The sequence below is a fragment of the Nicotiana tomentosiformis genome, chromosome 1, assembly GCF_000390325.3.
Source record: "Nicotiana tomentosiformis chromosome 1, ASM39032v3, whole genome shotgun sequence".
NCBI classification, from domain to species: domain Eukaryota; kingdom Viridiplantae; phylum Streptophyta; class Magnoliopsida; order Solanales; family Solanaceae; genus Nicotiana; species Nicotiana tomentosiformis.
The window spans coordinates 14249858-14307376 of NC_090812.1; the positions used below are offsets into that span (position 1 = coordinate 14249858).

General features: G+C 36.3%; 1 protein-coding gene and 1 long non-coding RNA gene across 2 annotated transcripts; both read right to left on the bottom strand.

Moving 5' to 3' along the window:
• Positions 1 to 16942: 16942 nt before the first annotated feature.
• Positions 16943 to 27743, bottom strand: LOC104096035 (probable protein phosphatase 2C 10). Its single transcript, XM_070177669.1, has 6 exons — positions 27435 to 27743; positions 27171 to 27289; positions 25759 to 25998; positions 24969 to 25245; positions 17440 to 17594; positions 16943 to 17343 (listed from the first exon to the last, which is right to left on the bottom strand). The coding sequence occupies exons 2-6, from the start codon at positions 27207 to 27209 to the stop codon at positions 17203 to 17205; spliced, it is 852 nt and encodes a 283-aa protein (XP_070033770.1). The 5' UTR covers positions 27210 to 27289; positions 27435 to 27743; the 3' UTR covers positions 16943 to 17202.
• On the bottom strand, positions 17979 to 24962 carry LOC138893393 (uncharacterized). The gene is made up of 2 exons (XR_011408784.1): positions 24585 to 24962; positions 17979 to 20881 (listed from the first exon to the last, which is right to left on the bottom strand). It is a non-coding gene; the product is annotated as an uncharacterized lncRNA (long non-coding RNA).
• Positions 27744 to 57519: the final 29776 nt, after the last annotated feature.

Below are 57519 nucleotides of genomic sequence, written 5' to 3' on the forward strand. Positions count from 1 at the left end.
GGGTTCCTGCTTACAAACTAGGAGGTCAGTCACAGGTTATTTCGTTTGGTGATGCATTGATCTCATGGAAATCAAAGAAACAGGAGATTGTGTCCAGAAGCTCTGCGGAAGCTGAGTTCAGAAGTATGGCATCATGCACTGTTGAGATAGTTTGGCTAATTGGGTTGTTCAAGGAACTTGAATTCGGCTAAACTCACCTGTGCAGCTTATGTGTGATAGCAAAGCTGCAATTCAAATTGCAGCCAATCCCACCTTCCATGAAATAACCAAACGCATTGATATAGACTGTCATTTTGTTCGAGAAAGAATACTGCAAGGCATAATGAAAACCCAGCATGTGTCCACCAAGGAACAGCTAGCAGACTTTCACAAAGAGCTTGGGAAAGACTCAGCATGACTATCTACTAGACAAGCTTGGAATGAAGAACCTCTTCAAGCCTTCAGCTTGATAGGGAGTGTTAAGAGAAGTGGAACTATTAAACTACAGTTAGCATAGGTAGTTAAGAGTAGAGTTAGCTAATCTTATTAGTTAAACAGTTAGAAAGGTTGTTAGGAGGTTAGTAACTAATTTGTAGTATAAATACACTGTAGATACTAAAATGTAAAGAAAGTTTATTTTCTTCAACTTCAATAGAACAGTAATTTTGTTTCTCTGAATTCTCTCTTAGCTTCTTCTCCAAGTCGAGCTTTCAGCTAAGAGCTTCCATAGCCATGGAAGCTAACAAGTTTCATTCTTGTAGGGCAAGCAGGGAATAGGGAGAGTGCGAATAAAAAAGAAGGAAAAAAGGAAAAAACTTACCGCAACTCAGGAATACAACAACACAAGCCAATCTCGAACCAATGCAGGGAAATTTGAAAACTATGACCAGTTAGTGAGTCACGAAGGCTATAAGCAGAAAAGGGAAGGAAACAAAATGACGTTTGTGTGAGAGAGAGAGAATAGAGCTCTGGAATGTATTCTAGAATTAATCGATATCACCAAAGAAAACATATGTACAGGATAATTTTAGTTACTAATTTACCCCAAATAACATTGAAATTACAGGTTTGCCATTGTTCGTCCTTCTCAACTTCCATTTCTAAATAGTAGCAATATATAATTAATAATAATATATATATATATATATATGAAAAGTGAAGTGGCACCTCTCTTTGGCCAAGGATCATATTTATTTATTTTTGCATTTTTTCCTTCATTCTTTTCATTTAATTTGTATAATAATTGGAAAATGATCATTTTCTATCCTATTTATTACATCTCATTATATCTACTTCAGTTACAAAATAATTAATTAAAATACTAAGTAAATGGAATAGGCCTAATAAAGCTCAAGTAGCCGTTTGGTTTTCCCCAAGGAATGCTCAAATGTTTGCAAAAATGGATTATTTCCATTAATCTGAAAAATGGAAAGACACCATTTAATTATTGAATTTGAAAAGGTCCTTCACAGCCTTGAAGTTCTCTCTATATATATCCACAACTATATCCTTCAGCTTGCTTTGATAAGTAAATTTCATGCCTTTTTGTTTTCAACTAAATGGTAATTATGTTTAGATTTTTTTTGTTCCACTAGAAACAATGGTAATCTCATGTTTCCTTATAGGTGCAAGATATGAATATATTTGTGCGGGCGTCTTCTTAATTTAGTAGTTCACAACTTATGTGATTCAATTGTGCCACCATGGCATCCTTTATATACTTGATCAAAAGTCGAGGCATTATGTGCAAGTGCAGTGTAAGAAACTATCATGTCGAAACCTTCAATTGTTTACAACTATCTGAATTATGCATTTTTTTCACAATAGTGGTTATATCTTTCTTTACATGTTTGCAAAAGAAGTAAACTTTGTAGATAATCAGGTTTATGTACAATTAAAAATTTATTTCTACATGTATTTTTCTATATTAATGATAATTTTCTGTTTTGTTTTTATAGGTGCAAGAAATGGCTAAATTTGTGCACAACCTTTCTATAGGTCCCTGGTAATTGTATTACTTTTTTTTAAGAAAGAAAAAAAGAGCACAATCAGCTCCTATTGCGATAGAGAGGTTAAATTTAGTTCATGCACTTATATCTTGTGCCATCTTGTGATCTTATAGTATAGAAATGAGTTGATCCTTTCAATTTTTTTGCATACTAGAGGTTTAGTTTTATTTTTTGAAAAGAACATTGTTATTATTTCAGAAAATAACTTGCCTCTAAGGAATAACTTATAGGTAATAGTTTCATAGAATCATAGTGAATATAAAAGAAGAATTTGTACATATTCTCATTGTGATAATGATGGGCAAGAACCAATCTTAAATTCTGAATATGAGATTGTGATAAGATACAAATTATATACAGATAAATTATTTGACCCTTATTATTTTGGGAATATGAATAGTAATTTTCGGGATTCACCCCTAAACCTTGCGTGTGAATATGTTTCTTGCCTCCTTTATACACTATCATTATTATCACATGGCCCATATTACTTGTATTAATTACTTTCTCTTCAAACTAGTTTTTACTAAATCTTTTATATTCCTTTTAGCCTCTCCAGACTTACAAGTCCACTGTCTCATAAAATATTCTGTCAAATACGATAGCAGAATGTAATTGCGAACTCCTTTTTTGTCAAGCTTTCCCGGCATTACACCAAAAATATTGAAGCAACAAAAGTAATATCAAGTTATCTATGTTTGTTAAACCATGTTCAATTGTTCTGTACTTTTCTTATTACTTTGCATCTAAAATTTGTTATTTTTTTGATAACTTTTGTTTGTAAGTATATGTATTATCTTTCTTTTTTTTATTAGAATTTTAATATGTCAACAAGAAAATATGAATTCGCATGTTAAAAATGCCACAAAAAAAAAGATAAAAGAATTGAAATTTTAGTACAATTCCCAAAAGGAGGAAGAATTTATAGTAGATGAACAAATCACTAATATAATAGAGCTAGAAGACAATGGAATCCAAGAAGAAGAAGAAGAAGAAGAAAAAGTTGGTGAGAGCCTAACATAGAACTTTTAGAAAATCAAAAAATTCTAAAAGAATTGAATAATGATCCTAGAAAGTAGAAACATATATAATCCTAGTCAAGAAATCGATTATAAATAAATTATTAGTAATTTTACAACTCAAAAAGCTAGAAAAATAAATTTCAAATAAAATTTTATTACATGTAGGGCCCCTAGTTGAAGTTTGGCTTTAGGCCCCAAATGCCACTGAGCTGCCCCTGGATTAGGGTTCCATGTAAAAAAACTCCCTAGAGATTATGGAGCTTCTGCGTATAAACGTTCAGCATATTATGTTGAAATTCCATCACATTAGCTGGAATCTCATATATAAAAAGTTCGAACCCCAGCATAATATGCTGGATTTTTTCGAATTTTTAAGAATATTTTTGTTCAAATTTTATCTTTACATGAAAAAGTGACTAAATTTCAATTATTTTTGAAACTTTGGCTATTTTTCAGGCTATTTCTAATTTTTTGTTTTCCGTTTATTAGCTATATGACAAGGCGAACTTGGACCTCCAACTCTTTAACCGAAGAACAAGGATGCAGATAGTGGGTACAAAGCAAAACGAAGTGAGAATTGGGCGCAAAACATGGTTGCTACTTGCAAACTATCAAAAATCTTTGATGCCATTTAAGACCCTCCAACACGGTTAGAGGCAAAGTCATGATCTTAAATATTCTGAATCTTAACTTCTTTTGATTACTGGCTTCGGGATAGACCATTTATACATAATTAAGTGAATTTATTAATGCAAATACATCGTTTGAGCCAAAGTTACTGAATTCTATCGAATTAATAACCTTTTTAGGTCTCGAAACCGCAAAAATGACATTAGGTAAATGTAACGACCCGACTTGTCGTTTTGAGTAATTACTCTCCTTTTTACTATTTGAAGTCTTGAATAGTTTCATATGATGTATTATGACGTGTGTAAATCGTCGGTTTTAATTTTTCAGGTGTTTCGGGATTAGTTCGGAAGAATGAATTTCATGTTGGAAGTTTAAATGAAAAAAGATTGACCGGAGTTTGACTTTTGTGCAAACGATCCCGAAATAGAGTTTTGATGATTTCAACAGCTCCGTATGGTGATTTTGGACTTAGGAGCATGTCCGAAAAATTATTTGGAGTTCCGTAGTTAAATTAGGCTTGAAATAGCTAAAATAGAAATTTAAGTTGGAAGTCTGACCGGAGAGTTGACTTTTTGATATCGGGGTCGAAATATGATTTTGGAAATTTAGAATAGGTCCGTTATGTCATTTATGACTTGTGTGCAAAATTTGAGATCAATCGTACTTGATTTTCTATGTTTCGATGTTGATTCTTCAAAAATACGTGGTATCATATTAAGCAAATGAGCTCCAAATTCATTTTTAATTAAAGCATTAGATCCGTATTGAAATTACGGAACCATAGCAAAAAGAATCGTCGAATTTGGACATCGTATGAGAGAGTTATGCTCATTTCCGTGTCAACAATAATTTCTTGTCGCCGTCAGTGCCCAGGGTAGCGTAGGGCGCTATCCCTGGCGCTGGGACTACTGGAGGTACTGGAAAGGACGCCACAGCCAGCGCCCCACGCCACCTGTGGCGCCACATATGTAAAAATCCCATAAAACAGGGAGTTTTGCTATTTTTACTCATTTTTGAGTTTGGGGAGCTCGATGAAGGCAATTTTTGGGAGATTTTTACGGGAAAACATTGGGGTAAGTATTCCTTAAACATTGGGGTAAGTATTCCTTATCCTATATTGATTATATTTCATGATTCCATATTCATTTACATCATGAATCCGTGAATTTATGAAAGAAAAATCAGATTTTTATAAAATCTTCCAAAAATGTAAAATGAAGATTTGAAGGGCAATTCGATGTCGTAATTTGATAATTTTTGTATGGTTGAACTCGTATCGGAACGGGTATTCGGATTTTATGAGTTTCGTCGGATTCCGAGATATGGGCCCCACTGTCGATTTTTCGAGCGGAGTTGGAAATTTTTGTAAATTGTTAAATTATAAGTATTAGAGTAAGTTGTGATTAATTTGTACGTTATTTGAATAGATACGAGTCGTTTGGCTTGAATGGAGGAGATAGGAAGGCGTATGGATGTTGATACGCACGGAATGGAATTTTTGGAGTATTGTACAGCTTTCTTGGTATTGGATTTGGCTTGTTCGAGGTAAGTAACTCTTCTAATCTTGGAGTTGAAGGTATAAATCCTGAATTATACGTGTTATGTGTTTGGTGTTGAGGTGACGCACATGCTAGGTGACGGGTATGTGGGCGTGCACCGTGTGAGCTGTAATTCCGTTATTCCTGTGGTACTGTGTAATTACCTGAACTTATCTGAAATCATGAAAATCTCTACGTACTAGAGGTATTGAGCTGAGAATCATGTTAAAATCATGTTGAGGCTATATGCCAGTATTATTGAGACCCACAGAGGTCATATTGTTGTTGAATTTGTTTAAATTGAAATTTTTAAAACTCAGTCATGTTCATTCATTTCATATCACCTCTCAGTCTCTGTTGCTATTTATTAATTCATCATATCATCATTTTGGGCTGATTTTCATGACATTGTGAGCCCGAGAAACTGGAAAGATTGATGAGTGAGTGAGGCCGAGGGCCTGATGTTGAGGATATTTATGAGATCGGGTTGTGCGCCGCAGCATATTTCATTGATTTATGCCATAATTGGCTTGTTATAGCGCTTGGGCTGAAGGAGCCCCTCCGAAGTCTGTACATAGCCCCAGTGAGCACAGGTACCTACTAAGTGCGAGTGCTGAGTGACTTGGGAGGATTGAGTGACTGTGAGGCATGAGTGACTGTGAGGATTGAGTGACTGGGAGGACTGAGTGACTGTGAGAATTGAGTGGTTGGGAGGACTGAGTGACTCAGAGCATTGAGTGACTTGGAGGACTGAGTGAAATGATACTCTGAGAGTATGCATATGGTTTTTATTACTGAGGTGCATCGCATTGACATGCACACTTGACATAAATGCATAGAGATGCATTTTCCTCATGTTGTACGGTATCACGTCATTCATGACTTCTCACACATATTGGCATATGGGCATATTGATGCATTTTTCACTGGCTATGTGGAAAGAAAATGAAACATCTTACTTATTGTTGAAAGAAGTTTTTGAAAAATTACTGTTTCAAACTTACTCATATTTTTGGCAACTTCGGTAAAAGACTTGAGTTTTCACTGATACACTTGAAAGGCAGAGCTATTTTCAGAAATCATGATTAAGTTGATCATGTTATTGTTGAATTATTACTTGTGTTGCTTTAAATTATATTGTTATGAAATGTTATTGGCTATTGGTGTTGGATCCCGACTTGTGTTCCAGCTCATCACTACTTTCAACCTAAGGTTAGGTTTGTTACTCATTGAGTACATGGGGTCGGTTGTACTCATACTACACTTTTGCACCTTACGTGCAGATATTGGATAATGATGTTGTTGTGATCGACGGGAGCTGAATTTGGAGACGTACCTGTGTTCCGGTCGTAGCTGTCTCTTGTTCATGGTAGCCTTAGATTTATAAAGACAATCTGTTTATGTACATTTCAAATAGATGATGTATTTATTTCATACCAGCTTTGTAAATTCTAATCTTAGAAGCTCATGATTTGTACTAACAGTCCTTGGGGAGTGTATTAGAGTCAGTTATATATTAATTGAATCGGATTAATTTTATTTGGCTTACCTAGCGGGTGAGGTTAGGTGTCATCACGGCTAGTTGGATTTTGGGTCGTGACAAGTTAGTATCAGAGCTCTAGGTTCATAGGTTCTATAAGTCATGTACAAGTGTCTAGTAGAGTCTTGCGGATCGGTATGATGACGTCCATACTTATCTTCGAGAGGCTACAAGGCATTTATGATAATTTTCCATCTTTCTTTCCTTATCGTGCGGAATTGATTCAGCTTGAAACATAACTCTTTGAATTCCTTCCACACATTTGTGTGCGCATGTGAGCGCTCGGTATCAGTTGTTCATCACTGACTTGTGATTCTATAAATGAGGTTCGAGATGTGTATTATGTGTTTTAGTAATGGGCCAGTCTGGAGGACTTGGGGCCAGGTTTAGACCGCAGCTTAGGCTCGGTAGCTTCAGTTGTAACCTATATATTTGGACTCATATGTCCGATAATGCCCCTACAAGTAGAATTTATGGCTCGATGAGCGGTGGAATGGCTTTGTGATGAGTATGATGTAATTGCGGGATGTGTTAAGCCGATGTGAATGTGGCGAGAAGTGTTTCCTTGAAGTGTAAAGGAAGGCCATTGGGTGCTTGATTTTCGTTTTGATGTGATGTACAGTCTCGAGTGTGAATGTTTCGAAGATCTTTCACGTTGTTAAATTTTGGGACAAATTAAATTCTCATATCTGGTTAATGAGTTTGGACTTAGAAAGATTAAGTGATTCTATAGTAATTGTAATTGCGAAAGGGTATAACAAGATACCAATTTGAGGCTAAGCAGGTGGGTTATCTCCTGCGGAGTAATCTACGTAGGTGTGTTCCTTATAATGTGAATGGAGAGTTTCTTTGCTACCAGCGGGGCGTATGTGTTGAGATATGAATTTGAATCTAGTTGAAAAAGTTGACTTGAGTGTTAAGAGAATGAATGAGAACTTAGCGAACGATTGAGGTATTTTATGGTTGGTGTTGCATGAGCTTGAAAAGAATTTTTGTTGGACCGACTGCAGTATTATGACAGTAATAAAGTATGGGTATTGTGAGTTATGGAGTGTTTAAATCTATGGCTTTGAGCCAAGTGGGGGAGCCTGCTATTGATAATTCAATTCATGGTTATGTGTCAAATTTTTTTGTTTTAGTCTGAGGTATACTTGGGAATCAATGATGACTTGCGGAGGTGGAGTTCGAGAATGACTCGAGTAAGGAAATTTTTGGACACGAGTTATGGAACTTTAGGAGTATAGGAAAATCATTGGATAAATAAGTTGTTATTTATGAATGATGTAGTGTGTACGGAGTATGAATTTGATCAGCGGTGTTAAGGCAGGGTTACCTCTTTAAGTGTTGTTATGCTAATGGGTCACGTGTCTTTCAGCCCGTTTGGACGGTGCAATTTTTAGATTTGAGCAAAATGGGTGACTCTCGAGAAAGTCCCAATAGGTCTGAGGTTTATATATAGCAATTGAGAATTTCCTCCAGACTTGTGTATGGATAAAATCTGAGATTTGTATTTGATGGTGTCAGGACTTGCGATAATTCTTTATGACTATAGATTCTACATTTTAGTATAAGAAAAGGGGAGCAGAACAATTTTAAATTCACATAAGGTATTTTCAGAGTGAGTGTTACGGTTATCGTATTTATGGAGGTGCTTAAGAAGAATACAACGGCTTATGGGCCTTAGGGCGGTGTGGTTTTATGTTAGGATGTCTTGTAGTGAGCTTTGGGTAAGGATAGTAGTGTTCTGACAAGGAGAAATGTCAACTTGAGGGTAATGCAGAAGAAACTCGGAGAAAATAGGACAAATGGGTAACAAGTTGGACTAGTATGGTAATTGTATGTTCGGTTCTTTTGGGGTAATTATGATGTGGTGGGGCTCTACAGATGTTTTGGTGGTAATATTCTAGGGTTTGGTGACCTGCGTGGCTTGGTAGAGTTAGGGAGATTCAACTCTAATGGCTTCGTTATGTGCAAATAGATTTCAAAGTGTTCTTGATGGTTTCTACCATGGTTTGAATCGGATATTTATTTTTTTTTACCGGTGTGGGGAACATGTTGTGTATTGTGATTTTCACCTTGAAGGAATTAAGAGAAAGGTTTCTAACGAACCAGGTATGTAATTTGCTCGTGACTCAGAGTTCATAATGAGATTTTTGTGCTTGTCACATGATGGCATGATAGATGTGGTTTGTTGTGTGGGATTAAGATTTACATCTACAAGTTGGCAGTTCAGTCTTGAAGGGAAAGTCAAGAATTTTGGACACAATGGTCAGTTTCAGATATTTAGGTGAATGTTATAACTGCTCGGTAATACCTGAGAAGGGTGCGCATTTCAGAAGGCGCATAGTGTTTTGACTTATGGATGTTCATCGTTATTGCGGTACTCACCTAGTTGATAGACTGTTGATATTCTAGTTATTGCTATGTGTCACGGAAAAGCTTTGGAAGAATTCCTCGTGGGATGATTGTGCATGAGATATGTGTTAGTCATTCAAATGCTAGAGTTGGGATCAGTTATGATGATTCATGTGTCCTATGAATTTGGAGACTGGAGTTCTCAGAAGCATATTGTTTCAAGGTTGTGACCTATTTGAAGTGAGTATTTTATTTAAATCCAGTGGAGGCACTAGTTGCATTAATTATTTGGGACAACTACGCACTATGAGTGCGTATATATGTGAGGTTTGAGCCAATGTGCGGGCATCGGGGCAAGTATTTATACTCGAAAGAATGATTAGGCTATGATATGCCTAGAGTTGACTGTTAAGCATAAAGTTATAACATTTCTCGTGTTCTTACCTTTGTTGAGAACTATCTGGTTTGCACTTGAGGTTACAAAGAGGCTAATTCCCTGAATAAACTTGCTAGTTGTTATTTCTGCGTTAACTTGCCGAATTGAGTTGTGATATCACACTCTGCACATGCCCACTCTATGGCGTGGTATTTATACCAGTCCATGAGCATAAGAGTCTTATTTCAATTACCATATACAAGTGTACTTATTTGATTGCTCCTATATGATATGCTTGGACTGGAGGCCTATGACCATGCCAGGCAGATTATATTATTGGCACGTGAGTTGTCCGTGCGGATCCACATACTGATATTATTGGCACGTGAGTTATCCGTGCGGATCCATATATTGATACTATAGCACATGAGTTGTCCGTGCGAGTGATGTTAATGTGAGCTCTAGAAGAACTGCTTACTGTTATTAAATTTGTGGGTCTTGGTTCTACTATATGTAATGAGCTTATTGCATTGCAGTTATGGTGGTGCTTGTTGAACTTGCAATACGGTTCTCTTCTTTGAGACATTTTCCATTTTTGGGTGCACGGATTGCACAGTTGTGGATTGAGTTATATTGGTGTGGCATATCTGTGGGATAGTTGTGTTTAATAATATAAGGTCATTGGACCTAGAATGGGTACTATTAGGTTTGATTACGGTATATTCGGGAGGATAATATTGAAAGTTGGTTTAGAAAGTGATTATGGTTCTGGTTGGGGCGAGAGAGCTCCATGACTTGTTGATCTGATAAGGGGTTATGAGATTCCACGTGTTTCTTTTATTATCGGCTGTGTACGAAGGTTTTGGAATGAGCTGTTGTTTGATATGTGGTTTAATACCGGTATCGGGTTTGTTTTAAGCAGCTACAGTGATTATAAATTATTGCGAGTATGCAAGTTGTGTAGTATATCATGTGATTATATCTGGAGCTATGGCTAAGGCCTAATACAGCTTATTAAGACTCATACAGTGTGTAGATGTGAGATTCGGGCCTTGAAACAAAATATTTGGATGTTGGAAATTGGATTCCAAGGTTAATGGGCTAAGACTAAATTAGTTATTTTCAGTTATGTGGTGTTGTCATGCCTATATGGTATAGGGTGACGTGTGATAACCTCCCGAGTATGTGCGTGGTAAGATGGAATAGTGATTTGATGGCTTGGAAAATAACTCTTGGCACGTTCGAGAATGAACGTATATTTAAGTGGGGGAGAATGTAACGACCCGACTTGTCATTTTGAGTAATTACTCTCCTTTCTACTATTTGAAGTCTTGAATAGTTTCATATGATGTATTATGACGTGTGTGAATCGTCGGTTTTGATTTTTCAGGTGTTTCGGGATTAGTTCGGAAGAATGAATTTCATGTTGGAAGCTTAAATGAAAAAGGGTTGATTGGAGTTTGACTTTTGTGCAAACGATCCCGAAATAGAGTTTTGGTGATTCCAACAGCTCCGTATGGTGATTTTGGACTTAGGAGCGTGTCCAAAAAATTATTTGGAGGTCCGTAGTTAAATTAGGCTTGAAATGGCTAAAATAGAAATTTAAGTTGGAAGTCTGACCGGGGAGTTGACTTTTTGATATCGGGGTCAGAATCTGATTTTAAAAATTTGGAATAGGTCTGTTATGTCATTTATGACTTGTGTGCAAAATTTGAGATCAATCTGACTTGATTTGCTATGTTTCGGCATCGAACCTAGAATGTTTCGATATCAATTTTTCAAGAATATGTGGTATCACATTAAGAAAATGAGCTCCAAATTTAGTTTTTATTGAAGTATTAGATCCATATTGAAATTACGGAGCCATAGCAAAAAGAATCGTCGAATTCGGACATCGTATGAGAGAGTTATGCTCATTTCCGTGTCGAGAATGATTTCTTATCGCCGTCAGCCCCCAGGGTAGCGTAGGGCGCTATCCCTGGCACTGGGACTGCTGGAGGTACTGGAAAGGATGCCACGGGCAGCGCCCTACGCTACTTGTGGCGCCACAGATGTAAAAATCCCATAAAACGGGGAGTTTTGCTATTTTTACTCATTTTTGAGTTTGGGGAGCTCGGTGAAGGCGATTTTTAGGCGATTTTTACGGGAAAACATTGGGGTAAGTATTCCTTATCCTATATTGATTATATTTCATGATTCCATATTCATTTATATCATGAATCCGTAAATTTATGGAAGAAAAATTAGATTTTTATAAAATCTTCCAAAAACATAAAATGAAGATTAGAAGGTCAATCCGATGTCGTAATTTGATAATTTTTGTATGGTTGGACTCGTATCGGAACGGGTGTTCGAATTTTATGAGTTTCGTCGGATTCAGAGGTGTGGGCCCCACTGTCGATTTTTTTAGCGGAGTTGGGATTAATTTGCACGTTGTTTGAATAGATAGGAGTCATTTGGCTTGAATGGAGGAGATAGGAAAGCGTATGGATGTTGATACGCACAAAATGGAATTTTTGGAGTATTGTACAGCTTTCTCGGTATTGGATTTGGCTTGTTCGAGGTAAATAACTCTTCTAATCTTGGAGCTGAGGGTATAAACCCTGAATTATACGTGTTATGTATTTGGTGTTGAGGTGACGCACATGCTAGGTGACGGGCATGTGGGCGTGCACCGTATGAACTGTAATTCCGTTATTCCTCTGGTACTGTGTAATTACCTGAACTTATCTGAAATCATGAAAATCTCTACGTACTAGAGCTATTAAGGTGAGAATCATGTTAAAATCATGTTGAGGCTATATGCTAGTATTATTGAGACCCACAGAGGTCATATTGTTGTTGAATTTGTATAAATTAAAATTTTTAAAACTCAGTCATGTTCATTCATTTCATATCACCTCTCAGTCTCTGTTACTATTTATTGATTCATCATATCATTATTTTGGGCTGATTTTCAAAACATTGTGAGCCCAAGCGACCGGAGAGATTGATGAGTGAGTGAGGCTGAGGGCCTGATGGTGAGGATATTTATGGGATCGGGTTGTGCGCCGCAGTATATTTCATTGATTTATGCCATGATTGGCTTGTTATAGCGCTTGGGCTGAAGGAGCCCCTCCGGAGTCTGTACATACCCCTAGTGAGCACAGGTACCTACTAAGTGCGAGTGTCGAGCGCGAGTGCCGAGTGACTTGGGAGGATTGAGTGACTGTGAGGCATGAGTGACTGTGAGGATTGAGTGACTGGGAGGACTGAGTGACTCAGAGCATTGAGTGACTTGGAGGACTGAGTGAAATGATACTCTGAGAGTATGCATATGGTTTTATCACTGAGGTGCATCACATTGACATGCACACTTGACATAAATGCATAGAGATGCATTTTCCTCATGTTGTACGGTATCACGTCATTCATGACTTCTCACACATATTGGCATATGGGCATATTGATGCATTTTCCACTGGCTATGTGGAAAGAAAATGAAACATCTTACTTATTGTTGAAAGAAATTTTGGAAAAATTACTGTTTCAAACTTACTCATATTTTTGGCAACTTCGGTAAAAATTTGAGTTTTCACTGATACACTTGAAAGGCAGAGCTATTTTCAGAAATCATGATTAAGTTGAGCATGTTATTGTTGAATTATTACTTGTGTTGCTTTAAATTATATTGTTATGAAATGTTGTTGGCTATGGGTGTTGGACCCCGACTTGTGTTCCAGCTCGTCACTACTTTCAACCTAAGGTTAGGTTTGTTACTTATTGAGTACATGGGGTCGGTTGTACTCATACTACACTTCTGCAGCTTACGTACAGATATTGGATAATGATGTTGTTGTGATCGACGGGAGCTGAATTTGGAGACGTACCTGTGTTCCGGTCGTAGCTGCCTCTTGTTCATGGTAACCTTAGATTTATAAAGACAATCTGTTTATGTACATTTCAAATAGATGATGTATTTATTTCATACCAGCTTTGTAAATTCTAATCTTAGAAGCTCATGATTTGTACTACCAGTCCTTGGGGAGTGTATTAGAGTCAGTTATATATTAATTGAATCGGATTATTGTTATTTGGCTTACCTAGCGGGTGAGGTTAGGTGTCATCACGGGAGGTAAATTCTGAATACATATTACCCTCCCTAAAGTCTATACTGGGTATATTGTTATTGTAGTCTCTCAGTTATTTTCTTAAACAACGTTAACATGAAGTAACACAGAAATTCTACTATGCCTATGTGAGGACAGATACTTCTGCGCACCCTGTCTGTATCAAAGCAATAATGCTTGACATGTATTACGGAAACAAACTTTTATCACTTAAAGGTCTTTTGGTGCCATCTTCGAAATCTGTTGTTACAGAACGAAGCCCATAAAAAGGCGAAGGAATTAGGAAAACTATCCGGTATATCCATTTATAAGTAACTTATTACAAAAATGGGCCAATTTATAAAATATTATTAATATTACCAATTAGCCATCTGTAGCTAAAAAAAAATTAAATTTTTGCTTTCTTTTGAGCGGGTGTTATTAGAATAGATTGGGTACATCTTAAGGAGATTGAATCTCAATTTTGGGATGATTTGGTAGAGTTTTGAGGTAATTTGAATTGAAAATTCGAATTAGAAGATAAACATGAAAAAAAAGATATGTGTATCATTTGTGTATCACATATGTATCATACTTGTATCAAATGTACATCACATGTATATTCATGTATACCTGTGTGAGATACATGCATGATATGTTTGATATATGTATCGCATAAGAATTTTTTAAACTCGATTTTAACTACAAATTTTGATACCAAATCAGTCCAAATCACATCCAATCTTCCTCAAGATTTGTATATTGACTCATTTATATGTTTTCAATAAATTTCAACTATATCCACTGAAAAAGGTCCTTTTTTGCTTAGATTTTTGAAATCTTGTATATATATATTTTTGTATTTCATCACCTTATTTGCTACCTCATCCATGAAGTTTTTTTTCTGTCTTGCATCTAATGTTGCTAATCACGCTTAAAAATATGAAAGGAGATCTTTGCGTGTGATTCTTGGAGAGAACATTATTTATTTGGGTTTTCAATTTTTATATGTGATTGGCTAGTTTTGGTAAATATATAATTAATGGCTTGATGTTGGTAAGTTTGACTCTTTTTTTTTTTGAAATACGAAACAGCTTTATTAATTCTGAAATAAAATATCATTACATGAGGAGTTGGTAAATCTAAACTAAGCAACTCCTAAATCAATAGTTGGGGAGCACCTTCCAGTGGAGTATAAAGTAAGGTACTTCAAAGTAAAAGCTTGAGGAAGGTATTAATCCTTCCGGATAAACAAAAGCAATTACGAAAATGGTTAAACGACGAAGGAATTATTTCTTGTCCTAATTCTGAAGTTGACTAACTGATTTTTGTCATTGTTCAAAGCAGCTCTTACCTTCATAGGTAAAATGTCAGCGCCCGAAAATAAAATAGAAGTCTTCTTATATAAACTCCAGTTAGCTAGTGAGTCTGCAGTGCAATTAGCTCCTCCTTCATTTTTATCAAAGCACATAGAGGACCAAGAGAACCAGTGATGTTTTTTACCTTCTTCTGAATTGCCCCAGAAAAAGTTACAACACTGCTTTTCAATAATTTGGAGTGTGGTTATGGGGAGGTTAAGGCTAATGGGCCTAAGATCAGAAAGTGACTCAGGATGATCCACCTTAGGAATTAGAATAAGACAAGTATGGGTGATAAACCTAGGTAATTCATGACCTGCAAAGAAGTATATAATAAGGTTAATTAAGTCTGAAGCAATAATGTCCCATGAATCCTGGAAGAATAAAGCAGTGAATCCATCTGGCCCGGGGCAGAATCAGGATTCATGGAAAAAATAATATCTTTAATCTCATTCTCAGTGGGAGTGACAATCAGCTCCTCATTGTTTTGTTCAGTCACAATTTTATTAACGGATAAGGGTCTTATTTGCCCATCTACTATCATAAATAAACCTTATTTATCTTCCGTTTACGTTTTCTATCAAAAATATCCCTACAGTTATACATTAGGTTCATATTTACCCTTACGCGTTAAAATGAGTTACATTTGCCATTCGTTTTACTTTAAGATTATATTTACCCCTCTACTCTTCAAAAAGGGTTACATTTGCCCTTCGTTATACTTTCTTGACATATTTATCCTTACAATTATACCCTACATTTACCCTCATCCGGTAGATCGTCATGTCCCACCTTTGTTTTCCTACATGGCGCCTATGTGAATTTCTTTTTCTTCCAATTTAAATATGGTCACCTATTTAAGATAATTTAACTCGCCCACCCAATTTAAATAAATCAATTAGAGATAACACTATAGTTTCGTTCACTCACTGTCCAAAATTTTCTCGCTCTCCGAAAAACATGGAGTTTTTCCATTTATTTTAGTTTGTGTGTCTTATTTAAATTGGGTGGGCGGGTTAAATTATCTTAAATAGGTGACCATATTTAAATTGGAAGAAAAATAAATTCACATAGGCGCCATGTAGGAAAACAAAGGTGGGACATGGCGATCTACCGGATGAGGGTAAATGTAGCGTATAATTGTAAGGATAAATATGTCAAAAAAGTATAACGAAGGGCAAATGTAACTCATTTTGAAGAGTACAGGGGTAAATATGATCCTAAAGTATAACGAAGGGCAAATGTAACTCTCTTAAACGTTTAAGGGATAAATATGAACCTAATGTATAACGGTAAAGATATTTTTGATAGAAAAATTAAACGGAGGATAAATAAGGCATATTTATGATAGTAGAGGGGCAAATCAGACCCTTATCCGTTTTATTAATACAATCCAAATAATTCCCATCTATATGTTGAGGAGGTTGAGTGAAGAGATCCGTGTAGAAGTTAATAGCTTCATTAGCTATTTGAACATAAATTAATCTCTTAACATTCTCTCGGTATTGTGAAGCTAAGGCGCTTTCCCATTTTTTTCTTTTTGTTTCAACATATGATTTCAAGTAATTTGAAGCTCGCTGGGTTGAGATATATGACTCAACCAGAACACTTGAAATGAAAAGTGTCTTCTCTTTTTTCTACATTGACAGAGAATTTCATACTATGACTATTAAACCTGCAGGCTTAATTCTTCACCATTTTACGCTCGTATGTGCAAACACATGCCGTGCATTTATTGGTTGGGTAAAGCATAAAGCACTGAGTGCAGGTAAACTTTTTCCAACCTGAGGTGTGCATCACGATTCTACTTCTCAATTCCAGGTTAGAGCGGCCAACATGGCTCATAAACGGAGCGCGGCACACTTATGAAATTGTCGTTTTGAGTCCCAACCCCTACTCACTCTTATGTTGACAAAACTGGTGACCAGTAATTGGCTTTCTGCAAAATTAGAATGTCCCAACTATACCATCAAAAAGCTTACTCATTTTCACCATTACAGGAAGCAATGGTTTGCCAACAAATGCAACATTGGAGTGTTCAAGCAAGTGAAGAAATATGATCCTGAGAATCTACTAGCTGAATAAATCAACATATAACAACCACACAGCCCGAGTAAAGAACATGAATATTACAAAAGGGTGGGGGGAAGAGGAAAAGATATAATCTCTTTCCAGGTAACACTTTAATACTTTATGCAGGATTATCCGAGACTTCGAGCTTCTTTCAGTCTATAAATCACGCCTCCTCTAACAAATACCCCTCTAATAAATATATATATACTGCACACGGGGATAAATCTCATGGATTTACCCCTTAAATCGGACAACAATGCATGAGATATCATCTTTACTTTCTCTGATCAGTGCTTCGATCGCTAACTGCTTGGCTGCCTTATGTGGGTCCTTGACTTTCCTCACAATGTCAACTGCCTCTTGATTAGACATTACCTGGAGAATCCGAAATCAGAAGCAAGAAAACAAGAAGTTGCACCACAGAGTACCAGAATGGGAAGGGAATAGAGAGAATGTTGGAGCAAACGGCACCTTCCATAGACCATCGCTCGCAAGTATGAGAATATCTGTATCCCCATCGACATCAGCATTTGTAACATCAGGATCAGAGCTCAGGTGTGATTTCAGATTCTTGTCCCCAAAAGCGCGAGATACAGCTAGTTGGCCATTCACTCTAGCAACATCTCCTGAGATTATATACAGTATATATATAATAGGCATGTCATTAACAATCTCCAAATACAACAATAGTTGAGACAGCTTTTAAATTTGCATCAAATCCATTTAGTTTGGATGTAAGGCACCGCAAAGGACTCTTGTGAATTCTAATACTAGATAAGAGAAGGTCTCTGGACTAAGATATTAGATCACTATCTTCTTTCTTTCTTTTTTCTCCCTCTCAGCACAAAGCACAAGTGAACTAGCAACAGTGAAATGAGATATTTTAGTCATCAGAACATATTATCACATTAACCAAAAAAGATTGTTGACACCATGGTTAAGTTCTATGAGCCAACTAAAAAAAACACTAACCAGCTTATATGCAACTAGTAAAAGGGAAGTCTACCATCTTCGGTGAGCCAAATGCGGTAGATATCAAATCATAAATCAGAACAAGCGCTTGATGTTATAAAGGTTGTATAAATGACAGGAAAAGACTTGCTTCGGGAGAATTTGAAGGAATGGGCAGTTGTCTCATTAAATGGTCTTTGGATCCTCACCTCATCAGCTAGCTTTTTTGAGGTTAAGTTAGGCCCAAAGTTCATTTCTTTTTACATGGTATCAGAGTCAGACCCATCCAAATTCTTAGTTTACCCAATGTCGGACCGCCAGATGTCAATGCTGGGCGAGGCAGATGTTTAGTGTTCCGTATAGGTTGAGGGAATAGGATGTTGTCTCCTTATATGGTCTTGAGCAATCCTCACCTCATGAGCTAGCTTCTGAGGTTGAGTTAAACCCAAATCATTTTCTTTATAGATCTTAAAATATTTCAACCCTTGTATGTAACATTTTTCTAATCTTTTAGATACCCTCTAAACTACATGTCTTGCGAAGAGAAACAAATGTGGGGATTTTCGATTAATTAAATCATTTCTTTCTTTTTTTATTTATTTATAAGGACCACTCAACCAGACCCCTCCCAAGGACAGTGGTAGGTTTCTCCCATTCTCCTCCTCCATTACCCCCACCCCACGGCTTTGACTCGAATTCTTAACCTCGTGGTTGGGGGTGGAGATTCCTTCGACAAGGCAAAGACTCTCTGTCATTCCAATTAATTAAAAAATTTAACTCCATTCTACCACCTTCTGCTTCAACCACTGCAGTTGGAATATTTCTTTCCGGGAGAAGATTTATTGCAATTAGTCGGATGTGGTTCTTATGCTCTAGTTAGTAAAGAATTTATTTTGCTCTATTCACTACTAGTTCCTCAATCCATGTCAAAAATAGTCTCAGGCCTTCGTGCACTAACACATAATAAACCACCATAAGATTTGTTAACTTAAGCCTGTGGCCCGCTCCTTCACTCCAATACTCAAAGGACAGATGGAACTATTTCTTTCCAAACACAATGTTTACAAATGAACTTCACAGTATACAACCTACAGAACCTATGAAAAGAACCCACTATAAGTGTTCTCTAGAAAACCCCACCGGTCATTCTTTAGAATAAAAACAGCAACGACCAATTATTTTCATTTTAATTTATTTCCCAATTACCTAACTTGTGGAAAACAAACACTTCGTGTTTGTCTCCACAAATTTATGTCACCGGCTCATCTTCACAAATAGTTTTGATCATTGTATTTGTATATTCACCAGATAATGTAACTGGACTGGACATGTGGATGTAGAAAATGTAAATGTAGTTCCCCCAATCAACACATAGTGCACACCCCCACAAAGAGCGTAGCAAAATGGGCATTAACCCGACACCTCAAATTCACAAAGTAGACAAAATACTCTCCCAGTTTGAAACTTTACTTTGGTGGTGCTTGGTGAGAGGTGGAGAAAACTGGAAGGGGTGAAAGAAGGTTTCAATTAAAACTTGGACGTCAAATTCAGCAGGGAGAGTCCTTCCTAGCTAGAGATCTTGACCCAAATAAATACTTCATTAACGGGCTTGAAACTGCAGGGCCAGCTGTAACCGACCTAGTTACTGTAAACAACCCTAAGCTCAACTGATAAGCCAATACTATTTCTAAATTTTGGTAAATGGATTTTGGCAAACATATATCTTGGATTTTCAGATATACATGAAAGCACTTCTATGTTTTTATTAGCACGTATGGCGTTTGGTAAAACATCAATCAAAGAAAGTTTAACATGCAACTTATGGACCAAGTCATGAAGCATTTTTCATTTTTTATGCATACAAAATTGCTAATATCCAGAATCCAGTTCTCTGTCCCTCTTACCCTTAATACTCGGTTACTTCTTGAGTGCAGCTGTCATTTTCTCTGCTTTTGTCCAGAAAGATTTTGTACAATTAGTCCATCTAATAAGATTGTCTATTCCTCCTCTTCCAACAAAACCGTATGAAGTGTTATTTATCTTCAGCAATATTTACGTTCAGTAGTAAGTAAATAGTAAGTAAATTCTCAAACATCTCCTAACTACAATTCTTACAGAAATTTTCAGGATAGGCCCCCAAACAGTTTGCATTACGTTCTCGATAGTAATATTAATTGTATAATTTTGACTTTTCCACATTAACCTTCACTACACTAACAAATATCTTCAATCACATAAAACCACAAAAAATTGGACTCCTAATCTTGAGACCTAGCAACGTCAGATCAGTGTTAGAGAAAGCGCTCGCTTCCTCGCTTTAAGCGAGAAGCGATGCGAAGCGACTCAGTGCCCACTTCCCCATGTGAAGCGACTCAGGTAGAAAAAAGCGACCGCTTCCCACTAAAAAGTGAGAAGCGACCAAGCGAAGCGATGCGAAAGCGCTAGCTTCCTCACTTTAAGCGAGAAGCGATGCGAAGCGACTCAGTGCCCGCTCTAGGGTTCTGTTTCAACGTCCAAATAGCAGCGAAATGCTGGCGATTTTTTTTTTTTTTACCTTCGGTTCTTTCTCAGAATTGATGTCAATCCTTGGGTTCTTCTTTCTCTACCCAGTTTTTAACAGAGAATTACTGCCCTTTCTCTAATTTTTATATCTTTTATTCTTAGTTCTTATTGCCTTTCTTATGTGTTATGTAGTTGTTCTTTTAATGGCACCAAAAGAAGATAGTAAAGACCCGGCTTGGGCTTACTCTGCAAGAGTCCGCTTCACTTCAAAAAAGCAAACGATTCGCTTCTCGCTTTAAGCGAAATGGGGGTTGTCGCTTTTCCGCACTCCACGCTCTTCACAACACTGCGTCAGATGAAGTATCACATAAATTAGGTGTGAGAAATTAAACTAAATCTCATTGGTCTTTATTAGAAACAGAGAATTGGTACAATCCACTCAGGTCTCGGTTTCGAGCACCTAAGAATATGGTTGTCCAACGGGACGGGACGTCCCGCGTCCCGTCCCACTTAATTTTAAACGGGATGGCCCCATGTTAAACGGGACACGGGATGGGACAGGATGGCCATTTCATCCCGTTTATCCCGTCCCATTTCGTCCCGTCCCGTCCCATTTTGTCCCGTTTCGTCCCGTCCCGTCCCGCGTCCCTTTTTTTATAATTATAGTCGTTGGGCAACGGCTATAATTGCAAAAATAGCCGTTCCCAACGGCCAAAAACGGCCATATTTGGCCCCCACTCCCACCAAAACACCCCCCTACCCCCAAACTTTTAATATAATCCCTAAGTTTATTAAATTACACTTTGGCCCTATTTTCTACTATAAATACTCAAATCCTTCTTCATTTCTTCCCACAAAAATAAATTATTCTCTCTCAAATCCCTTTCATTCTATCTATATTATTCTCTCAATTTTCTCGCAATCAAGTGATAAGTTTCAAGTATTTGGACAAATATTTGGAGTAACTTTCAAGCTTCAAATTAATTTATCAAGTATTTGGAGCAATAGTTTGGGCAATTTCTTCAAGTTTCAATATTTAATCACGGTGCACTCGTTCCATCTCCTAATTTTAATATATATTTTTTGCGCATTATTTTAGTGCTTAATTTTTGTGTTTACTTTACGTGTTCTATTTTCGTATTTCATTTGTGTTTTTAATTTTTGTGTTAACTTTTTAAATTTAATTTCGTATTTAAATTATGGCACCTAAAAATGTATTTGGCGTATTTAAAAAAACTAGTAAAAAAAGTAGTAAAGGTGAAAGTAGTAGTAATTCTAATCATAGTCCTAATCCTAGCCCTTCTCCTATAATTAGAAAACATATAAATGAAATGACTCATGTTGATGAAACTTCATTTTCCCAACCCCCTGCATGTTATAATATTAATTTCGGAGAACAACTAGATCATGAAACTTTACAAAGACAATTTGGCAAGGATATTTTTATTGAGGACGAAGAAAATGAGGAAGAAGAATTAGATGAAACACCCACTAGTCCCGCAACACAAGCTCCAACTCAGAGTCAATCTCGATCTGGAGCTTTACCCCCTGTACCTCCTGTAAGGGGTAAGCCTAAGGGTGAACGTCCCAAAACATCACTTGTATGGAAATTTTTTAAACATGATAAAGTCAATCAACGTGCTACATGTGAAATATGTAAGCAACGATTTGTGCACACCAAAAGTGGTGGGACGGGGGGTTTATCTAGGCATTTAGGTAGGGACCACAAAGCTTTTATGGATACAAGCTAAAATAGAAGCCGGGCAAATACCGGATCCTAGCACTGGTACTAGCACTCCTAGTATATCTGGCGGGGGTTCTAATTTTTTACAACAACAGCTTGACCCTGCTTCTGGTACGATTTTACGCCCATATAACAAAGATAGAGATCGTGAGAACTTAGCAAAAATGGTAGCTGTATGTGGCTTACCTTTTACTTTTCCTTCTCACCCTGCTTTTGTTCATTATATACAAGAAACTTATAATCCTTCTTTTCAAGGTTTTCCTAAGACTACAGTTAGAAATGATGTTTTTAAATTTCAAACCGAAATATCTTCAGTATATTCGTTGTGTATTTTTTCACTTAGATTGTAAAGTGTCTATCACATCTGATATAGGTCGTAGTCCTAATGGTTGTGATTATTTAACTGTTACATGTCATTGCGTTGATCATCACTTGAACATGCAAAAACGTATTATTGGTTATAAATTTGTTGATTCAAAACACACTGGAGCATATATTATTGCAACTACTGTTCTACAAATACTTGGTTATAAATTTATTTTCTGATGCTTGTAGTAAAGTACAACATGATTGCGGCTATATTTTTCGGGCTAATACAGCGAGTAGAATTCGTGAATTTGCTCAACAATGTGCTAGTGCTAACCTTCCATATAGAAAAGTTCCAAAAGATGTTTGTACTAGGTGGAATTCTACTTATGAAATGCTTAAAGTTGCTTATGATTATCGGGTGCCTATACAAAAGGTATTTAATATGCATAATGGTATCCCCACTGATCAAATTGTTGATTCTGATTGGGATCAGATCAAAGAGCTTACTAAATTTTTAGAAAAATTTTATTATGCTACAAAACAATTTTCTGGTATATATTATCCTACTATTACACAAATATTATGGTATATTTGTGAAATTTCTGTTGTATTTGGTAAGTATAAAACTAATCCAACTTATGCACCGGCCATTAATGAAATGATTACAAAATTTAAAAAGTATTTTTTCCCTATTCCCCAAGTTTATTTAATTTCTACTATACTTAACCCATCTTTAAAATTAAGAGGTGCAAAGGGACTTGTTCGTAAAATTTATGAGAATTTAGCAATTCAAGAAAATGAACAACCATCTCTCGAAGAATGCCAAGCAAACATATATTCTTATGTTAGATCAATGTTTGATAAATATAAATCTATGGAAACAACAGGTGGTGAAACTGCTCCTTCTACTTCTAAGTCTAGAGTAGAAGTTCTATGGGAAGATATGGATGATATAACAGGTTTTGATTCCTCTATTGATGATGAACTTGATTCTTATCTTAATCAAGGATTGGAAAGTATTAAAGACGAAGAAGGCAACGAACAACTTTTGGCATGGTGGAGGGAGCGTGGCAAGGCTTTTCCAACACTTTCCATAATGACCCGAGATATCCTTGCTATTCAAGCATCATCAGTAGCATCGGAGAGTGCTTTTAGCGCGGCAACATTTCAAATCGGAGATCATAGACATTCATTAGCGGAGGACAGCCTAGAGATTTCCGTATTATTCAGAGATTGGATTAATTCAGAAAGAAGAAATCTTGGTTTTGAAAAATTAACCACTAGGGAAGAAGAAGAATACAATGAGATACTTAGCACTGGGAGCGATGACGGCATGGAACTCATGGAACATCAATCAACATTGCCAATTCCAGAACAATGTCCGAGAGAAATTATAGATAAGTTACAACGAAGTTATATAGGAGCTTACAAATATTAGTATGATAATTTTTTATTGGCTACTAAGAGGCCTAGTTCAAAGTTCAAACAGAACCCTTCCTAGAAGGTGGCTGCATAGATTAGGTGCTCTTCAAAAGAATTATATTTGTATGTGAGATTTGAAAGTTCTATTAATAAAATAAAAGGCTCTAAGCGTTGAATTTGTTTTATGAATTCTCTTACACTCTTACTTAGTTACTTAATGGATTGAAATTATATTAAATAAATTATAACTCTATTATATATTTATAATTGCTAGAATATTTTATTACAAGTCTTTTGTTTTAATATTTTATAATTCTTTACTTAGTTTCCTAATTTTTGTTTAATTTTTAAATTTATTGAATAAGTCAAAAAACTAGATGTTGCAAACTTTAAAAACTTAGTCATTGCCAAAAGAATATCCGTTGTCAAACTCAATGCTTAAATAATTTTTTTTAAAAAGGCACTTAAGGCCCGCGAACCCGTCCCGTCCCATCTCGTTTGTTAGAGGGACGGGATGGGCCTACCGTCCGTCCCGTTCCGTCCCGTTTGTTAGCGGGACGGGATGGGCCTACCGCTTCGTCCCGTTTGTCCCGTCCCATTTCGTCCCGTCCCGCCACCGTCCTGGCTAAATGTCGTCCCGTCCTGTCCCGTCCCGTTAATTTTGTCCCGTCCCGTTAGACAGCCATACCTAAGAATAGAGTATTTCATGGTAGGGAGCACCTCACCCTTAAATGGGCCCTAAGGCACGAATCCAGATTAGTCAGTCCAATGGATTTCGGAATGCCATATAGTTAAACCAAAAAAAGGAAATCTTACCACACACCAAAAGAAAAAGGAACGGCAATATCTACTCTATTAAGAATAATTGAAGAGGGACCATACAGGCCTATGACTAAGGTAATATATATGTATGAACCAAGTTAGGACTTAAGGAAATAACTAATTCAGGCCATTTCAATTTGTATTACAAGATACATTGAATATAGAAAAGAAACAACACTACATCTACAGGAGTAGCCATAGCATGTGCACACTTATAAAAGAAGAGAAAAACACAGCATGTGAGAAGCACCTGGCATGTTTGAGACAAAACCACCTCTGTTTTCAATGTCGCCTCGCTCAGTGTTTGGTTCATGATCAATTGATAGCTGGATGGCCTGACCCCTCCTAGAGAGCACTGCTCTGGAATCTCCAACATTTGCTACCCATAGCTTACGACCGTTTATAAGAATTGCAGTCACAGCAGTGGAACCACCTCTTCCAAGATCAGGACTGTGTGAAAGAATAGCTTGATCTGTTCTCTCATATGCTTTTAAGATTGCCCTATGAGGGTCATTCCGAAAATCTTCCTAGAAGTTTTAAACGTAAAAGTTGAGAGAAACCCAAAGAAAATCCCCTCCCCCCTAGCACCCAAAAGTGAAACAATAAACAGACTCCTTTTTTTAAAGTAAAGAAATAAAGCTGCCCAAGATCAAATTATCATGCATTTGATGCATTTAATGTTAAAAGTAATGCATTAGGATTTTGTTCTTGGCATGACACACTTATATCTGAGTCGATCAACGTCTCTACTAGCACTGCTTGTTGATCTCTAAAAGAATACTTTAGCTCAAAATTGCATGAATGCTCTAGCTAGATCACCGGTAGCATTCTCCAATAAAAACCACCCTTGTGCAAGGTATAGAAAGAGGGGAAATAGGAAGCATGCGTAAAATATGTTTGGATGAAAATCAACAACATAGCTATCATTGTATGCCCCAAGTAAATTGTCTTGCTTAAGACATAAATAACACAACGAGCCAAGCATTTCTTACAGAGCTTAGAAGTTTATTTTGCAGAGCTACCTAAAACCCACAATTTACCTCGTTTAAGATATTGGAAAACAAATGCTTCTGTAAATAGGCAGGAACACTATCTCCCAAATGCCCATCATAAATAGCAAAAAGTCCTAGTTCACGTCCTTGCAACTGGACGAATTTAGCAACATGGAAATCCTCCATGGGATGACTAGCTTTCCCCTTAACCAAGCTGAAACCATACTTTGTAGGCCCTTGCTTGCTTCTTCCTTTTCCAGAGCTACATGATGACCGTCCTCCTGCAAGCTAAACGCAAAATGATACATCAGCTTTCTAAACCCAGCCAAATATGTAATGCAGACAACCCATAAAATTGAGACTGAACAACCACCCCACCAAAATTTACTATAACAACTAAAATCCAGCTGATATGGAAGTAAAATTTTTGAAGTCATTAATCAGGCTTTCTTAGAAAGAGGACCAACGGAACGCCAATCATGAAAAATGTAAGTAGTAATTCCTGCAACGGAAGAGGGGTAAAGTTGTAATACTACATGTCCCAACAAAACCAGAGGATAGAATGCTAAATATCAGAGAATTACTCCCCATCAAATACGTTCTCACTGCAAACAGACGAAGCCAGAACTTTAGGAGCCAACTGAGAAGAAAATAAACAGATTAAGATTCCCAAGGGCTTCTAGAAACATGTGTTCTACGAAGGGCCAAAGGTGGGTCATTCAAAGATGGTTAATAAAAATTGTTAAGACAGGGAAGTCATGACACCATTTGACCCGAAGATGGCACTTTCCTGCAGCCAATACTAGAGACTACAACAACAACAACAACAACAACACGGTAAAATCGCACAAGTGGGTCTGGAGAGGGTAGAATGTACGCAGACATAGAAAAAGGACAACATTTAATCCAAATTATTTCAGAACAGAGCAATACATGTTAGTTTATTTTCACAAAATGCAAAAGCCCACTTTCACCTAAGCCATAGATAAGAAAGGGCAGCCCGGTGCACTAAGCTCCCGCTATGCGCGGGGTCTGGGGAGGGGCCGGACCACAAGGGTCTATCGTACGCAACCTTACCCTGCATTTATGCAAGAGGCTATTTCCACGGCTCGAACCCATGACCTCCTGGTCACACGGCAACAACTTTACCAGTTACGCCAAGGCTCCCCTTCCAGAAACATAACTAGAAGAGACTCCTCAGTCTTTCCCAGGAACATAACTCAAGAAGACCTTCATAATTTGGCTAAACCCCTAAAATAATTGCTTAAGAATGAATTTTAGTTTTCTATGGAGAAGCATCATTTAAGGACTTCCATCACAAAGCTAAAGGCATCAGCCTATCATACATACTAATTAAAGTAACAGCTAAAAAATAGGGATATAACATAAAAAGGAAAACAAATATGCATCAAGAAAGACCTAAAAGAATCCAAAAGATTTAGCTGCCAATTAAACCTCACCTGCGAGAAGAGAGAATTGAAGCAGCATAAATTACCCATATAATTCAGTTACTCCTCAGCCGCCTACTATAGTAAGCAACATGAACCATAACCCCTCTTAAAATCCTGAAATTCACAACCTGCAACATCAAAGAAAGAATCTTGATCGTCAAATAGATAAAAAAAACCAACCACCAAAACATATCCAAGAATCCATCTTTCTTCTAAAATCACCAAATTTTCAAAAATCAAGATTTGGGTATTGCAAAAAAGTCTCCAACTTACCGATCCACCAGTCTCCTAAATTCCGAAGATACAAAGAGATAAATATTGATATGCCAATAAGAATTGACTTTTGGCTTGACCAAAACTTATATATGTAAGATGTACGATTAAACAGAAGCAAAATCACAGATTAACAAAGAAATTTTAGAAGTTTGAAAAGTTATGGAGATGGAGTTTAATGGAGTTTGTGAAAGTGTTGGATTTGCTGTGCAGGCAAGAATGGCTGTCAAAGCTTTTGCTTTGGGTTTTTGGGCTTCCCTTATTGACTTTGTTATCTTTATTATTTATTGTTTGTACTAATGTTACAGCCAGTCAGAGGGGACTACTTGTTTTTCTTTCTTATAGTACAGCTGGGTTTCCGTTTTGTTTCCTTTTTCCTTTTCTAACAGTGAAAATATTTAATTTAAGTGGTAAAATGAAAAGGAGTTTAAGGAATTAGTACTATAAATTATTTTATTAACAGAAAAAGTAGTACTAAAACTGATCATCGACTTTTCGACCATGTTCTTTGGTCAGCACTTGTACTTTTTAAATCCATTTCAACTTAATAAAGAACCTTGCTTTTCAACTGTTTATCACCAGTTTTTACCACAACCCTTATCAATAATTTTATCTGAAACCTCTTTTTCTTATAAGATCTACTGTAGTGTTGCACACTTGCAATATCTGTAGCAAAAGCAAAGTACAAAAAGATTGTCAACGGAATTGGAATCTGCAGTTCACGTGATTTGATGAGTTGGCCAGAATTATACCAAGAAAGTCCAAGCATATTATACCAGTATACGTTTGAATATAGATTCGATTGAAATTTTAAAAAAATATTAAAATTATGTTAAAAAATAATTTTTGAAAGTTGAAATTGTATTTGAATATATATTTTATTTGAAAAAAATTTAAATTTTTGTGATAAAGTTTTGTGAATGAAAAAAAAATCTCCACCCAAAAAAGAATTTAATTTGAAAAAAATTCTCACTTTTTTTCTTTAAAATGATCATATTCCATGAAAAACAATGTTTTCAAAAAAAAAAATCGAAAACAGGTAGCCAAAATCTATGGCCAAACAAGAGCTAAGTATTTTATATTTTTTCCATGACAGTGGTGTCTGGACCGCTCGCGTGCATGTTGAGTATTTCATTAGGTACTTGTTATCAGGGGTGGAACCAGTATGTCGCCTACGGGTTTGGTCGAACTCAATAGTTTTAGTTCAAACCCTATATTTGCCTTAAAAAATTCAATGAATATGTATAAATTATTAATTTAGAATCTAATAACTTAAAAAGATTAGAATCACTAACCTATAAGTTTCAAATCCCTGTTATCTTCTATTAGCACGATAACTTTGCCAAAGCTTAGGCAGATATGAAATAATCACCTAATATATTTTTTTTCCTACACTAAAATTTAAACTTGAGATCTCATAATTTTTTCACCCGCTTTATTAACCACTAAGGCACATTCTTAGGTGGTTCAAGCATATTATACCTTACCCATCACTTATAGGTAATGTGAGAAAGTAAAAAAGGGAGGGTGAGTAAAAAGAAAATTGGCCTTTTACTTCCACAGTATTTTTGGTTTTTACTACGAGCAATAGGATTAGGGATGAAAATAAAATTTTGGAGCCCGTTTGGCCATAAAAAAAATTCACTTTTTTGAAATTTTTTTAATTTTTTACGAAATCAGCATTTTGCCATAAAATTTTTAATTTTTCACTTGAAGATGAATTTTGGAATTTTTTGAAAATTTAAAAAATTCCAAAAAGTTATTTTTCAAAATTTTCACTCAGATCACTCACAAAAATTTAAAAAAAATTCAAATTATATTCATGTCCAAACACAATTCTAATTTTCAAATACCATTTTCACTTGAATTTTTTTTTCACTTTTTTTGGAATTTTACGATTCTTATGTCCAAACGCCCGCTTGGGCAAAGAAATAGAGTGCTTGCTATTCAAAGGACAAATGACATTGGCAATCAACTAATAGACCAAAGACCAGTTCCCCTAGTTTTACGATACTTCAATTGGTTTAATACTGTGTATAATGCATATTAATGCTTTCCAAATGAAATGGCATTTTGAATAAAATAAATAGCATTATCAAAAGTTTGGACATCTCTAATGTGAAAATCTTAGTTTAATTTTTGAACTACACACTGACACCTTTTTGAGAAGTTGGCAATGGGCACTTGGAAGACTTTTTAAGCGATAATATTCTTTTTTGCTTTTATTAGCAGATAAATTGAATAATGGTTGGCTTTCTCTAGCACTTCTAACAAAGATTTAGTACATGCTAACTTGAACATTATCTTATAGAGAAAATAAAAGGAAGATAAATAAATAGATTCCAATAGTTGATAAATGTGAAGTTCAACTCTAAAGGGTTGATCTATAAACTTAAAGGAAAAGTTGTTAATTTAGAGATCAAGTAATTGAAATCTCACCCAGAACACTTTCTTTGAATAATTCAAATTGTATGGAGTCTAGCTTTGCCGTCCATGTCCATCATCATTCCTAATAAGGGTTAGTCTAATATAAGTTTTTGGTGAGAAAATATTATATGTTTCCAAGTGTGTTGAGTTCCAACTCTAAAAATGAAATTCCTTCGTAGGAGCTAAAACTTCGCATAGTGAGCTTTCTACAGTATAAATTTATAATGTCACGCAATCTTTGTTTTGCTTTCGGAAAGAGTTGTTGAAGGTTCGAGAAACTTGTTTTACTCAAGTTTTTACTTCATCTCTTAAGGAAAGACGACAATAATATCAAGTGTTAGAAGTGGAAAGAGCGAGAATATTACACTCCGAATTAAATCACCATGGTCCCACCTAAGCAATTGAATTGTATAAATACAAATCAGGGCACTCAAGAAATAATTAGGGTTGTCTTAACTCTTAATTGGCCAAAAATGTGATGATGACCAAAAATAGAATTGGATTAACATGTGGAATGAAGGTCAACAACTGAACTAATAATGGAGAAAAAACAAATCCATTGGAACAAATGCAGCCGTACGTCAAAAGAGGGCCATGTCTCTACGCGCATTGTAGACCAATTTTTTTCATTAAATTCAGTTACATTAGGAAGACCATTGACAATTTCAACTTGGTATTAATTAAGTTCATATCATGCCTTCACATCCTATGAAGACAACAACATTTAGTTTCACATTTATGAAATTGAAAAGTCCATACACTACCAAATGTCCAAATCCACAAATTGAAATAATTACCAAGAAGTCCCAATTTGTTATAAGAAATATCAAATTATATTATGGTGGATGTCTACTCTTCCTCCATGATCTTCATCTCAAATGCTTAATGACATATTCAATAACATATTTTCTATGTTTAATGAATATTCAATGACATATTTTCTTCACTTTTCATGCATATATAAAAATGCTTTGTAATAGATAGGAAAACACACACAATTGAAGAAAAATAATAATCTCTCCTCTCTTTCTCTCTATATCTCTTAGCTTGTTTTTCCTTGTTCTATATTGTTACTTTGAGCTATATTTCATAACACGTTATCGCACGAGACTCTATCGTCTCAAGAAGCTCTTTGAGAAGACTAAGGTATAACTTGTCTCTTCTTTTAATTATGACTGATATTATGAAAAGAAAGTTTGTTGCCCTTGAAATTTCGGGCAAGAACTATATGACATAGGTGTTGGATGCTGAAATCCATTTAGATGCAATGGGTCTTGAAGACGCCATTAAAGATAAAAAATAAAGCATCTACCCAAGATTGTGCTAAGGCCTTGATTTTCTTGCGCCATCACCTTGATGAAGGGTTAAGATAGAATATCTCACAGTCAAAGATCTACTTGCTTTGTGGAATGACTTAAAGGAAAGATATGACAACTGAAAGTTGGTCACTCTTCCACAAACACGGTATGATTGGGCTCATCTGAGGCTTCAAGACTTTAAGTCTGTTTCTGAAATAATTTTGTGATGTTCAGAATTACTTCTAAATTGAAACTTTGTGGAGATACTATCTCTAACTATGATATGCTTGAAAAAACGTTCACAGCGTTGCATGCCTCCAATATGGTCTTGCAACAGCAGTACCGAGAGAAAGGTTTCAAGAAGTACTCTGAGTTGATTTCTCTTCTCCGTGTGGTTGAACGAAACAACGACTTGCCCATAAGAAATCACGAAAATCGACCCACTACGTCTACACCATTGCTTGAAGTGAATGAGGTGTATTCCCATTATTCTAAGCGTGGAAAAGGCTGTGGCCGTGTTCGTGGTCGTAGTCGTGGTCGTGGCCGTGGCCAAGGAAAAAATTTTCCTGGTGTTAATCACCCCCCAAAGAAAAATAACCACCAAAAGTGGAAAGAGCCAAAGGCAAATGGTTCAGAAATTGAATGTTATCGTTGTGGTGAAAAAGTACATTGGGCAAATATTTGTCGCATACCAAAATATTTGGTTGAGCTTTATCAAGCATCTCTAAAGAATAAAGGCATTGAAGGTAATGTCTATGACAATTAATTTGACATCATCCACTTGGACATGGCAGATTTTTTTGAGCACCCTCATGAAAAAATAAACCACTCGATCGGTGATGGATCTGTGGTTAAAGATGATTGAGCAGTTTGATTTTTATGTTTTCCTATTCGTAGTATCTAATGAATAAACATCTTGTAATTTTTATTACACTTAATAATACTTCTTATGTAGTTCTTAAAAATATATGCATTTCCAAAATTTCATAAATTTCACAAACAAGGAGTAATATCTAAGTAATTAGTGTCCTAGTCTCAATGATCTTTTAACGCTTTTGATTTTTCTTTAAGTTACTTTAATTCTCTTTAAGAAAAAGTTTACAAGCATCCTAAAAATAACTTTTGTTACTTGACTCTCAATTCCAATCTTTCTTTGAAAAAGAAAAAAAATCTAGTACATCGGGACCTAAATTTTTTCATGTACATGGATAAAATATTAGGAATAAAGAAAAGAGAAGAAGCTAAGTATGTTCTTTTCTTATACGGATCAATCGTTTTTCATGCAATGTGTAGGAAAATGTAAATAACTTATACATGTAAATAATTTTGTTGTAGTTGTATTAGTTATATGTATAATGTACTTATAATTGTATTATTCTTGCTATATAATTATTTATATCATAATTAGAATTTTCTCGAAATTGCATTAAAAGGTCACTATTGAATCATTGGTTTAACTTTATTTTTTCTCCTTTTTCTCTGAAAATACTAATATTTATTCATATACTTCTTTTTGTATGTCAAACCATGGGAAGCAAATATGGATATCTCTCAAAGCAAACTTGGATCAAATTTCAATTGTAAAATAATTTGCTTAATTGATTCATGTACGACACATACAATATTCAAAGAGAAGAAATATTTCTCTCATTTAGGTATGTATAAGGCAGATGTTACTACAATTTCTGGTAGTAGTAATCTAATTGAAGGCTCTGGAAGAGCCACTATAACTCTGCCTAATGGAACAATACTTATCACAGAGAATACAATGTTCTCCTCCAAGTCCAAGAGGAACTTGTTGAGTTTTAAAGGTATCCGTCGAAATGAATTTCATATTGAGACAATAGATGAGAATAATATCGAATATCTTATCGTTACCAAGAATGTCTCTGGCCAGAAAAGGGTTATTGAGAAGTTCACATCTTTATCTTGTGGCATGTATTGGACAAGAATTAGTGCAATTGAGGCATATTCTATCGTAAACCAAAAGGTTATTGATTCCAATACTTTTGTACTTTGGCACGATCGATGGGACATCCTGGATCAATTATGATGAGACGAATTATAGAAAACTCAAATGGGCATCCACTATAGAATTTAAAGATTCTTTTAAATAATGAATTTTCTTTCACTTCTTGTTATCAAAGCAAGTTAATTATTAGACCATCACCAACAAAGGTTGGGATTGAGTCCCCTGCGTGTTTGTAACGTATACAAGGGGATATTTGTTGACCTATTCACCCACCTAGTGGGTCGTTTAGATATTTTATGGTCTTAATAGATGCATCTTCTAGATGGTCTTATGTGTGCCTATTGTCATCTCGCAACCTGGCATTTGCAAAATTAATGGCACAAATAATTCGATTACGGGCACAGTTTCCCGATAATCCAATTAAGTCTATTCGACTTGATAATGCTGCTGAGTTTTCATCCCAAGCATTTAATGATTATTTCTTATCAATTGGGATAAAAGTAAAACATATTGTAGCTCATGTTCACACTCAAAATAGCCTTGCAGAGTCTTTGATTAAACGTCTACAATTGATAGCAAGACCGTTACTCATGAAAATGAAATTACCCACTTCTGTTTGGGGTCATGCCATTTTGCATGCAACAATGCTAATTCGTCTCAGACCGATAAATTATCACAAATATTCTCCGTTGCAATTAGTTTTAGGTCATGAACCTAATATATCTCATCTAAGAATTTTTGGATGTTGTATATGTGCCTGTAGCACCGCCATATCGCACCAAGATGGGTCCCCAAAGAAGGTTAGGAATATATGTTGGATTTGAATCGCCTTCCATTATTCGCTACCTCAAAATATTAACGGGAGATTTGTTCACTGCTCGATTTGCAGATTGTCGATTCGATGAGACATTTTTTCCAAAATTAGGGGGAGAAATTGTTGAAATCAAACGGAAAATTTCGTGAAAAAATTCATCATTGTCTCATCTTGATCCACTTGCCTCTATTTGTAAAAAAAAAAAAGAGGTGCAAAAGATTATCCAATTGCAGAAAATAGCAAATCAAATGCCAGATGCATTTACGGATCTGAAAAGGATAATGAAATCACATATCCCTGCAGAGAATGTTCCAGTCCGTATTGATGTTCCTGATGGACAATCTTCTAGTGTCATAGCTAATGAGCTAAAAGCACGCCTAATGCGTGGCAGACCATTGGGTTCTAAGGATCGAAATCCTAGAAAAAGGAAAATAAATGATCAAGATGACACTACGAAAGAGTCTCATAAAGAAACCCATGATTTAACCAATCCTGAGATTCATGAGGATATCGATGAGCCTGAGACTCAAAAAAAATAAGGATCTATAAATAAATCCAATAGATATTGAGACAAATTTGAATCAATTGAATATAGTGGTGGATTATGTCTTTGCATACAATGTTGCATCTAGCATTATGCAAGATAATGAGGATCTTGAATCTCAAACTGTTGGAGAATGTCGACAAAGGCGTGATTGGCCAAAATATCAAGAAGCAATCTAATCTGAGTTGGATTCACTTGCTAAACGTGAAGTTTTTGGGTCTGTAGTCCAAACACCTAATGGTGTTAAACCTGTTGGCTATAAATGGGTCTTTGTACGTAAAAGGAATGAGAAAAATGAGGTTCAAATATATAAGGCACGCCTTATTGCACAAGGATTTTCACAAAGGCCTGGTGTCGATTATGAAGAGACGTATTCTCCTGTTATTGATGCTATAATGTTCTGTTATCTCATTAGTCTTGTTATCCATGAAATGCTTGACATGCATTTAATGGATGTGTTACAGCCTACCTTTTACGGCTCACTTGATAATGAGATATACATGAAAATTTCCGAGGGATTTAAAATGCATGACGCACATAATTCAAAGTCGAGGGAAATGTTTTCAATCAAATTGCAAAGATTTTTGTAAGGTCTAAAGCAATCAAGAAGAATTTGGTATAACCGCTTTAGTGAATATTTATTAAAGGAAATGTTATATAAATGATGCCATTTGTCCATGTATTTTTATAAAGTAAACAACATCGGAGTTTGTTGTACCTGCCGTATATGTTGATGACATAAACCTTATTGGATCTCCTACAGAACTCCAAAAGGCCATTGATTATTTAAAGAAGGAATTCGAGATGAAAGATCTCGGAAAGACAAAATTATATTTTTGGTTTGCAAATTGAACATTTGGCAAACGGGATTTTTGTTCATCAATCTGCCTACATAGAAAAGGTATTAAAACGGTTTTACATGGATGAAGGACATCCATTAAGTACTCCGATGGTTGTTAGATCACTTGATGTGAATAAGGACCCGTTTCGACCTCAAGAAAAGAATGAAGAGCTTCTTGGTCCTGAAGTACCATATCTTAGTGCAATTGGTGCACTAATGTATCTTGCTAATACTACAAGGCTGATATAACTTTTTCAGTTAATGTCTTAACAAGATATAGCCCTGCTCCTATAAGGAGACATTGGAATGGAATCAAACACATATTGCGGTATCTAAAAGGGACTACCGATATGGGCTTATTTTATGGCAATGATTGTAGTCCCGATATTGTTGGTTATGCCGATGCTGGGTATTTATCTGACCCACACAAGGCTCGATCTCAAACAGGTTATATGTTTACATGTGGAGGCACTGCAATATCTTGGCGATCGACTAAGCAATCAATCATGGCTACTTCATCTAATCATGCTGAGATAATTGCTATTCATGAAGCAAGTCGAGAATGTGTATGGTTGAGGTCTATAATACACCTTATTCGAGACAAATGTAGTTTAAAGTGTGACAAACTACCCATAATTTAGTATGAAGACAACGCAATATGCATAGCTCAATAAAAGGGAGGATTCATAAAAGGAGATAGAACAACGCAATATGCACATTTCAAAAGAATGGTGATATCAATGTGCAACAGATCCGTTCAAGTGATAATATTGCTAATTTTTTTACCAAATCTCTACCAACGTCAACCTTCAAGAAACTAGTGTACAAGATTGGGATGCGAAGGCTTAAGGATATGAATTGATCTCATCAGGGGGAGTTAATACACGGTGTACTCTTTTTTCCTTACAAGGTTTTGTCTCACTGGGTTTTCCTTGTAAGGTTTTTAATAAGGCAACCAAAAAGCGTATTTCTAAATATATGTACTCTTTTTCCTTCACTAGAATATTTTTTCTATTTCTAATAAGGTTTTAACGAGGCACATTATCTATGGACATCCAAGGGAGAGTGTTATAAGAAATATCAAATTGACGAAATGCATTGAATTCCCAGTCGCCATTGGAATAGAGAAAAGCAGAGACCGAATGAAGAGAACACATGCACAGCTTTGGGAATTTTTTGTATATAATGAATTGAATTGCAAAATGAACAAGCTAGATCCTATATATATACAGAGTATAACCACTTCCTAACTAACTGCCAGTTGTACACCTAACCTCCACTAACAATATAATTAACTAATAACTAACTAAATCAACTAACAATTAATTAAGCATCAGTGCACAACAAGACATTTATCTAACTCTTTCACACACCCCTCAAGCTAGGTGCCATGAAGATGTTCTTCATTCCTAGCTTGGACAGTAGATAATGATGTTGAGTGACACCCAATCCTTTAGTAAGAATGTCTGTTTGTTGTTCTGGAGAAGGAAGATGCAAAAGATGAACAAGCCCAAGTTGCACCTTCTCGCGGAAAAAGTGAAAATCGACATCAATATGATTCGTTCGCTCGTGAAATACTAGATTAGCAACTATTTGTATTGAAGACTTACTGTCACATAGCATGGGTGCAGGTTTCTGAATATGCACCCCCAATTCTTCAAATAAGTCAGTCACCCAAACTATTTCAGCTACTGTCGATGCCAAACTTCGATACTCAGCTTCTGCTAAGCTTCTGGATATGGTTGTTTGCTTCTTCGACTTTCATGAGATCAATGAGCTCCCAAACTTGATTAGATACCCAGTAACTGATTTACTGGTGTTGGGGCACGAAGCCCAGTCAGCATCACAAAAAGCCGTGAGTTGAGAGGAATCATATGCTGATATTATTATCCCCAGGCCTGGGGACTGCTTCACATACTTGATCACCTTGATGGAAGCCTTCATATGCGACATCTTAGGACAATGCATAAATTGGCTCAGACATTGCACTATAAATGCAATGTCTGGCCTAGTCATGGTGAGGTAAAGAAGTCTTCCAATCAATCGTTGATATGCACTAGGATCAGCAAGAATTTTATCATCACCAATGCCAAACTAAGTGTCGAACTCCAGTGTTGTAAGCTTCTTGTTGACCTCTAAAGGTGCACCTGCTGGTTTTGAACCTGAGAGTCCCATATATTAAATGAGTTCTAATGCATATTTTCTTTGATGCATTAGAATCCCATCTTTTCTTCTAGCAAATTCAATCCCTAAGAAGAACTTCTGCTCCCCTAGATCCTTGATTCTAAAGACTTGCTGTAAATACTCCTTAGTCTTCTGTATTAAGTCAGTATCATCTCCTCTAATTAGTAGGTCATCAACATAAACCAAAACTACTACTATTTTGCCTTTAACTTTTCTGGTGAACAAGGAATAGTCCAAGTGGCTCTAACTGAAGCTAGAAGTTGTCAATGCAGAGGTTAGCTTGATGTTCCACTGCCTAGAAGCTTGCTTAAGCCCATACAGTGACTTGAGAAGTCGGCAGACTTGATGTTGTCCCTCACAAGTGAATCCGTGTGGTAATTCCATATATACCTCTTCAGTTAGATCTCCTTGCAAAAAAACATTGTAGACATCCATTTGATGAATGTCCCAATTATTCATTGCTGCCAATGAGATAATAGTTCTCACTATTACCATCTTAACAACATGGGAGAATGTTTCTTGATAATCAAGTCCTTCTCTTTGGCTATACCCTTTGGCAACCAACCTTGCCTTAAACCTCTCTATTTCACTTGTAGCTTTATATATAATCATGTACACCCATCGACAACCAATTGCCTTCTTCCCTATTGGCAAAGGCATCATTGTACATGTTTTGTTATCTTGCAATGCCTTGATCTCTGTCTGCATTGCTTCTATCCATCTTTAATTTTTGACTGCTTCTGCATAGGACTTAGGCTCAGTGTCTGCAGAGAACTTAGTGATGAAACTTTGATATTTGGAAGACAAGAAGTCATAACTGATGACATATGAGATAGGATACAAACAAGTATTTTCTCCCGATTGCTTGTTAGTCCTCACATAATCCTTTAACCAAATAGATGGCTTAGTTGTTCTACCTGATCTTCTTTAAGTCAATTCTGTTGTCTGAGTCTCTTCTACTGCTTCTATGTCTTCAACAAGATCCGCCACATCCCCATAAGGATCCTGAGTTTCATGATTTTCTTGATCAAGGTTTGCCGGTGCACCTGGAAACTGCTATGAAGTGAGATCTTCAGTGTGTTGATCAGATAGAATGTTTCTATTTGCAATGTCAAGATCAACCACTACACAGAATCTCTTCAATTTTGTAATATCAGCAACTTAAGGGCTTTGGATTTTATGATTATCCTGGAAAGGAAATATGCTTTCATGAAAGATAACATTTCTACTAATAAATCACACTTTATTAGATAAGTCAAAGAGTTTATATCCTTTCTGATGAACACCATATCCTAGCAAAACTCACTTTATGTCACGACCCAAAATCTCACCCGTCGTGATGGTGCCTATATCAATAGGCGAGCCGACAATCTCAATAAACTACCATATCTTTTAAGTTTGAAAATATAATATCTAAATTTAGTGGAAGAAAAACTCACAAATACATATATATAAACACTCCCAAAACTCGGTGTCACTGAGTACATGAGTATCTAATATGAATACAAGTCTGAAAAATACGGTCCATAATAGTCTGAGACCAAACGCATTAAATAAGGAGATAGGGAAGGAGAGGCAAGATCTGCGAAACACGGCAGCTACCTCTGAATCTCCGAAAAAGTAGATTGTGCGAGAGAATCAACACCCGCTATGACTGGAAACACCTGGATCTGTACACGAAGTGCAGGGTGTAGTATGAGTACAACCAACTCAGTAAGTAACAATAATAAATAAGGAATTGAAGATAGTGACGATCTACACAGTTATAGTTCACTTTCAGTAATTCCAGCAGAGAATAAACATGCTTTCAAATCCAGCAGTTTAAGTCAAATCAATTTTATATAGTTCAAGTTCATGTAATCCGGATATAAAAATCTTTCAGAGAATTTCACAACAATGATAAATAGCAACTAAGTGCAACAACAAATGAAAAGCAAGTACATCCTCTCAGGGCAACAGTCACTCAACTCGTCACAACAGCTCAACCACTCGGCTCTCAGCCCTCAACACTCACACTCAATGGGTACTCGCACTCACTGGGGGTGTACAAACTCCGGAGGGGCTCCTACAGCCCAAGCGCTACAATCTTCACGACTCACGTGCTATAATATCCCGCACGGACAACTCATGTGCTGCACGGACAACTCACGTGTTGCACGGACAACTCACGTGCTATAATATAATATCTCACAATCAGGCCCTACACCTCACTCAGTCATAAATCTCTCCAGTCTCTTGGGCTCTCAATAATCATGAAATCAGCCAAAACAACAATGATATGATGCATCAATAATGAACAATAGAGACTGAGATAAAATAAACAAGTAAACTGTGACTCAGTACAAAACAATAATTAAGCAGATAGTTCGACATGTGTATGACCTTTGTGGGTCCTAACAATACCAACATATAGCCTAAACATGGTTTCTAACGTGACTTACAGTCAAATTTCCATAATACATAGAGAGCACATAGCTAACAACAAGTTATTCAAATTTAGTTTTTCCACGGGACGGACCAAGTCACCATCCTCTCGGTGCACGCCCACATGCCTGTCACCTAGCATGTGTGTCACCTCCAAAGTATTCACATGATACCAAAATCCGAGGTTTCATACCCTCAGGACCAGATTTAAAATTATTACTTATCTCAACAGCGTATAATTCCTAATCCGAAATGCTCTTTCCTCTAGAAGCGACCTCTAAATTCCCTGAATCTAGTCACAAACAGTACGAGATAATCAATATTGGCTAAAAAGATCAATTCCACAAGAAACTACTGAAATCTAGCCCAAAATCTGAAATCGACTCAAACCCGGCCCCTGGTCCCAGATCTTGAAATCCGACAAAAATTACAAAACCAGAAATAAAATTCACTCACGAGTCTAGCCATACCAAATTCATCAAAATCCGACATCATTTGCCCCTCCAAATCTCAAAAATCCACTCTCAAATTCTCAAGTCCTAATCTCCCAATTTCACCTCAACCCACACAATCTAGGTGGAAAAATCAATGGGGAAACAAGATTTATGGTCAAAATCAAGCACAAGAAGCTTACCTCATAATTCCCCTCGAAAATCCTCTTCGAAAAGCCCGAGTCCAAAATGTAAAAAGAATGGTGAAAAAACTCGAAGTCCCATTTTTATTTGTTCTTCCCAGACTTTTCGCACTTGCGGTTGCATTTCCGCATTTGCGGAGCCGCATCTGCAGACCAAGCTCTACTTCTGCAGAGAATTACTTAAACACAGTCCCCGCTCTTGCGACCAAGGAACCGCATCTGCGATCATCGCAGGTGCGGAATTATCATCGTGCCTGCGGACACAACACGCACTTGCGCTCGATTCCACGCTTCTGCGGCCATCGCAGGTGAGGCAAATCCTTCGCACCTGCGCACTCTGCCCAACCTTCTCTCTTTCGCTTCTGCGCCCAAATACATGCTTCTGCGTGCTCGCACCTGCGGTTCCCATTCCGTATGTGCGGAAATACCAGTAGCAGCAGCTTCGACTGCATCTTTCCAACTTCAAATAGTCCGTTAACCACCCGGAATCACCCTGAGACCCTCGATACCTCAACCAAACATACAAACAAGTCATATATCAACATACGAACTTAGTCGAGGCTTCGAACCACTCAAAACAACATCAAACACCAAATTACCCTCGAATTCAAGCCTAAGAACTTCTAAACTTCCAAATTTCGCAAACGACGTCGAAACCCACCAAACCATGTCTGAATGACCTCAAATTTTGCACACAAGTCACATTTCACATTAGAGAACTATTCCAACTTTCAGAATCGTATTCCAACCCCGATATCAAAAAGTTAACCCCCCCTTCAAACTTCCCAAAATTTAACTTTCGCCATTTCAAGCCTAATTCCACTACGAACCTCCAAATAATTTTATCGACACGCTCCTAAGTCCAAAATCACCATACTGAGCTACTGGAATCATCATAATTCGAATTCGAGGTCGTTTACATATAGATCAATATCCGGTCAATTTTTCTAACTTAAAATTTTTTTAATTATGAGACTAAGTGTCTCATTTCACTCCGAATTTCCTCCGGACCCGAACCAACTACTCCGGTAAGTATTAAAACGGTTATAAAGCATAAATTCAGAAGTATATGGGGGAACGAGGTTGTAACACTCAAAACCACCGGCCGTGTCATTACACTTTACTACTCTTGGAACAAACTTATCATGTTTTGGTAGTATAGTTACATAGCAAAGACAACATATCACCCCTATGTTATCAAAAGAAGGTGGCATGTTGTACAATACTTCAAAAGGTGATCTACCTTTCAAGATAGTAGATGGAATCCTATTAATTATATATATTATTGCCTCTACATATGTCCCCCAAAATCGAACTGGCAAATTAGCTTGAAACCTATTTGCTCTTGATGTTTCTAGGATGTGCCTATGTTTCCTCTCGACCACTCCATTTTGTTGAGGAGTGTAAGGACATGAACTTTGGTATAAAATCCCATGATGTGCAAATAATTCCTCACAAGACATGTATTCAGATCCATTATCTGATCTGACTTTACTCTCATTAAGAAAATCTATGTCCATCTAGTGTGATCATATACTAATGTCAAAAAGTAACTCATTCCATTATAGGTTGCAGCCTTATAAGGGCCACATACATCCATGTGTATCAAATGAAAAGGTTCATCTGCTTTACTAGTACTAAAAGGGAATGGTAACCTTGTTTGCCTAGACAAGGGACACACATCACAGTGTTGTAATTGAAAATCATCTTTATTCCTAAATGCAGAAATCTTTCTAATGACTGCCATAGGCACATGGCCTAATCTTCTATGCCAAATTTCAGGTTCCTTCATCTGCTCTACGGCCATAACCTTTGCTCCATTTATTCCGACTTATTTACAGTGTGTCCTCAGCACATACAAACCATCATCTTCACTACCAATCACTTTCACTCTCCCAGTGCAAAGATCCTAAAATACAAAATGTTCAAGAAAGAACATTGCACAGCAATTCAGTTCCTTGGTCATTTTGGATACTGATAATAGATTGAATTTAAAACTTGGCACACAAAGCACATCCTTAAGGATATCACCTCCTGCCAAAGGACTGTTTCCTATTTTTGTCACTTTAGCAGACTCTTCTGTAGGCATTTGCACATTTTCAGCACTTCCTACTTTACCACCATCCAACATCAAACGTTCATTTCTTGTCATAAGGTTTGTAGCTCCTCTGTCTACTATCCAATAGACTGCATTATCTTTAACAAGAAAGCACTTACCTGCCAAATGTGCACTTGTCTCAGATGTGAAAGTCTTACTGAGCATGTTGAGTAGCATATTATATTGTTCTTGTATGATCATTGGTGCAGCAATGTTGGTTGGAACATTTCCAGTAGTGTTGACTTGATTACTTGCACCAACCTCAGATTACAAAGAATTCCCATCAACCACATTAGCTCAAGCCTTGGACTTGAAATCTGCAGGATATCCGATTAATTTGTAGCAATTCTCCTTAAGGTGACCCCTCTTGTTGGAGTAACCACAATGCACCAGCTTAAAATAACAATCCCTTGTGTGTCCTTTTCTATGATAGTAGTCACACTCTACACTCCAATTTCTCTTATGTTTAGGTACAATGTTTCTAGTTGTGAACAATGCAGTTGACTCCATGGTTTCAACTGTAACATAGTTACTACTTGCCATAAGTTTTTGACTCTCATCCTGAACAATCAAGGCATATGCTTGGTTCACATTAATCACCTTAGACTTCATCAGAATTTGACTCCTTGCCTGACTATAACATTCATTCAGTCCCATTAAAAATTGTAATAGGCGCTGATACTGCAAGTGCACTACAAAATCTTTTGACTTCTCACAGTCACATGAAGGAGGTGGCATCATTGATCATATTTATCCCATAAATCCTTCAACATTGAATAGTATACTGATACAGATGATGTGCCTTGTGTCAAGGTGAAGATTTCCTTGTGAAGAGAATACAAATGTGAGCCATTCACTTTATTGAATCTCTCCTGCAATTCCTTCCAAACCAAAAGTGCATTTGAACGAAATAGAATTCCACTTAGCAATTCCTTGTCACATTTCCAGTAAGCCATGAAACTACTATTGCATTACACCAATCCCACTGATGTCCTAAAGTTGGTCCAAAAGTATCCAGTGATTGTACCATCAATGAAAGCCAGCTTATTCCTCCCTAGGAGAGAAACTCTCATTGCTCGATCCCACATAGTATAATTCTCCATGCCTATGAGCTGAATACCAACAAATAAGGACCTAGGAGCATCATAGGGATGAAGATACATGGGATGATTATGATCAATCACCACCGGAACTGGAACAAAGGTTCCTAAATTAGATACATCTTCAATCGCCATGAAAGCCATAAATTATACACAACAGATTCAATGAATTCGTAGATGCAACGAAGAATCGTTAATCAAAAGAAAAATTAACAAGAAAATCTAGGTTTTGCTGTATTTCATATTAGGAATCGATTTTCACTAAAATTGTCGATGAATCTCTCGGTCGTCTTCAATCCGCGAAGAACAATCCTTAGATCTTATCTACGAGACGGCTCTGATACCATGACGAAATGCATTGAATTCCTAGTCGCCATTGGAATAGAGAAAAGCAGAGGCCGAAGGAAGAGAACATATGCAGACCTTTGGGAATTTTCTGTATAGAATGAATTGAATTGCAAAATGAACAAGCTAGCTCCTATATATATAGAGAGAGTGTATAACCACTTCCTAACTAACTGCCAGTTGTAGCCAGCTACACACCTAACCTCCATTAATAATATAATTAACTAATAACTAACTAACTCAGCTAACAACTAATTAAGCATCAGTGCACAACAAGACATTTATCTAACTCCTTCACACAAATTATGGTGGATGTCTACTCTTCCACCATGATCTTCAACTCAAAGGCTTAATGACATATTCAATGACATATTTTTTTCACTTTTCATGCATATATAAAGACCTAGTAATAGATAGAAAAATACACACATTTGAAGAAGAAATAATAATTTATCTTCTCTTTCTCTCTATATCTCTTAGCTTGTTTTTCCTTGTTTTATATTATTACTTTGAGCTATATTTCATAACACAATTGAAATATTTTGTTTCATTAATTCAAATCTTAGCGACCTTATACTTAGAGTTCAAACTATTTTGTTAACTACGTGAAGAGAAAAACTCACAAAAGCAACTGAGGATTTCTTCCATTCCAATTCTTTTTTCCGCCATTTTTCAATTCTCCTTCATCGTTCATGAAAAAGAAACATGGTAAATTGAGTGCATTAACTTCTGAACAATGCCAGAATAAAATAAGAACTAATAAACAAAACGAAAACAAAAGAGTAGAATGAAAATAGTGTTATAAAGTGGATGTTACGAAATCGATGTAAGTAAGATTGACTTTTATAATCCTTTATTATTTCAATGCTAAAAGGGAAAAAAAAAAAGAGAGGAAAAAACTGAAACATTAGTGGGCCGTTTCAATTGACTTTTATAATCCTTTATTATTGTCAAAATTGCTTTTTGAAAGTTAAAGTACTGAGTCACACTTTTAGAAGGTAAAAAACTCTTTTCAGAAGTAAATTTTTAGAAACAAAATAAAATACAGCATTTTTCCACATGTAACTTTTTGCAAAGCATTTTTAAAAAGATACTTTTCAAAATAAATTAATTTTAAAAGCACGACCGAACAAACTATAAATTTCACAACTCCAACCACCTCATCCAATAGAAAGTATATTGTAGATAAATTCTTTGCATTTGGTTGTAGATAAATTCTTTGCATTTGGTCATCCTTAGTCTAGCGATTCATCACTTTGAGGACCAACCGTATGAATTAGTGGGCCGTTTCCATGGGCCACAGACCAAGCCCAATCAAATTTTGAACGATGCTGAATGTAAATAGTTTTGGGATTTTTATCTAGCTATATTATATTAGAGACTTATGTACTTATGTGTTCTATGTTTTTTTAGTGAATGATACAATTACCCATAAAAATAAAACTATTTATCCTTACCTACCAATTTATTTTTCTACCCATCAAACTAATTACATTTTCTACCCATAGTAGTTTTGTGGGGAATTTTCTCTTTTTTCTTCAATTTTTTTTTATTTCTATGCTTCTTTTCTTTTTTTTCCTTTTTTTTCTTTCTTTTCTCCTTTTCTTTTTTCTCGTTTTCTTCTTATTTTTTTCTTTTTTCTCTTTTCTATTCATTTATTTTTGCCCAAATTGTATTATTGTTATTTTTATCATAACTTATTTCACACTCAATTTTGACTCCTTCTTTATTTTTTTATTTTTATTTATTTTATTTATTGTTCCTTTTCTAATTCTATTTAATTCCTTTTTTTTTAATATAGCTAGTACGATATACCTTTTTCTCATTTTTTTAAAAATTTAATTATTAAACTGAAATAATATCAGTTGTCACTTGATCTAATTCACTGAATATCACACTGACTGTTGTTGAGCACCATAAATTACATAATCAGATTCTAAGAATCAACACGTGATTTCCATGCAAACCTTGATCTCCTTCCCTAAAAATATCAGTACACACTCTACCATTAGCAATAACACAACCAGATATGGAGCAAGAAAATATAATCTACAGCCACCAAATCTCTATATATACTAGTTAGAATGGAAATGATAATAAAATATTGGAAAATACAATAAAAGTATAAGTAGCAAAAAAGGCTTGTAGTGTCATATGATACCAATATGGTATACATGTATACCGACAGAGTATATGATTGCTCTATAATATTGATACAATTATATGCGACTATACTACTATACCAAAACATTAACGGATATAATAAAAGTATGAGAAAATTATATGCTCGCATTGCAAACTAAATATTCGCAAAGCAACTTGCTCATTCCGTATACTAACAGGGTATATAGTTGTATGAGGTCGTTCCAACAATTGTCTATAACTATAAAAATTATTACATAATACACGTAATCTATGTCCATTGGCACAAAAAAATTCTAGCACTTCAAATCATGTTCATATAAATAATTTCATAATAGAATTCACATAAAAATGTAGCTAAAACAACCAAAAAATGTTCAAACTACCATATGATAACAATATGGCATATAGCTATACCAACATGGTATAAAGTTTTACTTATTAATTTCCGGCAATTATATGACTATAGTACTATTACATAACATACATACATAAAGAGAAAAATAAAAAAAATAGTGTACCACATATTAATATAATAAAGTATTTCAAGATATTGTACTATATTACTATTATTAAAAGAAAATCAAATAGTATACCAATTAAATGCAGCTAATATAACCAAAAAATGATTCAACTAGCATATGATACCAATATAGTATATAGATATACTAATAGGGTATATAGTTGTACGTGGTCGTTCCAACAACTGCATATAGCTATAAAAACTATTACATAATACACAAAATTATGTCCATAGGTACATGAAAATCCAACACAACAAAACATGATCATAAAAATCATTTCAGAATAGAATTCACTTAAAAATACAGCTAAAACAACCAAAAAATATTCCAACTACCATATGATACCAATATGACATATAATTATACCAATAGGTTATACATTTCTACTAATTAATTCTAGGCAACTATATATGACTATACTACTATTACATAATACACGTGCATAAAGAGAAAAATTAAAAAATAGTGTACCACATATTAATATAATAATATATTTCAAGATATTATACTATAATACTATTATATAAAACAAACGCATAAAGAAAAAAATCAAAATGATTACATAATACACATGCATAAAGGAAAATTAAAAAAATTCAAGATATTGTACTATTCTATTATTATTAAAGAAAAATTAAATAGTGTACCAATTAAATATAACTAATACAACCAAAACTTATTCCTACTAATATATGATACCAGTATAGTATATAGCTATACCAACAGGGTATACAATTGTAAGCAAAGAGTTTAAGGAAAGATATTTTTAATTCAATTATTAAACTGAAATAATATGAATAAATTATATACTATTAAATTATATATTATATGCTAAAATATTATACAATATATCAAAATAATATCTTGTGTTCTTCATTCAACATTATACTATTATATTATACTATATACTATAACATTATATTGTTATAATTAATTATATATCAAAATGGTATATAATATACCATTTTGTTATACAGTATAAATTCATCTTTTTCGGTAGTTCAACCCAAAATTCTAAAATCTACTCCAAAATCTCCACCAAATTGATTCAAAATATAACCACAACCTCCAATTAATATTCAAGCACACTCCAATCACAATTGGATCGAAATAACTACAAATTCAACAAACCCAATTAATGAGTTTCAAGCTTCAAGATCCTTCAATGATGGATTTAATTTTAATAAAATCTTCGAAAATTAGCATTAACATCATAATCTACACATCAAAGAATAATATCCAATAAATTCCAACAGAAAATACTTCAAACACACATGAAAATTTAAATCTTAGTTAGATAGTACATTTTATTTTTGCTTTACTTTTAGGAGATAAAATGAATTATGAAGCACAAATAAAAAAAATGGGCGATGATAGCAAAAAAAGGTACAATACAAACAACATACAAATGGGTAGTGGCAGCGAGAATTGATGAGGAGATAAAAAAGTAAAGCTAATTATGTATTAGGCTGGGCAGGTAATAAGTTGTAATAGAATAGGTATTTGATGTAATTAATTTTAAAATGGATAGTTACGGGTAATTACTTTTGATTAGGTAGGTATATAGGGTAGTTTTCCCTTTTTAATAAGTATCTAATTTTTTCGTACAAATTGTATATATTGCTGCTTAAAAGGCTCACACCCCTTTATTAGTGCCTTAAATTAAGGGATTTAATTACATCCTTTCCTTTTTTCCCCCCTCCTATTCTCTTTCTTTCTTTCTTTTTTACATCAAAATCCCTTAATTTACGCCCAGAATCTCCATCTTTTCTCTTCCCACCATTGCCGACAGCTTTATATTATTAAAAAATCGTCAATTGCATCGTTCTTTTGTTGGGAGACTGGACAACACTGAAAAATAGAAAATATTCAGAAATTATATCATAATTGTATTTGAACTGTATCATATACATCAATAGCTAAAACATAATTGTATCATACTTGTATCACAATTAAATCTAACTTGTATACGGTACATTAATACCCAAAATAATACCTGACACAATACTAATAAATTATAATTATCATATATTTGTGATACAAACTATGAAATACGTCACGAACTCACAACTGCTCGTAACAATATACAATTGTCATACATTTGTAATACAATTCCTTCAACAATTATGATATATAGGGAGTTATAATACAATCGCGATATATTTCTGAAAAATTGTGATACAAGTATGATCTTCATCTTCTTCAAGTTACAATCACAACTCTATGATAAAAATCTAATATATTCGTATTATAATTGTATAAGTAAGTATGAAGTATTATTTTGGGTATTGATGTATCATATACAAGTCACATACAATAAAGATTTTTGAAAAAAAGAAAACAAGATTCAAAACTTACCCACAACTTGATTCTAGATTAATTTTTTGAATTTCGTCTGCATTGTATCAATAAGAAATAGAGATTTTGGGTGATTAGTAAGAAAGAGAGAAATTGGGTTTGAAAACCTTTAGAAAAGGAAAAGAATTGGAAATTCAGGGGGGAGGGGGGAGCATTGATCACGCCCAACTATGCCTTATAAAAAGGACTAAGTGGTCGTTGCAAATATAATCCGGTTTACAAGTCAAGAGTCGAATCCTACATGGAATTAACGTATTAATTACAACTGCTAGTTTCACTAGGATTCAAGTAATAAATTTCCAAAAATATTGAATAATGAGTGGAGTGTTTCCCAACTAACAACGAGATAATTAAAAAGCTATAATTTTATTACTAACAAAGCAAATGGTGTAGACAATATTAGAAATGCCTAGGGTTATGATTTCCCCTCTTATCGGAATCCTCTCTGCTACGTCTTTTATAAACTCACCTAGATACTCTCTACCGATTATGAACACTTTAGGTGTCGTAATTCTCTTCCGAGCAAATACAATAATTTACTACACGTATTCTTTCGAACTACGCTAGCTAGCACTAGTTTACTGCTCACTAAGATCGCATCACGATTTTGTTATTCCTAATCCCACCTTTAAAACCCTCCGTATTGATCCCTCAAATACGTTAGGAGTGATGATGTTCAGCAACAACCTAAATATGTACCATTTTCCAAGTAATACATACTAAATAGGCATAACCGATTGAGGGCCCTTCAATCAACCACAATAATCACGTAGTTGAACGAGTAGAGAAAACCTAATGGCAAATTTATATTAAATGCAACAAATATTCATCCTCCAAGAGGTTCCATCAAACCCTAGAATACGGATTTTAACTACTCATAATTGTTTTCACTACCATAATATAAGAATTCATCACCAATACTAAAAAAAAGGGAAGAAGAAAGATAAAAACTCGTTTCCGAATCTTCCGTCTTTCTCCTTGCCTGTTCTTGCCTTCAAAGTTCTTCTAAAAACCAATATACCCTCTTTTTGGACGAGCTGGGCTTCATATAGGTCAAGGGAAGTCGCCTCCAGAATTACAATTTTAGCCTTGAAATATTTTTTCTCGGAAGGACGTGTGCGGCCGCGTACCTGCGCAGGTGACCGCGCATCTGGCCGCGCACTTTAGCCAGTTTCTCCTTGACTTGCACGGCCCAGTGCGCGGTCAGTGCGTGGATGCGCACCTAGGCAATTTTCTGCACTCTTCTTTGTTTTTCTTTTTAAGTGCGCTAACCTCCTTTGATCCTCAAACGAATTTCCAATTTATTCCATAAGCTTTTACTTGGCCTTCAACGCTCCATATTAGCTCAAAAAAATGGTCCCTAACCTCATTGTAGCCCGGAATTGCTCGTGTAAAGCATAAAGTACTTAGTGAGAGAAATTTACTACCTTTTAATGCTCAAACATCAGTAAAGTGCAACAAATTAGAGTACAAATAGTGGCCAAAATACATAGTTATAGCCTACCATCAACACCCCACACTTAAATCATTGCTCGTCCTCGAGCAATCAAACCACACTTTACATAGACGCAACCTTACTGAGCGACTTTCCTAACTCATCACACCAAGAATATTTAAAATAGACTAAGTACCGTAGTGTAACATCTTCACCTCAAGAATTGTCTCACAACCACCACGCATTATGCACAACTTACCCACTTACTCTAACACATAGGTTAAGAATTACCTTTCCTTCATGAATCAAGTGCCCTCCCACAACAAAAGAGAATAGTTCCACAATCAATCAAATTCAAGAACAATTAGGAACTCAAGATAGACAGAATTCACTCACTCTCAGAAACGACATTCATGTGCCACAAAAGATGCACCATAGGCTTGCCCGTAGTGTACTACTCTACTAAGTGAGTTTATTCAGTCAAGGATCAAGTAGGACTTTTAACTGGTTGTAATGTAGGCTGCGGGATGGATATGATACATTTAGATATAAGTGTGACTATACCTCCCTAAGTACTTTAATACATACACTTTAACAGTCAAACCCCACACTTATGTCAAAACATATCTCCACCTTCATATCATTATGCATCAACTCCCTACTTATTTAAGCACCTTTACATCAAAAGTCACCACTATTTTCACAACAATACAAAACATAGCAATTTCACTAGTTCCACTTAAAAGCCAAACCAACCACCTCACACTTCAACTTTTACAAAGTTCATAGCAATTTTAAGTGTTCATGGGAGGTAAATGGTTCAAATAGATGGTCGATTCAAACAAAAAGGGTAAGGCTTATAATGTGGTTGCCAACAAAATAGGGTTACAGGCTCAAAGGGGTTAACTAAGATACATAACAATTAAGTGGTAAAAGCATATCACTGGCTCAATAAAGAAATGCCTATGTCACTTCCTAGACTGACAAAACTACTATTTCGCTTTGCAAACACACGAGACAAATTTTAGACATCAATTGCCATGCACAGAATACAACAAACCTCACACGCACATGGCACATGACTCACTCAAGATTGGATCATCAAGACACTCTAGTCAAAGCAGTTAAGCAAAGTTAAGAACATATAATTTAAGGCACTTCTACAAGAGTTAAAAACTGAGCCTAAGCGTCACACTAAAGCACTCATTATTTTCAAGGCATAACGAAGTCAAGAGACCTTGTTTTCATTTCAGCCCATAGCACAAGGGTTCCTACACCTAACAAAAAAAAAACTAACTACACCCGGTTCAAATAAAAACCCTTGGAAAAGAACCGCGGCACAAAGAAAAACCAAGGGGGATTTATAGACTACCTACAAAAGAAAATATTTTTATCTTTTTCTTTCGACTTAAATCCCTCAAGAAACCCGTCGAATGATATCCATCGTCGGGAAACGTCAAAAAATTTAAGAAGATTTTTTTTTACTACTCAAACACACAAAAGAAACTAAAACTAATATACATTACTACATATATACAACATATCCCCCACCCCACACTTTAAGTGGTGGCATGTCCCCATGTCACACAAAGAAAAATGTAAGGCAAAGGAAACTTCCCTGATAGAGTCAGTCCGTGTCGGAGACCGTGCCGGGGTTTAGATGGCAAGCCCTGCCAAGCGCACGCAGCCATGCCATAACATTTCTCTCAGACTTGGCATTTTGGGTCGCAAGGGCATCCACTCGAGCTCCCAAGTCTGTGACAGAAGTACGCATCCTCATCATTTCCTGCTCCAAGGCCACCATTCTTGTGTCCTATCTGACAACTGAGGTTCTCTCAACAACCTGCTCGTGCGGGGGTGAAGCAGTAATAACCTCAGCTTGCACTTCATTACCTTCTTCTGGTGCATCAGACTCATCGCTATTTGCCTCAACATGTCCAACATGGTCCTTTCCTATTACCATTTTATCAGCCCGGAACTTCTGTTCCTTTTTTACTTTCCCATCCAAGTCCTTGTATTTCGGTACCCGTGCCACACGACATAACCGAGTAATGAAGGATGGAAAGTAGAACCCAAACCTTTTCACAGGATAACGAATGAGCATCTCGTCGTGAATAACCTTAGCCACATTAAAATCATGGCCATTGATAAAATACCAGATCAGTACAGCCCCGGGACCATTCACCTCAGTGGTATTGGAGGAAGGCAGCAAGCGGCTATTTATGACGTAAAGCCAACACTTCCCTTTAAAGTTAAGCGATGCCGAATGAAACTTTCGCCCCGGCGTAACCTACACTACCTCCTTGTTGGGCACACATATTGTTCTAAAGAACAATTGCCATGAGGTTGGTTCTCTGCTATAGGTGTCATAGTAGTCCTCCGCTTCAGGATCTTCCCCAAAAATTAGCAAACGATAGACCCTCAGAACGGCCTCTATGGATGCGTCCACACTCATATTTCGAACCGTGCAAACATGGTTAACATGTTTCAGGCAGTTCGCATAAAAATCCCACACAACCATTAAATTAGCTTCGTCAGGTTCTTCAAACAATATCCCCAGCCCTCGCCGGACCAATTCACGATACATATTGGGGCAGCCATTTTGGAGGGACCTCATATCAATTCCCCTCTCCGGTTTGGGTTTCTTGGATGCCTTATTACAGAAACATTCCTGGGCCTCACTAGATACGAACTTGTTAGCATCAAACTGGCGAGCATTGGCAGAATATCGCGGCCGGGATGAGCCAGCGTGACCACTGGAGGAGGCACATGTGGTTCTTCATTTCTTGGATGGTGTCATAATACCTGAAACAAATACCAATATCAGCTAAAGGCACAATGTGTGAACCAAGAGCGGCTACTCAAACTTCACCAGCACACTTGGTCACAAAATTATATTCTCAAACTCATTGGGGCATTTATACAAACACATGCTATGCACAGTTCACCCGAAACCCCAAACAACAATTTTATGACCCCAATTAAACGAAAGATATACCAATGTCACACCTAACCCGTCATGGTGAAATTCGACTATTACCCTAACACACGAACAAGTACAACTATAAAGAAAGAACTAACCAAAATCTACTACAATTCAAGAAAAAGAAAAGAAAGTAAACTAAATTAAGAAGGGAAAAAACATGTCACTTACGTGAGGAAAACTTATGAAGATTTGGGTTGGGGAGAAAATAAAGGAAAGTAGAAGAGATGAGATGAGAGAAGGGGTAGGGTTTGATTTATTGGGGGTGTTTAGGAAGGGGCAACTTCAATCTTGAATTGTATAGAAATACCATATCTCCAGGTTTAAGACTCCGCTCAAGAATATTTTTGTCATGCATCATCTTCATTCTCTCCTTGTATAGTCGTGTGCTCTCAAAAGCATGGTAGCGAAACTTATCAAGTTCGTGCAACTCAGTGACTTTATTTGTACCAACATATTCTATATCGAGATTCAACTGCCTCAATGCCTACAAAGCTTTATACTCCAACTCCACTGATAAGTGACACGCCCTCCCAAATACCAATTTATATGGCGACATGCCAATCGGAGTTTTGAAGGCGGTACGATAGGCCCAAAGTGCATCATCTAACTTTCTCACCCAATCCATTCTTGTAGCATTCACGGTCTTTGTCAAAATGCTCTTTATCTCTCTATTCGAAACTTCCACTTGCCCACTCGTTTGTGGGTGATATGGGGTGGCTACCTTGTGGCGCACACCATATTTTTCTAACAACTTTGCGAAGGCGCGGTTGAAGAAGTGAGTGCCTTCATCACTGATTATTGCCCATGGAGTGCCAAATCGGGTGAATATATTCTTTCCCAAAAAACCAATGACCCTATTTGCATCATTTGTAGGGAGCGTTGCAGCCTCCACCCATTTTGACACATAGTCCACAGCTACGAGTATGTACTTGTTGCTATATGAGCTGACAAAAGGCCCCATGAAATTGATTCCCCATATATCAAACACTTCTACCTCCTAAATTGGGTTAATGGGCATCTCATGTCGGCGAAAAATATTCCCGGTTCATTGGCATTCATGACAACCCTTCACCCAAAAGTGTGCATCTTTGAATACAGTCGGCCAGTAAAAGCCTGACTCCAACACTTTCGCAGTTGTCCTTACTCCCCCGAAATGGCCACCATATGGGGATGCGTGACAAGCATGCAAAATAGAAGATTGGTCTATCTCAGAGATTCATCTCTGAATCATGTTATCAACACAAATCCTAAATAGATAAGGCTCATCCCAATAATACATGCGACAGTCACGAAAGAACTTTTTCTTTTGGACAAAGGAAAAGTCATAGGGGACAATACCGCTCGCCAGGTAGTTTGAAATGTCTGCATACCATGGCTCTATCTCAAGGCTAATGGCCAACATTTGTTCATCCGAGGAAAGTATCCACAATCTCTTCCACCTCAACCTTCTTCTTTGCTCCTTCCAGCCTAGACAAGTGATCAGCCATTTGGTTCTCTGTTCCCTTTCGGTCATAAATCTCTAAGTCAAATTCTTGCAGCAGTAACACCCATCGAATCAGGCACGACTTTGACTCCTTTCTTGTCAAGTAGGTACCTAAGAGTAGCATGGTCAGTATAAACAATTACTTTCGAGCCTATCAGGTATGACCTGCATTTGTCAAATGCGAACACCACTGCTAGCATCTCCTTCTCGGTCACTATGTAATTTAGTTGGGCACCACTCAAAGTTATACTTGCATAGTAGATTGGATGCATGACTTTATCTTTTCACTACCCAAGAACTGCTCCCACAACATAGTCGCTTGCATCACACATCAGCTCAAATGGTTGCTCCCAGTCGGGTGCAGACACCAACCTCTTCTTCAATTCCTCAAAAGCTACCCTGCAGTCAACACAAAAGGGTGATCTTTTTCAAGCAATTTACACAGCGGGTTAGCAATTTTGGAAAAATCTTTTATAAACCGCCTGAAGAAACCGGCGTAGCCAAGGAAACTTCTTATTGCCTTGACGGAAGTGGGTCGTGGCAACTTTTATATTATATCAACCTTTGCTCGATCCACTTCAATGCCCTTACTCGACACTAGGTGCCCCAAGACTATACCTTCATATACCATGAAATGGCACTATTCCCAGTTTAATACCAGATTAGTCTCCATACACCTCTTCAATACTCTTTTCAAGTTCATAAGGCAATCATCGAATGAGTTCCCCACCACTGAGGATTCATCCATGAAAACCTCCATTATATCCTCTACCATATCTATAAAGATGGCCATCATGCACTTTGGAATGTGGCAGGTGCATTGCATAGGCCAAACGGCATTCTCCGAAAGGCGTAGATGCTATATGGACAGGTGAATGGCATTTTCTCTCTATCTTCCGGGGCAATAGAGATATGATTATACCCCGAGTATCCATCCAAAAAGCAAAAGTGGGACCTCCCTCCCAATCTATCTAGCATTTGATCAATGAATGGCAGTGGGAAATGGTCTTTTTGGGTGGCCTTGTTCAACCTTCTGTAATCCATGCAGATTCGCCATCCTGTGTCTGTTCTTGTTGATATCAACTTGTTGTTCTCATTTTGCACTACAGTCATTTCACCCTTCTTTGGCACACACTGAACTAGGCTGACCCAGTTACTGTCACAGATGGGGAAGATGATTCCCGCATTATAACGACCCAATCAGTTATTTTGAGAATTTAAGTCACATTCAGCGACATAAGGTCTTGAATATCTTTTTATTGTGTGCGTGGTCAAATTCAGTTACCGAATGATTCAGAGTCAAATCGGAAGAAGGATTCAAGTTTTGGAAGCTTAAACGGTAAGAGTTGACCGAAATCTGACTTTTATGTAAACGACTCCGGAATGGGTTTTAGATGATTTCAACATCTTCGTATGGTAATTTTGGACTTAGACATGCGTCCGGATTTAGATTTGGAGGTCCGTAGGGTGATTTGAAGCATTTCAGAAAAAATTGAAAAAGTAGAAGTTTTGAAGGTTGAGAGATTTGACCAATAGTTGACTTTGGTGATATCTCCTCCGCGTTTGCGTAGTGTAATTTTTGAGGATGAATTATTTATTCTCCGCATTCGCATAACTCCTTTCGCGATCGCGGAAGCCTGCCTTCCTCTTCTTTGCATTTGTATTCGCTCCATCGCATTCGCATAGTAGAAACTAGGAGCTGGGAGCTGGTGACCATTTCCTCTACGAGTTCGCACTGCTCTATTCGCGAACGTGTAAGTGTGCTTTCCCCTCCTTCGCGTTTGTGTGCCAATTCATGTGTTCGCGTAGCCCAGTTCCTAGGCCATTATTTTCCTTCTTCGCGATCGCACATGCTTGTTCGCGATTGCACAATACCAATTCCAGGAAGTAGCCATTTCCTCTTCGCGATCGCGATGTACAGACACCTGGGTAGCAGAATATATTTTCCAAATCGAGGGTTAGGCCATATTTTTCATATCTTGACTTATAGAGTTCGGTTTTGAGCGATTTTTGTGGGTTTTTCAAGCAAATCGATTGGGGAAGTGTTCTTCACCTAGAATTTATTATATTCCATGATTTTATCTTCATTTTTATCATTTAATTTGTATTTTGATTTGAGAAAATGGTGTTTTATGAAGAAAATTTTCAAAATGAAAAATCATGATTTGAGGGACGAATTGGTATCAGAACTTGATAATTTTAGTATGGTTGTACTCGTATCAGAATGGGTGTTTGGGTTTTGTGAAATTTGTCGAGTTCCGAGGTGTGGGCCCGAGGGTCGATTTTTAGATTTTGATAAAGATTGAGGCTTTATAATCCGGAATAGTTTCTTATGAGTTTTATTTGTGCTTTGTAGTTATTTTGGTTAGATTTGAGATATCTGGAGGCCATTTCACCCGAAAAGTTCATTTTTGAGTATCAGTCTGTCTTCTTTGAGGTAAGTATCTTGCCTAACTTCGTGTGGGTGAACTACCCC

Bases quoted from the DNA above. Each gene is read 5' to 3' on its own strand.
- LOC104096035 (XM_070177669.1), bottom strand. From the start codon at position 27,209: ATGGGTAATTTATGCTGCTTCAATTCTCTCTTCTCGCAG. The intron at 25,246-25,758 runs GTAAATTGTGGG...TAAAACTTCTAG, and splicing joins TTTCCAATATCTTAAACGAG to GAAGATTTTCGGAATGACCC. The intron at 17,344-17,439 runs GTGCCGTTTGCT...CGGATTCTCCAG, and splicing joins CGAGCGATGGTCTATGGAAG to GTAATGTCTAATCAAGAGGC.